This window comes from Mustela nigripes, chromosome 1, assembly GCF_022355385.1.
Source record: "Mustela nigripes isolate SB6536 chromosome 1, MUSNIG.SB6536, whole genome shotgun sequence".
In the NCBI taxonomy this organism is placed as follows: Eukaryota; Metazoa; Chordata; class Mammalia; order Carnivora; family Mustelidae; genus Mustela; species Mustela nigripes.
Genome location: NC_081557.1, coordinates 227,136,321 through 227,208,409, shown reverse-complemented (window position 1 = coordinate 227,208,409; position 72,089 = coordinate 227,136,321).

The following is a 72,089-nucleotide window of genomic DNA, read 5'->3' as shown; positions in this document are numbered from 1 at the left end:
TGGCCTTTTGAAATATCTGTGCTTCTTGTTGAATATTAGCATAGGCCATTATAGAATATATTTAGTTCTTAGATTTTTAAGAACAGAAACAAGAGTTAAATGAGTGATCTGAGTTTGACTGGCTCAAACCTTCCTACACTTGATTTTCAGAGTGTAGTGGAGGCTCTGTTACCAGTGGACAATCTCCAGGTGCCACATCAGAGACTACTTTGCATCCTTATTTATTCTAAAACACTAGCCCAAAGGAGAAGGAAAAATGTCATATTCTGACACTTTTGGTACTGATGATGTTAGTGATATGGCATCACTAACACATAAACCCAAATGAGTTAAAAAGGAAAACAGAATTGGATTTAAAAGAGTGAAGAAAATGGAATTTAGAAATTAGGACAAATAGAAAACATTTTTAGTGAAAAATAGTGATAGATTAAGTTACTTGCTAGGATGAGTCTCTAGTTCTTAAGAAACAAAATCTCCCAACTTAAAAAAAATAAAATAAAAATTAAGGTAGTGAAATAAATACATTATGTTTACTGTTAAGTTAAAAAAAAAAACCTTAATCAAATTTGACAAAAGAACACAACACGGTCCGGCTCATTCCTGTATCTCCCCATTTCCACCCACAAGCTTCACCCATTACACAATAAACATTCTGCACTAAAAAAAAAAAAAAAAAAAAAAAAAAAAAAAAAAGATTTGACAGAAGGAAAAAATATTAATCCAAAATAAAAGACATATTTTAGAATACATAGTAAGATATATATATTAAAAAGGACATCTGCTTTTTGCTGATATTCAATGTTGCTCACACATCTGTCAGTTACCTAAAAGTCACTGCGAATGATGATGTGGGCAGGGTGCATCTGAATTTGGCTCCAAATTACAGATTGGTATAGGTTAGATGTAGAAGTGGGTGTTTTTCCTTTCACCTGTTGCTAACTGGAACATGATCTTCAAATGGTGATTGAAGAAGAACAGAAGTCCAAGTCCCATTGCACAAGCATGCTTCATGTTTTGTTTTAATCATGTATGCATGCCATGGGGCAAAAAAAAAAAAATATTAATAATCATACGGCTGAGCCAAAAGTCAAGAGATGGGGATTTTATACCACCTTGGACAGAGTAACTACAGTCCCATAGAAAAGCTGTAGATACAGGGAGGGGTGAAATTTAGAGAAAACATCTTAATCAACTACACGGGAAAATAAGGGAAAGGCAAGGCTTTTAGAAAACAGTTGGGACTCTAACATGGAAACAGTAGAATTTATATGTAGCATGACAATAATATTATGGAATTGGGCACTTCTAAGCATGAAAGAGGACTGATTTTAATAAATTTGCTGAAACCATAGGTATAAACTAGGGCTGTTCATGGAAAATGAGGATGCATACTTATGTTAGTCATAAAAAGAAAAGAAAAGGAGGGAAAGGAAAACACTTGATAAAAGATCCTAGAAGAAAATTGTCCTGATGTTAAAAAAATAATAAGACTGCAGATTAAATGTTTTACTAAATATCAAGAGTTTTGTTGATAAAAGGAATACAACACACACAATGATGAAATTTTTCTATTTTAAAATTACAGATAATTTTTTCTTGTTTTTGCTTTTTATTTTTTTATTTTTAAAATTTTATTTTACTTTTTCAGTGTTCCAAGATTCATTGTTTATGCATCACACCCAGTGCTCTATGCAATACATGCCGTCCTTAATACCCACCACGAGGCTCCTCCAAACCCCCACCCCATCCTCTCCAAAACCCTCAGCTTGTTTCTCAGAGTTCACAGTCTTCTGTGGTTTGTCTCCCCCTCCAATTTCCCCCACCTCACTTCTCTCCTTCACCCAGTGCCCTCTATGTTATTCCTTATGCTCCACAAGTAAGTGAAACCACATCATAACTGACTCTTCTTGACTTATTTCACTCAGCATAATCTCCTCCAGTCCTGTCAATGTTGATACAAAAGTTGGACATTCATCCTTTCTGATGGAGCATATCTTCTTTACCCATTCATCGGTTGAATGGCATCTTGGCTCTTTCCACAGTTTGGCAACTGTGGCCATTGCTGTTATGAACATTGGGTTACAGATGGCCCTTCCTTTCACTACATTTGTATCTTTGGGGTAAATACCCAGTACTGCAATTGCAGGATCATAGGGAAGCTCTATTTTTAATTTCTTAGGGAATTTCCACACTGTTTTCCGAAGTGGCTGAACCAACTTGCATTCCCACCAAGAGTGTAAGAGGCTTCCCCTTTCTCTCCATCCTCTCCAACACTTGTTGTTTACTGTCTTGTTGATTTTGGCCATACTAACTGGTGTAAGGTGGTGTCTCAATGTAGTTTTGATTTGAATTTCCCTGATAGCTAATGATGATGAACATTTTTTCATGTGTCTGTTAACCATTTGTATGTCTTCTTGAGAGAAGTGTCTGTTCATGTCTTCTGCCCATTTTTTGATGTGATTATCTCTTTTGTGTGTGTTGAGTTTGAGGAGCTGTTTATAGATCTTGGATATCAGCCCTTTGTCTGTAGTGTCATTTGCGAGTATCTTCTCCAATTCTGTGGGTTACCTCTTTGTTTTGTTGACTGTTTCCTTTGCTGTGCAGAAGCTTTTGATCTTGATAAAGTCCCAAGAGTTCATTTTTGCTTTTGTTCCTTTGCCTTTGGAGACATGCCTTGAAAGAAGTTGCTGTGGCCGATGTCAAAGAGATTACTGCCTATGTTCTCTTCTAGGATTTTGATAGATTCCTTCCTCACTTGAAGTCTTTCATCCATTTTGAGTTTATTTTTGTGCATGGTGTAAGAGAATGATAGAGTTTAATTCTTCTAAACATAGCTGTCCAATTTTCCCAACACCATTTATTGAAGAGACTGTCTTTTTTCCACTGTATATTTTTTTCTGCTTTTTCAAAGATTAGATTATCAGAGAATTGTGGGTCTGTATCTGGGCTCTCTACTCTGTTCCACTGGTCAATGTGTCTGTTTTTGTGATAGTACCAGGCTGTCTTGTTGATCAGGCAATGTGATGAAATCAGGCAACTTGATGCCCCCAGTGTTTTTCTTTTTCAACATTTTCCTTAGTAATTCAGAGTCTCTTCTGGTTTCATACAAAGGACTTTGAAAAATGCCAGTGGAATTTTGATCAGGATGGCATTGAAATTATGGATGGCTCTAGGCAGTGTAGACGTTTTAACAACATTTATCCTTCTAATCCATGAGCATGGAATGCTCTTCCATCTTTTTGTGTCTTCTTCAATTTCTTTCATGAGTGTTCTGTAGTTCCTCGAGTACAGATCCTTTACCTCTTTTTTTATGGTTTACTCCCAGATATCTTATAGTTCTTGGAGCTATAGTAAATGGAATCAATTCTCTAATCAATTCTCTATATTTTCACTGTTAGTATATAAGAAAGCAACTGATTTCTGTGCATTAGTTTTGTATCCTGACACATTACTGAATTGCTGTATCAGTTCTAGTAGTTTGTGAGTGGGGTGGTTTGGTTTTCCATATAAAGTAGCATTTCCTCTGTGAAGAGAGAGAGTTTGATTTCTTTGCCAAATTGAATACCTTTTTTTTTTTCTTTTGTGTTGTCTGATTGCTGTTGCTAGGACTTCTAGTACTATGTTGAACAACAGTGGTGAGAATGGGCATCCTTGTCATGTTCCTGATCCCAAAGGGAAGGCTGTCAGCTTTTCCTCTTTGAGAATGATGTTCAATGTAGGTTTTTACAGATAGATTTTATGAAGTTGATGAATGTTCCCTCTATCTTTAACTTTGAAACATTTTAATTGGGATGCTGTATTTTGTCAAATGCGTTTTCTGCATCAATTGAGAGGACCATGTGGTTCATCTCTCTTCTTTTATTGATTTGTTCTGTCACATCGATTGGTTTGTGAATGTTGAACCAGCCTTGCATCCCAGGTATAAATACCACCTGGTCATGGTGGATAATATTTTTAATGTACTGTTGGATCTTATTGGCTAGGATCTTATTGAGAATCTTGACATATATATTCACCAGGGATATTGGTCTGAAATTCTCCCTTTTGATGGGGTCTTCGCCTGGTTTGGAGATCTACAAATAATTTCTTATAAGCCTCTGAGAATAGATGATTTACCTATAAACAGGAAAGAATTATACTAGAACTAGTGAAGTATACAAAACTCCTAACAATTGGATGGATGTCTAGAGATAACTTAGAAAAAACAATTAAAATCCTTTCATGATATCATTCACATGATAGAGCAAGAGTGTTTCAACAATTATAGTTTCATCATGTAAGTGTGAATTGGTGGTGTGAGGAGAGTGACATAATTACCTTGTTATAAAATATTAAAAAGCATATATGAGTAATCATGGAATAAAAGAGATATAGCCATTAAAGGAAAGGTAAAGGAGAACACCAAAATTACTAAGTGGGGTGAGCTTACAGCACAGTATTGTCTTTGTGTTCTCAATCTTGCTATTCCCTGTAATAAGGATTACTGTCTCCTCCTGATACAATTTACCTTACAGAGCTTCCATGGGTGGATTTTTACATCTCCATCACACTAAAGGTTTACTTCATCATTCAACTAGCTTTGGCCAATGGAATTAGAGTAGGTATAAACTAACCTATTTGAACAACCTATTTAAATACCAGAGTATGTTTTTGGCATTCTTTTGCTCTTTTTCATGTGCAACTAGAACAAATATTCCAAACAAAATTTATTTCATTAGCCTGGGTAATAATATAAGCAGACTCAGATAGTAGAGCTGCTGAAGCTGATCTGTAATTACCAACATAGGTTGCAAATGAGAAATAAATAATTGAAGGAGAGTGATATTTGTGTGTTGCTATAAAGCTGAGTAAACCATAGCTATTCTAAAAAAAGAAAAACAAAACTGAAATCAAAGAGACATTGATGGTGGCAACTGATCTAAATATGATATGGACATAAAAATAATCTATGTTGACAAGGTCATCCCCATTCTGATAAACCCTCTAAATGGATTAACATGGCCCCCTATTAAATACTTTTCTTTGGAAAAAAAAAAAAGGTTAAGAATCAGAAACTAAGGGCATAGCATGAAATGAGATTATGAACTTTGTTTTTTTGGGGGGGGAGCTGGTGGTTGTTAGAAGATTGCTGATATTAGGTTGTTTCTTATTGCCCTTCTCTCTTCAAAATACAGTTGACTAAAACACAAGGAAGAAATGTTTTTTAAAAAATGTACCAGGAAAAATATGGGCATATACAGTAAATAACTAACAAATAAAAAAGAAATAAAACAAAAACAGAAGTTAGGTGTAAGAAATAGAACTGTCTACACATCATCACAGTGTCTAAGCATCACATTCTCACATTGATTAGAGTCTCTTATCACTGAATGTGAATACAATTCTTTGATTAAAAAATAGGTTATTGGGATGCCTGGGTGGCTCAGTTGGTTAAGCGGCTGCCTTCGGCTCAGGTAATGATACCAGCGTCCTGGGATAGAGTCCCACATCGGGCTCCCCGCCAGGGAGCCCGCTTTTCCCTCTGCCTCTGCCTGCCACTCTCACTGTGCTCGCTCACTCTCTCTCCCTCTCTCTGACAAATAAATAAATAAATAGAATCTTTAAAAAAAATAGGTCATTACTTCCCTGTGCTCTGGTGGGACTATCCTTCTTGGTCAAGCTTGCCTCAGCCGCAGCATGATGGGCCTAGAAGACCAGCACAGACCCCTACCCTGTCTCTAAAGCCTGGAGTTTTAAGATCAGGCTTAAAACAGGGAAGAGAAGACAGGGAAACAACCCAGGAGAAGAGAACAAGACAACAGAAACCTGAAATACACCTGGGACACACAGAGGAGTGATTATTTGCTATTCTAGGAAGGTTTCCCTGAGAGTCAACATTCAGGAAGATGTCTCTCCTGGGACAAAGGAGCTGGCTAGTGCTATTTCCCTACCTCCATCCTTTAACATATAGATCCACTTGAGGGAAGCAGCCTAACTTGCTTATACCAAGCCTCAACCTCCTGCACTGTAGGACTGTCCTTCTCAGTTACAGTCACCTCGGTTCCAGAGTGGTGAGCCTCTCCTGCAGAAGACCAGCACAAACCTCTGCTCACACAGTAACTCCCAACCAAAGAGTTCTGCAGGGCCTCAGATCTGGTGGATTTGGTGTCAGGTCTCATTTCACAAGCAGAGCAGAGCATTCCTACTTAAAACTTACCACATTCAGTCCAGGGACCAAACACTACCCACAGCAGGAAAAGAGAGCCTCTAAAGATTACTGGTTTAAAGGATAGAGCAACAAAAACACAGCAGCCAAGCAACAAAACACACAACAGAGATATTCCCTGAAGTTCTAGGCCCTAGGCACTACATGACCTTTACTTTATAAACTATTACTTTCAGAAGCAGGAAACATATGGGCTTTTCTAACACAGAGAAGACACAGACTTAGACAAGAATGCCAAGATGGAGGAATATATCCCAAAGGGGGGGGGGGAGATAAGACCATGTCAATAAATCTAAACACAACAGATATAAGTAACATGCATGATAGAGAAATTAAAGGAAAAATCAAAAGGATACTCACTGGGCTTGAGAAAAAAAAAAAATTGGAAGACATTAGTGAGACCTTACAACAGAGATGAAAAAGTTAAAAAAGAATCAATCAGAGATGAAGAATACAATAAATGCGATTGGAAACAGTCTGAATGACAATAGCAGCAGGCTGGAGAAGTAGAAGAATGCATTAGTGACCTATAAGACAAAATGATGGAAAATAAAGAAGTGAATGAAAGAGAATGAAGAATTATGCAATTTGAGGATAGACTTAGGGAAGACAGTGACTCCATCAAACTTAATAACATTCATATTGTAGGAGCTGAAATGAAGAAGAAGAAGAAACAGGAGGAGGAGGAAAAGGAGGAAGGGGTAGGAGGAGGAGGAGGAGGAAGAGGGAGAAAATGGGTCAGAAAATTTACTTTAGGAAATAACAGCAAACAAACAAACAAAGAAACAAACACAAAACCTTAATCTGGGGAAGGAAACAGACATCCAGATCCAGGAAGTACAGAGAACTATCAACAAAAGCAGGCCAATACCAAGACATATTGCAACTAAATTTACAAAATATAGTGAAAATGGGGGAAAAAGAAGCAAAAACTTAAGAGCAGCAAGACAAAAGAAGTACTTAATTTACAAGGGAAATCCATAAGGCTAGCTAGAGATTTCTCATCAGAAACTTGGAAAGACAGAAGGAGGTGCAATGATATATTCAAAGTGCAGAATGGAAAAAAATCTGCAGCCAAGAATACTCTATCTGGCAGGCTTATCATTCAGAATAGAAGGGGCGATGAATTTCCCAGACGAAACAAAAACTAAAAGGATTCATGACTACTAAATCAGCCCTGCAAGAAATATTAGAGGATTCTTAGGTGCAAAGAAGTGACCAAAAGTAACAAAGACAGGAAAGGATCAGAGATTCTCCAGAAAGAATGACAAAAAAAAGTAACAAAATAGTATTACTCAATAATTACTTAGACTCTAAATGGATGAAATGTTCCAATCAAAATACATAGGGTGTTAGAATAGATTAAAACAAAAAACAAAAACAAGACCCATCTATATGGTGCCTATAAGAGACTCCTTTCAGAACAAAAGATACCTGAAGATTGAAAGTGAGGACTTGGAAAAATATTATCACACAAATAGCTGTCAAAAGAAAGAGTAGCAAAAAAAAAAAAAAAAAAAAAATTCGTTTGTGTGCTGTGTATTGATAATAAAGTTTAAAATTATTAAAAAAAAAGAAAGAGTAGCAATACTATATCAAACATTTTTTTGTTGTTGTTCCTGTATTGTTTTTATCCTGCTAGCTATGAGGGTAGTACTGGCCTCATGTAATGAATTTGAATGCGTTCCCTCTTATCTATTTTTAATAAGATTTTTGATAAAGATTTTCTTTTTTTTTTTTTAATGTTTGGTAAAATTTACCAATGAAATCATGTGGTCTTAGCTTTTCTGTACTGGGAGATTTTTGATTCCTAATTCAACTTTCATCCTTGTTATTGTTCTAAGATATCCTGCTTCTTGAATTCAACATTCATTCAACTTTAGTAACTTGTGTGTTTTTAGGAATTATCTTGTTTTTATTTCTAAGTTACCTGATTCATTAGTATACAATTACTTGTAGTAATCTGTTATCACACTATATATTCCTTGGTTATCTGTTATGTTGATTTCCATTTTTCACAGTGTTTTTTTTTTTTTTTTAAGATTTTATTTATTTATTTGAGAGAGAGACAGTGAGAGAGAGCGTGAGCGAGGAGAAGGTCAGAGAGAGAAGCAGACTCCCTGTGGAGCTGGGAGCCTGATGTGGGACTCGATCCCGGGACTCCAGGATCATGACCTGAGCCGAAGGCAGTCGTCCAACCAACTGAGCCACCCAGGCGTCCCATTCACAGTGGTTTTTGAATCTTCTCTCTTCTTTCTTATTTAATGTGACTAGTCATTACTTTCAATGTTATGTTGCTGTTTATTGTGGTCTCTATTTTGTTATTGCTGATTTTTCATTGTTATTTCCTTCCTCTACTAAATTTCAGCTAAGTCCCTTCTTTTTTTATTTCCTTGTGATATAATGTTAGGTTGTTTATTTGAACTTTTTTTTATCTTAATGCAAGCATTTATAGCATAAATTTCATTCTAACATCTGCTTTTTTTTGCACCCCATAGGTTTTGGGATATTTTGTTTTCTTTTGTTTTGAGACATATATTTTGATTTGCCTTTTGATTTCTTATTTGGCTCATTGCTTGTGCAGTAGTGTGTTGTTTAATATTTACATATTAAATATTTAACATTTAAATTGCAGCTGTTTCAGCTTTGTTTTATGGTTGGACTTTAGTTTCTTACCACTGTGTTTGAAAAATATACTTAGGATAATATCAGTTCTTAAATTTGCAATATTTATTAATTATGTCTATTTTTAAGTGATTTAATCCAGGAATTCTGTGTTCTTAAAGGAAATGTATATTCTCTTTTTCTTGGATGGAATGTTTTATATATATCTTTTAGAACCATGTATTCTGAAGTATTTTCCAGTAAAAATTGTTTTTTTGAAAAAATAACTTTAAGTGGAGGTATTCATTTAAAATAAAACATATTTAAAAAGGAGAGGTGGGTAGGGGATGAGTGAAATAGGTGAGGGGATGAAGAGTACCCTTTCATAATGTACGCTGGGTAACATATAGAATTGTTAAATCACTCTATTGTATGCCTGAAACTAATATATCACTATATATTATATCACTATAACAATAGTGAAATTAAAATAAAAAGTAAAAACCTTAATAATAAAAAAAGACAACTATTAAAAAATAAGTGGTTGTTGGAATAATGCAAAGATGGCTGAGAAGTAACAGGCTGAGACTACATCAAGTAATAGGAGATCAGCTAGATAGCTTATCAAACCATTGCAAACATCTACAAATCCAATGGGAGATCAAAGAGAAGAAGAACAGCAATTCTAGAAACAGAAAATTGACCATTTTCTGAAAGGTAGGATCAATGGAGAAGTGAATCCAAAGTGAGGGGAGATAGACCACGGTGGGAGGGGCCAGCTCCCGGCAAATGGTGGAGCAATGGAGCACAAAATCAGGACTTTTAAAAGTCTGCTCCACTGAGGGACATAGCTTCAGAGGCTAAACTGAGGTGAAGCGCATGCGGCGCCAGCATGGCCTTGGTTCCACAGGGTCACAGAAGGATGGGGGGTGTCTGAGTGTCACAGAGCTCACAGGTATTAGACCGGGAAAGCTGGCTACAGAGACAGAGCCAAGGAGTGAGCTCTCAGCTTGAGGTTATCTTGAACCAGTCGCAGGCTCGTTGAGCTTGGATTATGGCCAGAGACCAGGGAGACAGGAATGATTGGGCTCTTTTCTCTGAGGGTGCACTGAGGAGTGGGGCCCCAAGCTCTCTGCTCCTCTGGGCCGGAGACGGGGAGGCTGCCATTTTCATTCAGAAACTCCAGAACTCTACAGAAAGCATTCAGGGGACAAAAGCTCCAGAAAGCAAACCCGAGCAGATTACTTACCCCAGCCCCTGGTAAGGGCAGTGCAATTCTGCCTGGGGCAAAGATACTTGAGAATCACTACAACAGGTCCCTCCCTGAAAAGATCAAAAAGAAATCCAGCAAGACAAAGTCCACCTACCAAGGAGAGCAGCAGAATTCCAGTGGAGGAGAAAGCAAAGCACAGAACTCATGGCTTTCTCCTCATGATTCTTTAGTCTTTGGTTAATTTAATTTTTTGAACCTTTTAAAAACTAGTTTATCTAATATATTATAATATATAGATTTTTTTTTCTTTATTTGTTTTCTTTAAAAAATTTTTTTTTGAACTTTTTTTTATCCCCTTTCTTCATCCCATGATTTGGGGTCTCTTCTGATTTAGTTAAAGCTCATTTTCCTGGGGTCTTTGCGACACTTTTAGTATTTTACTTGCTCCTTCATATACTCTTATCTGGACAAAATGACAAGGTGGAAAAACTCACCACAAAAATAAAGAACAAGAGAGAACAAGAGAACAAATAATTCTAAAATTTATATGGAACCAGAAAAGACCTCAAATAGCCAAAGGAATGTTGAAAAAGAAAGCTAAAGTTGGTGGCATCACAATTCCAGACTTCAAGTTCTATTACAAAGCTGTCATCATCAAGACAGCATGGTACTGGCACAAAAACAGACACATAGATCAATGCAACAGAATAGAGAGCCCAGAAATAGACCCTCAACTCTATGGTCAACTAATCTTTGACAAAGCAGGAAAGAATGACTAATGGAAAACAGACAGCCTCTTCAATAAATGGTTTTGGGAAAATTGGACAGCCACATGCAGAAAAAGGAAATTGGAACATTTCCTTATACCACACACGAAAATAGACTCAAAATGGATGAAGGACCTCAATGTGTGAAAGGAATCCATCAAAATCCTTGAGGAGAACACAGGCAGCAACCTCTTCGACCTCAGTCTTCCTAGGAACATCGCCAAAGGCAAGGGAAGCAAGGGCAAATGAACTATTGGAATTTCATCAAGATCAAAAGCTTTTGCACAGCAAAGGAAACAGTTAACTATACCAAAAGACAACTGACAGAATGGGAGAAGATATTTGCAAACGACATATCAGATAAAGGACTAGTGTCCAGAATCTATAAAGAACTTATCAACTCAACACCCAAAGAACAAATAATCCAATCAAGAAATGGGCAGAAGACATGAACAGACATTTCTGCAAAGAAGACATCCAGATGGCCAACAGACACATGAAAAAGTGTTCCACATCTCTCGGCATCAGGGAAATACAAATCAAAACCACAATGAGATACCACCTCACACCAGTCAGAATGGCTAAAATTTGCAAGTCAGGAAATGACGAGGATGCTGGTGAAGATGCAGATGTTCGTGAGGATGCGGAGAAGGGGGAACCCTCCTACACTGTTGGTGGGAATGCAATCTGGTGCAACAACTCTGGAAAACAGCAGGGAGGTTCCTCAAAATGTTGAAAATAGAACTACCCTATGACACAGCAATTGCACTACTGGGTATTTACCCTAAAGATACAAAAGTAGTGATCCAAAGGGGCACGTGCACCCTAATGTTTATAGCAGCAATGTCTACAATAGCCAAACTATGGAAAGAACTTAGATGTCCGTCAACAGATGAATGGATAAAGAAGAAGTGGTATATATATACAATGGAATACCATGCAGCCATCAAAAGAAATGAAATCTTGCCATTAGCAACGACGTGGATGGAACTAGAGGGTATCATGCTTAGTGAAATAAATCAAACAGAGAAAGACAATTATCATGATCTCCCTGATATGAGGAAGTGGAGATGCAACATTGGGGGTTAGAGGGGTAGGAGAAGAATAAATGAAACAAGATGGGATCAGGAGGGAGACAAACCATAAGTGACTCTTAATCTCACAAAACACACTGAGGGTTGCTGGGGGGAGGGGGGTCGGGAGAGGAGGGTGGGGTTATGGACATTGGGGAGGGTGTGTGCTATGGTGAGTGCTGTGAAGTGTGTAAACCTTGCGATTCACAGACCTGTACCCCTGGGGATATAAATACATTATATGTTTATAAAAAAATTTTAAAAAAGTAAGTGGTTGGAAGGTTAAAATATGCTACTGAATTATATTTTAATTATATTTTAACAATAACAGCACAAAAAGAAAAAAATAATATCAAAAAGTAAAGGGGATTGAAATGAAACAAAATGAACAAAAATATATGGGCTAAAATACACATCATAATAATTAGCTGGAAATATGTTTAAACAGATTAAAATTTAAGCCTGAAGCATTGAAGAGAACAGATAAGTATTTTTTTGATGATTCAAAAATACATAAATGATAAAAGTATTTAAAAATTCTTCTACAGCAAACAACAGAAAAACTTATAAAATAATTATTGGTAAATGCAAGGAAAACTAAAAATTAAAATTAGAATTATAGATTCCAATAATCTTTTGGCTTTGAGATGTAAAAGATGCAGAACAAAAAATGCCATTATGAGAATCAGCTTAATAGGTATACATAGAATTATAGGTATCTCATGTACTTTTGTGGATCAGTAGAAAATGTGTAAAATAGCTCATGTATGGAAACTCATAAATTCATTAAGTAACTATACAAATTCTATAGAGTTCAACATTTTAGGTTCCATTTTTTCATCATCATTCAAAACTGTAGCACTAATAGGTGAGAAAGAGTTCTAACTACTTTTGGATTTAGAAACATAATTCTAGAATACACTTGGAAGTGCAAGAAGATCCAATGGGAAATTTAAAATAACATAGAGAGCAATAAATATGGAAGCACTTTATATCAAGGGGCACCTGATCGACTCAGTTGGTTAAGTGTCTGACTCTTTGTTTCAGCTCAGGTCCTGATCTCAGGGTCATCAGTTCTGCCTAGGGCCTGCCTAGGGCTCTATGTTTAGTGCAGAGTTCACTTGAGATTATCTCCCTTGGCCCCTCCCACCACTCATGCACTTCCTGTCTCTGTCTCTCTCTAAAATAAATGAATCTTTTAGAAAAACACTCTATAGAGCTACACCGGTAGCTTATTCAGTTAAATCTCTGCTTTGGCTGAGGTCAGCCAGATCCTGGACTTGAGCCCTGAGCAGGCATCCTGCTGCAGGAAGTCTGCTTCTCCCTCTCTCCCTCTGCCTTCACTCCTGCTCTGTCTCTCACTTTCTCTTTCTCACAAATAAATAAAATCTAAAATAAACAAAAAACAAACAAACAAAAAAACCCACCTTATATCAAAAGCTATTGGATGGATCTTATGCTCTAAGAAAGATGTAGCCTTAAATATTACCATTATTATTTAAAAAAAAAAATGAAAGCCCAAATTGAAAAGTCATCTTCACTCACTTGGCTTCCAATATGCTCTATTGGTCAGAAGAGGGAGGTATGAATTTTTGAAGAAATGAATGCCTGAATTTAAAAGTTTTAACTTAAAAAAATTAGATAATGAACAACATAATTGAATATAAACCAAAATAAAATAGAATGATTAATTTAATGATGAAATAAAAATTAATAAAAATAATAGTAGTCAATACAGATAAATTCAGAAGTCATATTTTTAAAAGTCTAAAAAGATTTATTAAATTTATTAAAAGGGTAGCAGTATCTGGGTGGCTCAGTTGGTTAAGAGTCTGCCTTAGGGTGCACCTGGGTGGCTCAGTGGGTTAAGGCCTCTGCCTTCAGCTTAGGTCATGATCCCAGGGTCCTGGGATGGAGCCCTGCATTGGGCTCTCTGCTCTGTGGGGAGCCTGCTTCCTACCTTCCCCCTTAGCCTGCCTCTCTCCCTACTTGTGATTTCTCTCTCTCTGTCAAATAAATAAAATCTTAAAAAAAACAAAAAACAAAAAACAGTCTGCTTTAGGTTCAGGTCATGATCCCAGGATTGTGGGACTGAGTCCCATGCCTCATTGGGCTCCTTGCTGAGCTAGGAGCCTGCTTCTCATTCTCCCTTGCTGCTCTCCCTACTTGTGCTCTCTCACTCTCTCTTTCTCTTTCAAATAAATAAATAAAATCATCAAAATCAAAAGCTTCTGCACAGCAAAGGAAACAGTCAAAAAAACAAAGAGGCAACCCACGGAATGGGAGAAAATATTTGCAAATGACAGTACAGACAAAGGTTGATATCCAGGATCTATAATGAACTCCTCAAACTCAACCCACACAAAACAGTCAAACATATAAAAAAATGGGCAGAAGATATGAACAGACACTTCTCCAATCAAGACATACAAATGGCTATCAGACACATGAAAAAATGTTCATCATCATTAGCCCTCAGGGAGATTCAAATTAAAACCACATTGAGATATCACTTTACACCAGTTAGAATGGCCAAAATTAACAAAACAGGAAACAACGTGTGTTGGAAAGGATGTGGAGAAAGGGGAACCCTCTTAAACTGTTGGTGGGAATGCAAGTTGGTGCAGCCTCTTTGGAGAACAGTGTAGAGATTCCTCAAGAAATTAAAAATAGAACTTCCCTATGACCCTGCAATTGCACTACTGGGTATTTACCCCAAGGATACAGATGTCATGAAAAGAAGGGCTACTGTAGCCCAATGTTTATAGCAGCAATGGCCACGGTCGCCAAACTATGGAAAGAACCAAGATGCCCTTCAACGAAGGACGAATGGATAAGGAAGATGTGGTCCATATACACTATGGAGTATTATGCCTCCCTCAGAAAGGATGAATACCCAACTGTTGTAGCAACATGGACGGGACTGGAAGAGATTATGCTGAGTGAAATAAGTCAAGCAGAGAGAGTCAATTATCATATGGTTTCACTTATTTGTGGAGCATAACAAATATCATGGAGGACAAGGGGTGTTAGAAAGGAGAAGGGAGTTGGGGGAAATTGGAAGGAGAGGTGAATCATGAGAGACTAAGGACTCTGAAAAACAATCTGAGGGGTTTGAAGTGGCGGGGGTTGGGAGGTTGGGGTACCAGGTGGTAGGTATTATAGAGGGCACGGATTTCCTGGAGCACTGGGTGTGGTGAAAAATTAATGAATACTGTTTTTCTGAAAATAAATATATTGAAAAAATTTAAAAAAAGGTTCAGATTGGAAAAATAAATAAATAAATAAATAAAATATTTTTTAAAAGATTCAAAGGGTAGAAAAGTTAAGTTTTGTATGAATGGGAATTAAAATGAAAACTGAGAAAATATCAGCAAAACAGATATATTTCAGGGTCAGTTCCAGACCAGAAAAATAAAGTGAATATTAGGAAAGTCAAATTATTTCTTTTTAGTTTCCCAGTGCATATAAAAGTTATGTTTACACTATACTGTAGTCTATTATCTACATAAAAGCATTATGTTTAAAAATGTGTATACCTTAATTCTTAAAACACTTTACTGCAAAAAATTGTAATGATTATCTGAGCTTTTGGGATATCACAATCTTTTTGTTGGTGGAGGGTCTTGCTTCAAACTAAAGGGTTGCCGATTGCTTATGGTGGTGGTTGCTGAGGGCTGGGGTGGCTGTGGCAAATTCTTAAAATAAGACAATGATGAGGTTTTCCACACTGATTGACTCTTCATTTCATGAACACTTTCTCTGTAGCATGTAATTTTATTTGATAATATATAAAAAGTGGAGTGAATCATCTCAAAACCTGTAGGTTTTTTATCAATTAAATTTGTCATATCCTAAATCATTGATTGCCATTTCAACAATCTTCATGGCATCTTTATGAGAAGTAGATTCTTCTCACGAAACCACTTTCTTTACCCATCCATAAGAAACAACTCCTCACGTTTTCAAGTATTATCACAAAATTATAATAAATTAGTCACAGCCTTAGGTTCTCTTTCTAATTTTAACTTCTCCAAAGTCATCTTAAGGTTGATAGTTTGACCTCTTGCCATGGATCACAAATATTAGTGGTGTTTAAAATGGTGAATCTTGTCAACCAGGAATTAAAAAAAAAAAAAATCATGGAAACAAATGAAAATGAAAACATACCTGTTCAAAACCTTTGGGATTCAGCAAAGACAGTCCTAAAAGGGAAGCACATAGCAATACGAACCTTTCTCAAAGAACTAGAAAAGTCTCATGTACACAAGCTAAACTTACACCAAAGTAGCTGGAAAAAGAACAGCAAATAAAGCCCAAACCAAACAGAAGAAGAGGGGGAAAAAAAAAAGAGAGAGAGAGAGAGAGAGAGAGAGAGAGAGATCTATGCAACTAAAAGATGGTTCTATGAAAGAATTAATAAGATAAATAACCCCCTAGCCAGACTTATCAAAAAGAAAAGAGAAAGAGCACAAATTAATTTAATGATAAATGAAAGAGGAGAGATCACAACCAACACCAAGGAAATGCAAACAATTTTAAGAACATGTTATGAGGAGCTATATGCCAACAAATTAGGCAATCTGGAAGAAATGCATGCATTCTTGGAAATTTATAAACTACCAAAACTGAAACAGAAAGAAATAGAAAACCTGGACAGACCCATAATCAGCAAGGAAATTGAATGAGTAATCAAGAATCTCCAAACAAATAAGAGTCCAGGACAAGTTATCTTTTGAGGAGAATTCTACCAAACATTTAAAGAAGAACTAATAACTATTCTGAAGTTGTTTCAAAAAATAGAAATGGAAAGAAAACTTCCAAACTCTATGAGCCCAGCATTACCTTGATCCCCACACCTGACAAAGATTCTATCAAAAAGGAGAATTAAAGATCAATATCTCTGATGAACATGGATGCAAAAATTGTCACCAAAATACTAGCCAATAGGATCCAACAGTACATTAAAAGGATTATTCACCATTACAAAGTGGGAATTATTCCTGGGCTCCAATCGTGTTTCTATATTCACAAAGCAATCAACAGTTTACCTCACATTAATAAAAGAAATGACAAGGACTATATGATCCTCTCAATTGATATAGAAAAAAAAACATTTGACAAAAGCACCATCCTTTCTTGATTAAAACTCTCCACAGTGTAGGGATGGAGGGAACTTACCTCTATATCATGAAAGCCATGTCTAAAAAGCCCACAGTGAATATCATTCTCAATGGGGAAAACCTGAGAACTTTTCTCCTAAGGTCAGGAACATGACAGGGATACCACTCTCACCACTATTGTTCAACGTAGTACTAGAAGTCCTAGATTCAGCAATTAAATGACAAAAAGAAATAAAAGGCATTCAAATTAGCAAGAAGTCAAACTCACTCTTACAGATGACATGAAACTTCATGTGGAAAAGCCAAAATACTCTATGCCTACAGTTGCTAGAACTCATACAGGAATTCAGTATTGTGGAAGGATATAAAATCAATCTACAGAAATTAGATGCATTTTCTACACACTAACAATGAGACAGAAGAGATAAATTAAGGAATCAATTCAATTTACAATTATACCCCAAACCATAAGATACCTAGGGATAAACCTCATCAAAAATGTAAGAGGTCTGTACTCAAAAAACTACAGGACACCTAGAGAAATTGAGGAAGACATACACAAACACAAAAAAATAGAAAAATGTTTCATGATCATGGATTGGATGAATAAATATTGTTAAAATGTCTATGCTACCCAGAACAATCTACACACTCAATGCATTACCTATCAAAACACCATCAACATTTTTCACAGAGCTGATACAAATAATAAGAAATTTTTTATGGAACCAGGAAAGACCCTGAATAGCTAGAGGAATGTTGAAGAGGAAAACTAAAGCTGGTAGCATCACAACACCAGACTTCAAGCTCTATTACCAAGATGTAATATCAAGACGGTATGGTACTGGCACAAAAACAAAAACAAAACAAAACAAAACAAAACATAGATCAATGGAACAGAAATGGATCCTCAACTCTATGGTCAACTAATCTTTGAAAAAGCAGGAAAGAATATCAAATGGATAAAGGACAGTTTCTTCAATAAAATGTGCTGGGATAATTGGACAGCCATATGCAGAAGAATGAAACTGGACCATTTTCTTACACAATACAAAAAGATAAATTCAAAATGGATGAAAGACCTAAATATGAGACAGGAATCCATCAAAATCCTAGAGGAGAATACAGGCACAACTTCTGACCTGGCCGCAGCAACTTCTTGCCAGACACATCTCCAAAGGCGGGAGTGGGGACTATTGGCACTTCATCAAGATTAAAAAAAAAAAAAAAAACAAAAAAAAAACCACAAAAAAAACTTCTGCACAGCAAAGGAAACAGTCAACAAAACTAAAAAGCAACCTATGGAATGGGAGAAGATATTCACAAATGACATATAAGATAAAGGGCCAGTTTCCAAGATACCAACTCACCACCCAAAAACAAGTAACTCAGTCAAGAAATGGGCAGAAGATATGAACAGACATTTCTTCAAAAAAGATCTACAAATGGCCAACAGAAACATGAAAATACACTCTACATCATTTGATATCAAGGCAATACAAATCAAAACTAGAATTAGATACCACCTGACACCAGTCAGAATGACTATAATTAACAGGACAGGAAACAACAGATGTTGGCAAGGATGCTGAAAAAGGGGAACCCTCTTACACTGTTGGGTTACAACTGGTACAGTAACTTTGGAAAACAGTATGGAGGTTCCCCAAGAAATTAAAAATATAGCTACCCTATAACCCAACAATTATGACCCAGTAATTGCATTACCCTAAAGATACAAATGTAGTGATCCAAATGGGTACGCACACCCCAATATTCATTGCAACAATGTCCACAATAACCAACCTGTGGAAAGAGCAGAGATGTCCATCAACAGATGAATGGATAAAGAAGAGTGGTATATACACATGCACACAGTATAATAGTACTCAGCCCTCAGAAAGGGTGAATACTTACCATTACCTCGATGCAGAGAGAACTGGAGGGTATTATACTGAGTGAAATAAATCAATCAGAGAAAGACAATTATCATATGATTTCACTCATAAGCGGATTATAAGAAACAGTGCAGAGGATCATGACGGAAGAAAGGAAAAAATGAATGGGAAGTCATCAGAGAGGGAGAAAAACCATGAGAAACTCTTTTAACTTTAGGAAACAAACAGGGTTGCTAGATGGGAGGTGGGTTGGGGGATGGGGTAAATGGGTGATGGGCATTAAGAAGGGCATATGTTGTGTGGGCACCTGGGTGGCTCAGTGGGTTGAAACCTCTGCCTTCGGCTCAGGTCATGATCCCAGGGTCCTGGGATCGAGTCCCGCATCGGGCTCTCTGCTTAGCGGGAAGCCTGCTTCCTCCTCTTTCTGCTTGCCTCTCTGCCTACTTGTGGTCTCTGTCAAATAAATAAAATCTTAAAATTAAAAAAAAAAAAGAAGGGCATATGATGTGATGAACACTGGGTGTTATATACAACTGATAAGTTTTTGAACACTAAAACTGAAAGTAACGATGTACTATATATTGGCTAATTGAATTTAAATTTTAAAAATAAAATAAATAAATGAAATGGTGAATGCTTTCCAGAATGTTTTGAATGGACTTTGCCAAGACCCATCAGATAAATCATTATCAATGGCATCTATAGCCTCATAAAATATATTTCTTAAATAATTTCACTTGAAATTTGGAATGAACCATGGGTTTCAGAATGCATGTTGTGTTAGGAGCAGGCTTGAAAACAACATTAATCCCATTGTCCATGTCCATCAGATTTCTTGGGTGAGCAGGTGCACAGTGTCAATGAATAGGGATATTTTGAAAGCAATCTTTTTTACCCTGAACAGTAGATCTCAACAATGGGCTTAAAAAATTCAGTAAAGCATGATGTAAACAGATGTACTGTCATCCAGGTTTTATTGTTCCATTTATCGTGTAGTCAGAGTAGATTTAGCATAATTCTTAAGAGCCCTGGGATTTTCTGAATAACAAATGTGCATTGGCTGCAAATTAGTCACTAGGTATGTTTGCTCCTAACAAAAGAGGTGACCTCTCCTTTGAAACTTTGGGGACAAGCATTAACTTCTTTCTAGGTGTGAAAGTCCTAGATGGCATTTTCTTCCAATAAAAGAATGTGTTGTTTACATGTAAAATCTACTGTTTTGTGTAGTCCCCTTCATTGATTATCTTAGCTAGATCTTCTGGATAAGTCCTGCAATTTCTACATCAGCAGTTACTACTTCCTTTTGTACTTATTTGCTATGGAGTTGGGTCTTTCCCCTAAATCTCATGGACCTAGCTCTGCTAGGTCCGAGCTTCTTATCTACAGCTTTCTCACCTCTCTCAGCCTTTTTAGAATTGAATAGAGTTAGGACCTTGCTCTAGTTTAGGATTTGATTTAAGGGAATGCAGTGGCTGGTTTGATCTTCTATCCAGACCAGTGAAACTTCTCCATTTCAGCAAAAAGACTCTTGCTCTCTTATAATTTATGTCGCTGGTAGAATTTTTAATTTCCTTCAAGTATCTTTGCATTTAAAATTTGGTGAACTGTTTGGTACAAGAGGCCTACATTTTAGACAATCTCAATTTTTGACATGCCTTTCTCACTAAATTTAACCTAGCTTTCAATTTAAAATGAGATGTGTAATCTTCCCTTCACTTGAACATGTAGAGATCATTGGAGGGTTATCCGGTGGCCTAATTTCATTATCTTTGTGTGTTAGGAAATAGGCCTGAGGTGAGGGAGAGATGGGGCAATGGGCATCAATGGAGCACTCAGAACTTGCACAACATTTAAGCTATCTTATATGGTCATGATTTCTGGTGCCCCCAAAAAGTTCAGTATTAGTAATGTCAAAGATCAGTAATCACAGATCACCAAAACTGATACAGTTACAATGAAAATTTTGAAATATTCAGAGGATTATCAAAATGTAACACAGAACACAAAGAGAGTATATGCTATTGGAGAAAAATGCTGCTGATTGACTTGTTTAATGCAGGATTGCCTCTACCTTCACTTTGTGGAGGAAAAATGGATTATCTGCAAAGCACAAAAAGGTGATATGCAATTAAATGAAGCATTTGTGTATATAAAAGAAATTGAAGGCATTAAATATGATCTCATATTAAGCTGTATAGGACATATTTGCAAAAACCAAGGAAAAGGATGATTTCTAACAAATACAAATTACTAAAATTAATCCAAGATATAGACAATTTAAAAATGAATTACAATAGAATAGAATATGTACTTAAAAGCTACAGTATTAAAAAAAAGAATTAGACTAAGTTTTATCTAACCATCAGATAACTTGGTTCCAATTTTATTTAAATTATTCCAAGCTGTAAAGAGAGGCAAAGAATCTTCAGTTAATTTTATAAAACAAGCTTGATTTACATTTTGAATCTCAAAAGAGAATGAGAGTGAAAAAAGAGAATTTATTTGTGAATATGTAAACAAATATCCTAAGTAAAAAAGTAACAAATAGAAGCAAGTAATGCATACAAATATAATGTATAGTTACTAAACAGACTTGATTCCATTAATCAAGGTATAGTTCAGCATAAGAAATTTATCACATATTTCTCTTCACATATTCAAAAGTGAATATGTTTATTGGTATATTCCAATAAAGCATTTGATAATATGAAAATTTATTCTCAATGTATGGTATGGACAAAATGGAAACAGAAGAAAAAGAGAAATAAAACTATATGCCAACATCATTGAGCAAATATTATCCTGTAGCAGAAAATTCTAAACTTATTTAAAGTAAGGAAATCAATGGAAGTCCAACTCTCACCATATTGTGCAAAATTTTCTTGAGATTTTAGCAAATATGGGAACATGAAATACTTTAATAATATAAATTTAAGAAAAAAAATCAAGTATGTTTCCTTTTGATCATATAATTTATACACAGAGCCCATCGTTCCTTCCAAACTATTAAAATAAATAACTTGACAAAACAAGTTGATTTTAAAGCAATGATTAAAAATTTAGTTGATTGTCTTTCTTTTTAAATATAACTGACATACAATATCATGTTAGTTTCAGGTGTACAATAATTTGTACAATAATTTGATAGATTTATATAACATGAAATGATATCCACAAAAAGACTAATTATCAATCTGTCATCATACATAGTTATTACAATATTATTGACTATATTCCCTGACTGTATATTGAATCCCATGACTTATTTATTTTATAATGGAAGTATGTACTTCCGCATCCCCTTCACTTTTTTTTTATCTGTCCCTAATCCCTCTCATTCTCCAGTAGCCAGTAGCTTGTTTCCTATATCTATGAATCTATTTCTATTTTATATGTTCATAACACATATAAGCAAAAACATACAGCATTTGTCTTTGTCTGACTTATTTCACTGGGTATAATACACTCTTTGCCCATTTTGTTGATCCAAATGGCAAGATTTAATTCTTTTTATGGCAGAATAATATCTCATATATATATGTATAGATGATAGATAGATAGATATAATCTTCTTTATCCATTTATCTATTGATGGACACTTAGATTATTTCCCTTCTTGGCTTTTGTAAATAAAGCTGTGATGAACATTGGGGTGCATATACCTCTTTGAATTGGTTATTTATTTTCTTTAGATAAATACGCAGAAGTGGAATTGTTAGACTATATAGCTATTTCTTTTTTCACTTTTTTTGAGAAACCTCCACAGTGTTTTCCATAGTGACTTCATCAATTTACATTCCCAAAAGTACACAAGTGTCTCCTTTTCTCCACATCCTTTCCAACACTTATTTTTTAATTAATTTATTTTTTATAATAACCAACTGGGAGGTATGAGGTGGTATTTTACTGTGGCTTTGATTTGCATTTCCCTAATTAGTGATGTTAAGAATCTTTTCATGGTCTTTTTGGAAATCTGTATGCTTTCTTTCAGAAAAATGTCTGTTCTACTTCTCTGTCCATTTTTTTAATTTGGTTATTTGGTTTTTGATATAAAGTTGTATAAGTTCTTTATATATTCTAGATATTAGTATCTGATTGGATATATCACTTGCAAATATATTCTACTCAACAGACTGTCTATCATTCTGTTGATGGTTTCCTTTGCTGTCCAAAATTTTTTGTTTGATATAATCCAATTTGTTTTTCACCTTTTGTTGCGAGTCTCATCCAAAAAAAAAAAATTATTGCCAATGTTAATGTCAAAAAACTTACTATTTGGGGTACCTGGGGGGCTCAGTCACTTGTTTCTGCCTTCATCGCAGGTTGTGATCTCAGGGTCCTGGGATCTAGTCCCACATCGGGCTTCCTGCTAAGCAGAGAGTCTGCTTCTCCCTCTCTCTCTCTCTGACTCTCCTCTCCACTTGTTCATTCTCTATTTCTCTCTCAAAAAATTTTTAAAAAATTGAAAAAAGAAAGCTTACTATTTATGTTTCCTTCTAGGAGTTTTATAGTTTCCAGTCTTATATGCAAATTTCTAATCCATTTTGAATTAATTTTGCATATGATATGAAATAGTGGTTCAATTTCCTTCTTTTACATAGAGTTGTCCAGTTTTTCCAACACAACTTATTTTTTTTAAGATTTATTTATCTGATAAACAAAGAGTGACATCATCAAGAAGCAAGAGAAATCTCAGCCTAGCATTACACCTAAAGGAGCTAGTAAAAGAATAATTAACAAAATCCAAAACCAGCAGAAGGAAGGGAATAAAAAATATTAGAACAGAAGCAAATGAAATATAAACTAAAACAAAACAAAGGAAAACAATAAAACAAAACAAAAACAAAAAAACAAAAAGCAATAAAGCAAATCAATGAAACCAGGAGTTGGTTCTTTGAAAAAAGTCAACAAATTCAACTGACTAAAAAAAAAAAAAAGGAGGGGGAGCTAACTCAAATAAACAAAATCAGAAATGAAAGAGCACAAATAATAACCAACATCACAGAAATGCAAAGAATTTTAAGAGAATATTGTGAAAAATCATAAGCCAACAAATAGGACAACCTAAAAGAAATGGATAAATTCCTAGAAATATATGACCTCCAAAATTTCAATCAGGAAGGAATAAGAAAATTTGAACAGATTAATTATCAACAATGATAATGAGTCAGTAATCAAAACACTCCCAACAAACAGAAGTCATAACCAGACAGCTTTGCAGATTAATTCCATCAAACATTTAAAGAAAAATTAATGCCTATTCTTCTCAAAATATTCCAAAATATAGAAGAAGGGAAACATTGAAATTAATTATATGAGGCCAACATTACCCTATTACCAAAACCAGATAAAAACACCACCAGAGAGACAGCACGCTATAGGTCAATGTCTCTGATGAATATAGATACAAAAATCCTCGACAAAATATTAGCAAACTGAACCCAGCAATACATTTAAAATAAAATTCACAACATTCAAATGCGATTTATTCCTGGGATGCAAGTGTAGTTCAATATTTGCAAATCAATCAATGTATATGTCACAACACAGGATAAAGACCATGTTATTATTTCAATAGATGTAAAAAAAAAATGACATTTGACCAAGTACAATATCCATTCATGATAAAGCCCTCAACAAAATAGGTTTAGGGATGCCTGGGTGGCTCAGTTGGTTAAGCAGCTGCCTTCAGCTCAGGTCATGATCCCCGTGTCCTGGGATCGAGTCCCACATCACACTCCTTGCTCAGCAGGGAGCCTGCTTCTCTCTCTGTCTCTTCCTGCTATCCTGTCTGCATGTGCTTGCTCTCTCTCTGACAAATAAATAAAACAAAAAAAATAGGTTTAGAGGGAGCATAACTTAACAGAATAAAGGCATTATATGAAAAACCCTCACCTAACATCATTCTCAATAAAACTGAGAGCTTTTCTTCTGAAGCCAGGAACAAGACAGGATATCCACTCTCACCAGTTTTACTCAACATAGTACTAGAAGTCCTAGCCACAGTAACCAGACAATGAGAACAAAAGGCATCTAAAGTGGTAAGGAAGAAATAAAACTTAAAAAAAGAAAAGAAAAGAAAAGAAATAAAACTATTACTCTTTGCAAATGACATGATATTTTATATATAGTAACCCTAAAGACTTCACCTAAAAACTAGTAAAAGTGATAAATGAATTCAGTAATGTTGCAAGATACAAAATCAATAGCTAGAAATCTGTTGTGTTTTGTACATGATGTAGCAGATCATGGTGAAATAGCAGAAAGAGAAATTAAGAAAACAATCCCATTTATAGTTGTACCAAAAATAATGACATTCCTACAAATATCTTTAACCAAAGGGGTGAAAGACCTGTACTCTGAAAACTATAAAACACTGATGAAAAAAATTAAAAATGATACAAATGGAAAGATATTTCATACTCATGAATTGAAAAGTACAAATATTGTTAAAACATCCCTACTATCCAAGGCAATCTATACATTTAATTCAATCCTGATCAAATACCAACATCATTTTTCAGAGAACTAGAATAAGCAATCTTAAAATTAGATATTTCATATTTATATAATCTCTACTTCCAAGATTTCTACCTAATCTTTGAGTTCCTACTATCATTTAGATCATATAAAACTATGTTCATTGCAGATATTAATCTTTTTTCTTAGACAATTTCTCTTAGGATGTAGCTTCACATGTTTGCCTTGTGTGCTTCCCCTTTTCCAGTGGAAAGGTCATGTCTTGTGTCTTCTCTGTTTATTACACAGTGCTAATGGAGTAAACGATTTGTTAACAAGAGTATGAAATGAAATGGGCATCTCTCAAATTCTACTGTGATATATCAAACACCCTTTGGAATCATATGTATTTTGTTTAGTGAGAATTATTTCTGTATTTTTCCTGTTTAAAATCTGTGAAGCACAGTGTCTCAGGTTCTATATATTTGATAACTTGTTTTCTCAACCTCTTTTCTTCCCTCTCCTTGCCTTACATTTGATCATCTCCCTTAGTAGTAGAGGCTAGACCATTCAATATGGATTTTCATTTGACTTCATTTTCCAGGCTTTCAAAAGAGCCTAATCAGACCTAATCAGATCATTCTAAGAATGACCAATCTCATCATTTGTCAATGGCATATCCCTTTCAGAAATATGATATTTAGTTTGTGTGGAAAGTTAATTTTTCATCATTATTTGCTACATTCTGAAGATTTTGAACTATTATATTTTCATTTTCATTTGTCTCTATGTATTTTTAATTTCTCCTTTGATTTCTTGTTTGACCCATGTATTGTTTAGTAACATGTTATTTAATCTGTCTGTATTTATGTTCTTTATAAATGTTTTCTTCTGGTTGGCTTCTAGTTTCATAATGCTGTGGTCAAAAAGGATGCATGGGATAACTTTATTCTTTTTTAATTTGTTGTGATTTGTTTATGGCCTATATGTGGTCTATACCTAGAAAATGTTTCATGTGCACTTGAAAGAATGTGTATTCTGCTTTTTTTGTATGGAATATCTGTTAAATCCATCTAGTCCAATGCATCATTCAAAGCCACTATTTCCTTTTCTTTTTGGATGATCTATCCATTGATGTAAATGGGGTGTTAAAGTCCCTTATTATTACTGTATTACTATTGATTACTTCCTTTACTTTTATTATTAACTGCCTTAACTATTTGGTTGGTCCCATGTTGGGTGCAAAAATATTTACAATTATATCTTGTTGTTGGATTGTTCCCTTTATTATTATATAGTGTCCCTTGTCTCTTGTTACTTACAGTCCTTATTTTAAAGTTTATTTTGTCTAATATAAGAATTGTTATTCTGGTTTTCTTTTTAAATCCAGTGGCATGCTAAATGCTTCTTCATCGTTTCACTTTCAATCTGCATATGTCTTTAGGTCTAAAATAAGTCTCTTATAAGCAGCATATAGATGGGCCTTTTAAAATCCATTCTGTCACCCTATTTCTTCTGATTGGAGAAGACTAAATTCAAAGTAATTTCTGATAGGTATGTACTTATTGCCATTTTGTTTCTCGTTTGATGATTGTTTTTATAGTTCTTTTCTTTTCCTTTTTGCCATTTGGTTTCTTGTTTTATGGTTGTTATTGTAGTTCTTTTTAATCCTTCCTTCTCTTGCTCTCTTTTCTCTCACTTTGCTGGCTTTCTTTAGTGATATATGTGGATTATTTTCTTTTTATTTCTTACATATCTATTAATTTTTTTATTTGTGGTTACCATTAGGTTTGTACATAATACCTTACACATACAGTAGTCTATATTAAATTGATATTTAAGTTTGATCCCATTCTCTGCTCCTCTCTCACCCATGTTTTAGGTATATAGAATTATACTTCACATCATTTTTTTGTTGTTAATCCCTTAGCTGATTTTTTGCAGATATGTTTAATAGTGCTTCTTTTGTGCTTTCTATTTTTATTACTCCTACTGATGTTCTTTTCTTTCCACTCAAGGAGTGCCCTTTCACATTTCGTATAGGGCTAGTTTAGTGATCATGCATTCCTTTAATTTGTGTTTGTCTGGGAAAATCTTTATCTCTCCTTCTATTTTGAATAATGGCCTTGCCGGATGAAATATGTTTGGCTGCAGTTTTTTTTTTTCTTTTTTTTCCCCCCAGCACTTTGAATACATTATGCCAATCTCTTCTGACTTGCAAATTTTCTGCTAAAAAATCAGGTGATAGCCTTACGGGGTTTACCTTATATGTAATATTTTCTTTTCTCTTGTTCCTTTTAAAGTTCTCTCTTACACTATTGTTTGCCATTTTAATTACTATGTATATTGATATGGACCTTCTTGATTTGATTTTATTGGGGGTCACTATGCCTCCTGGATCTAGATTTCTATTTCCTCCCCAGATTTTGGAAGCTTTCAGCTATAATTTCTTCAAATAAATTTTCTGCTCCCTTTTTTCTCTACTCTTCTTGTGGGATTCCTATAGTGCAAACTTTACTATGCTTGATAGTGTCACTGAGTTCTCTAAGTCTATTTTCATTTTGGACACACACACACGTATATGTGTGTATTTTTTTCTCTCACCTGCTCAGCTTGATTACTTTCTGTTAACTTTACTGTCCAGGCCACCATTTTGTTCTGCTTCCTCCAGTCTGCTATTTATTCCATCTAGTATATTTTATATTTCAGTTACTGAGTTCTTCATCTCTGATTGGTTCCTTTTTTTCTCTTTTTTAAGGGTTTCACTGATGTCTCCCACCCTTTTTTCAAGTTAAGTGAATATCTTCATAATTATTACTTTAAAATTTCTATCAGGCATATTACTTAACTCCATTCCACTTAGGTCTGTTTTGTGAGTTTGTCCTTTTCTTTCATTTGGGACAAATTTTTCCACTTCCTCATTTTGTCTAACTCTCTGTGTCTGTTTATGTATATTAGAAATGTCAACTATGCCTCCTGCTCTTGAAAGTAGTAGCCTTATAAAGAAGAGGTCCTGTAGTGCCCTGCAATGCCATGTCCCCTATTCACCAGAACTTAGCATTTCAGGGGTGTTTTCTGTGTGTGTTGCATACACCTTGATGTAGCTATTCCACTTCTGCCTTTAGTCATCTCCAGTGGTTCTTTTTGCCTATTGTAGACAGTGTTTGGTCCCTGTATTAATAATGTCACAGTCTGGGGGCCACCTTGGGCTTAAAATGAGTCAGACCAGGTGTTTGTGAGATACAGCACCACCAAACTGCAGGGCACTTTCCCTGAGTGTCCTCTGAGATGCTTTCTTTGGTGTGTGGGGCCTGCAGTCAGACTAGTGGTCTGCCTTCATTTTATAGCTGGGGCCACATTCTTATTGGTGTGTGTGGTTACCTTTCCCTATCTCTTTGGAATGGTGCTGACTCCTTTGGGGGCTACTTGTACACTGTCAGGCTTGTGGTACCGCTCTGCATGTACTCTGGCCAAGAATGTATTGGAGGCAGGGAATCAAAAACATAGGCAGAGGCAGGAAATGCAGTATTTGACAGGAGGTTGTTCTCTGGGACAGGAGATTTGTAGTACCAGGGCAGATACAGGCCTCTGGAGGGGATAGGTGACAAGTTAGGGTGTTGTCAGTGCTATACAGATTCCACAGGCGGCTTTGTTTATGCTAAAGGGCAGGGGAGGGAAATGGTGGATGCCAATTCCTTTGTTTTTGTGGGAGTCCCCCAGTGACTTCTGCCCCTCTAGGGCATGTTCTGAGAAGAGTAAAGAACTCTCCTTCTTATATGCTCCAATCATTTTTCAAACTGGTGTTTATATACTATGTCTCTGCAGGCTGTTTATTGTGTTATCTCTTTAAGATAAGGGAATAAGTTTCCTCTTACCCTCCTAACTTTTCTAGGGCCAAGCCCACTGAGTTCTAAAATTCCAGGTTTTTAACTCCTGCTAATTGTAAGAACTCATTCAATTTGAACTGTCTGGTCCTCAAAACCAAATGTTCTAAGGATTTGTCTTCCTTGTGCAGTCATCCCACTGTGATAGTCTGTTTCTCTCCTTTCTTCCTCCCTCTAGTGGATAGCCCCATTGCATCTCTGCCCCTCCAAACCCTTTTTATGTAGCTTCTTTTTCAACATTTAGTTTTGGAAATCTCTAAATCTCCAATCTTCTGCTGATCTTCAGGTCATTTTGTAGGGTATTGCAATTGTTGTGAGTGTTAGCTTGTATTTTTGGGACAAGGTGAGCTTAAGGTCTTCTTACTTTTCCATCTTCCCAGCAATCCTTCAAGACAGAGTCTTAAGAGTGGGAAAAGGAAAAAAAAAAAAATCACATACAAGGGAACCACCATAGCATTATCAGTTGATTTTCAGCAGAAACATCACAGACCAGAAGACAATAGAATGACATATTAAAAGTCCTGAAGGTAAATAAATAAATATGCAATAAACAAATAATTGCAAGCAAAAATATTTTATCTAGAAATAATATCACTGAGAACTGAAGGACAGGTAAGCAGTTTCCCAAACAAGCAAAAGCTAAAGGAGTTTTGGGACACTTGGGTGTCTCAGTCAGGTAAGTGTCCAACTCTTGGTTTTAGTTCAGGTCATCATCTCAGGGTCATGTGACTGAGCCTTATCTTGAGGAGTCTTCTTGGGATTCTCTGCCTCTCCTTCTGCTCCTCCCTCCACTGGTGCTCAATGTCTTTTCTCTCAAATAAATAAATAAAATACATATATTTTTTAAAGTTAGGATCACTTCGGTGTCTCATTTGGTTAAGAATATGACTCTTGGTTTTGGCTCAGATCATGATTTCACAGTCATAGGATCGAGCCCCACGGGGCTTCATGGTCAACAGGGAGTCTGTTTGAGATTATCTCTCTCTCCCTCTTCCTCCACATCTCCCAACTTGTACTCATATGCTCTCTCAAATAAATGAAATCTTTGAAATTTTTGTTAAAGGATGAAGGAGTTTAACAAAATTAAGTGGCCTTACAAGAAATGTCAAAGGGACTTAAATAGAAAAGGAAATTCCAAACCTAGATATGACAACAGATATAGCAAATCCACAGTTAGTTCATACTCAACAGTGAAAAACTGAAAGCCCTTCTTCTAAGAAAGGAACAAGAAAAAGATGCCCAATTGCCACATTTATTCAATATAGTATTGGAAGTTCTAGTCACAGCAATCGATTTAAAAAAGGAATTAAAAATATCCAGATTTGAAAAGAAGTAGTAAAACTGTCCCTCTGTGCAGTTGAATTGATACTATACAGAGAAAACTCTAAAAACTTCACAGAAAAACTGTTATAACTAAGGAACGAATTTAGTAAAGTTGCAAAATAAAAATACTATACATACTATTTGATGAATTTTTACATATGAATAATGAACTATTGGAATGAAAATGGTCTTATTTATAATTGTACTAAAAAGAATAAAATACCTGGGAATAAATTTAACCAAGGTGGTGAAAGACTGAAAAGTGTAATACACTGATGAAAGACAGTAAAGATATAAATAGAAAGATATACCATCTTAAGAACTGAAAGAATTCATACTGTGAAAATGTCCATACTAATCCCAAAAGTCTACAGATTTAATGCAATCTCTATCAAAACAGCAATGACATTTTTCACAGAACAAGAGCAAAGTATCCTAAAATTTGTATGGCGTCACAAAAACCATGAAAAGCCAAAGCAATCTTAAGAGAGAACAAAGCTGAAGACATCACACTCCCTAACTTCAAAATATACTGCAAAGCTATATAATCAAACAGTACAGTAGTAGCATAAAAACCGACACTTCAATCAATCTAACAAGACAAAGAGTACAGAAATGAACCCATACTCATGCAGTCTAGTAATCTTTGATCACTGAGGCAAGAATGCACAATTGGTAAAAGATATTTTCACCAATAAATGATGCTGGAAAAACTGGAAAATTACATGCAAAAATATGAAATTAGAACATATTCTCACACCATATAGAAGGTAAATACAAAATGGATTAAATACTTAAATATTTAAGACTAGAAACCATACAACTCCTGAAAGAAAAAAATAGCAATATTGTTTACATCTGTCTTTTCAGGAAAGTACAACAATAGCAAACACAAAGAAATGGGGCTATATTGAACTAGAAAGCTTTTGCCCAGTAAAGACAAATTTAAACAAAACAAAAAGGAACCTACTAAGTGGAAGAATATATTCACAAATGATATAAATGATAAGGGTTTAACATCCAAAATATTAAATGAACTCATAAAATACAATATAAAATAAATTCAGTTTTAAAATGGGTAGAGGAGCTGAATAGATATTTCTCCAAAGTAGACATATAGATGGTCAAAAGATGCAGGAAAAGATATGTCACTACTCATGGAAATACAAATTAAAACCACAATAAGATAATCAGTTCATACCTGTCAAAATAGCTGTTATCAAAAGAGAAAAGAAATACATTATGGCAAGGATATGAAGAAAGTTGAATCTTGGTGCACTGTTAGTTGGAATATAAAAAGTTGAGGCCACTAAGCAGAACGGTGGAAGTCCTCAAAATATTAAAAATAGAACTACCGAAAATTCTACTTCTCAGTATTTCTACACAGAAAACAACAACTAATCTGAACAAACATGTGTATCATAAATGCATAAAAAGATAAGGTATACACACACAGACACACACACACACACACAAAATAAAATATCACTCAGCCATAAACAATAATGATATCTTGCCATTTTGGAAAGCATGGATGGACCTTAATCTAAGTGAAATAAATCAGAAAAAGGCAATTACACATTGTTTCACTCATATGTGGACTCTAAAAAAATAATAAATAAATCAGCAAAACAGAAATAGACACATAGATACAGGGAACAATTTGATTGATAGAGGAGAGAAGAGTGAGAGGATAGGTCATCTAGGGGAAGGACATTAAAAGGTACCAACTTCCAGTTATAAAATAAATAGGCCGTGGGGATGCAAAGTATAAGCATAAAGAATACAGTTATTATTATAACACATTTGTATGGTTACAGAATGTAGCCAGACTATAGTTTTCACAGTATAATGTATACAAATGTTGAATAATTATGTACACACCTGAAACTACTAATATCGTATGTCAGCTACATTTCAATAAAAACATGAAACACAAGTAAAAACAGAAATAAACACAGTATTTGAAGTATAAGGTGTAAAAACAAATGCAACTCAAAAATCTCACAAAGCTGTGGTTATTTCATAATAGCTAATAAAAAAAATTGAACTGTAGGGGTGCCTGGGTTGCTCACTAGGTTAAGCGTCTGCCTTCAGGTGAGGTCAAGATCCCAGGAGTCCTGGGATTGAGTCTTTCATCAGGCTCCAGGCTCAGCTGGGATCCTGCTGCTCCCTCTCCCTCTATTGCTCTCCCTGTTTGTGCTCTCTCTCTCTCTTTCTCAAATTAATAAGTAAAATCTTTAAGAATTTGAACTGTAAAAGAGCCTGTATAATTAGGTAATTGTTGAGAAGACAAGAGCTTTGGAATATGGTTGATTATCAAGAGGAGCAACAAAAGCAAACTGTGATTTCTGAAGAAGATAGGAACTAAATGGGACATGATGATTTAGGTATAATCAAATGAAAAAGTGTGCCTGAATTTTTAAATTTTTTAAAATTACAGTTGGGTAATATATACATCATTCTTTTTTTTTTTTTAAGATTTTATTTATTTATTTGACAGAGAGAGACCACAAGTAGGTAGAAAAGCAGGTAGAGAGAAGAAGGGAAGCAGACTCCCTGCTGAGCAGCAGCCCGATGCGGGGCTCAACCTCAGGACCCTGAGATCATGACTTGAGCCAAAGGCAGAGGCTTAACCCACTGAGCCACCCAAGTGCCCCTACCTCATTCTTAAAAGCACTCAGAAATTATATACAAGGTTAAACTTACTTCAGTTATAAGGGCAGCAGACAAAAATTCTTAGTTATGCTAGAACCTCAGGAATAGCACATATTTGAGGTCCTTAGCAAAACACAGCAAATATTCAGTCAAAAATTACAGAAAACGGGGATGGAAAAAGATGATGGGGACATTTGCATCTCTTTTAAAAATAAACAAACCTACTAAACTACTTCAAAATGTTTATAAAATATAAATGTGTATAAGTCTTATCATTGTAAGAATAATTCAATTTAAAAAATGAGAAATAAGGAATAGGTGTTGTTGGGAACTCTCAATACAGTAGCTTCCTCATGGTTCACAAAAGAGTGTCAATAAAGTATTAGGAGTCTCAAATTATTAAAGTAATATCTCTAACATCAAAATTATAACCTATTTGTTAAGTGCAGTATCATTCTCTAAACCTATATAGCTTGTAAAAATATTATCTGAGTTTCAGTAATTTTTCCCTTTCATTTCTATTTTATTTAACACTTTAAATTCTTAACACTAAGGTCAGGAACACGGCAGGGATGTCCATTATCACCACTGCTATTCAACATTGTACTAGAGGTCCTAGCCTCAGCAATCAGACAACAAAAGGAAATTAAAGGCATCCAAATTGGCAAAGAAGAAGTCAAATTATCACTCTTCGCAGATGATATGATACTCTATGTGGAAAACCCAAAAGACTCCACTCCAAAACTGCTAGAACTTATACAGGAATTCAGTAAAGTGTCAGGATATAAAATCAATGCACAGAAATCAGTTGCATTTCTCTACACCAACAGCAAGACAGAAGAAAGAGATATTAAGGAATCAATCCCATTTACAATTGCATCCAAAACCATAAGATACCTAGGAATAAACCTAACCAAAGAGACACAGAATCTATACTCAGAAAACTATAAAGTACTCATGAAAGAAATTGGGGAAGACACAAAGAAATGGAAAAATGTTCCATGCTCCTGGATTGGAAGAATAAATATTGTGAAAATGTCTATGCTACCTAAAGCAATCTACACATTTAATGCAATTCCTATCAAAGTACCATCCATCTTTTTCAAAGAAATGGAACAAATAATGCTAAAATTTATATGGAACCAGAATAGACCTCGAATAGCCAAAGGGATATTGAAAAAGAAGCCAACGTTGGTGGCATCACAATTCTGGATTTCAAGCTCTATTACAAAGCTGTCATCATCAAGACAGCATGGTACTGGCACAAAAACAGACCCATAGATCAATGGAACAGAATAGAGAGCCCAGAAATAGACCCTCAAATCTATGGTCAACTAATCTTCGACAAAGCAGGAAAGAATGTCCAATGGAAAAAGACAGCCTCTTCAATAAATGGTGCTGGGAAAATTGGACAGCCACATGCAGAAAAATGAAATTGGACCATTTCCTTACACCACACACAAAAATAGACTCAAAATGGATGAAGGACCTCAATGTGCGAAAGGAATCCATCAAAATCCTTGAGGAGAACATGGGCAGCAACCTCTTCGACCTCTGCCGCAGCAACACCTTCCTAGGAACAACACAAAAGGCAAGGGAAGCAAAGGAAAAAATGAACTATTGGGATTTCATCAAGATCAAAAGCTTTTGCACAGCAAAGGAAACAGTTAACAAAATCAAAAGACAACTGAAAGAATGGGAGAAGATATTTGCAAACGACATATCAGATAAAGGACTAGTGTCCAGAATCTATAAAGAACTTATCAACTCAACACCCAAAGAACAAATAATCCAATCAAGAAATGGGCAGAAGACATGAACAGACATTTCTGCAAAGAAGACATCCAGATGGCCAACAGACACATGAAAAAGTGCTCCATATCACTCGGCATCAGGGAAATACAAATCAAAACCACAATGAGATATCACCTCACACCAGTCAGAATGGCTAAAATCAACAAGTCAGGAAATGACAGATGCTGGCGAGGATGCGGAGAAAGGGGAACCCTCCTACACTGTTGGTGGGAATGCAAGCTGGTGCAACCACTCTGGAAAACAGCATGGAGGTTCCTCAAAATGTTGAAAATAGAACTGCCCTATGACCCAGCAATTGCACTATTGGGTATTTACCCTAAGGATACAAATGTAGTGATCCAAAGGGACACATGCACCCGAATGTTTATAGCAGCAATGTCCACAATAGCCAAACTATGGAAAGAACCTAGATGTCCATCAACAGATGAATGGATCAAGAAGATGTGGTATATATACACAATGGAATACTATGCAGCCATCAAAAGAAATGAAATCTTGCCATTTGGGACAACATGGATGGAACTAGAGCGTATCATGCTTAGCGAAATAAATCAGGCGGAGAAAGAGAACTATCATATGATCTCCCTGATATGAGGAAGTGGTGATGCAACATGGGGGCTTAAGTGGGTAGGAGAAGAATAAATGAACAAGATGGGATTGGGAGGGAGACAAACCATAAGTGACTCTTAATCTCACAAAACAAACTGAGGGTTGCTGGGGGGAGGGGGTTAGGGAGAAGGGGGTGGTATTATGGACATTGGGGAGGGTATGTGCTTTGGTGAGTGCTGTGAAGTGTGTAAACCTGGTGATTCACAGACCTGTACCCCTGGGGATAAAAATATATGTTTATAAAAAATAAAAAATTAAAAAAATATATTCTTAACACTTTAAATGAAGAAATTACTTAATTTCTTTATTTTTTAAAAGATTTCATTTATTTGTCAGAGAGAGAGAGAGAGAGAGAGCTTGAGCAAGAAGGGGCAGAGGGAGAACCAGGTTCCTGGCTGAGCAAATACTCAGATGAAGGACTCAATCCCAGTAGTCTGGGACCATGACCTGAACTGAATGCAGGCACTTAACCAACTGAGCCACCCAGGCATCATTATTTAATTTCCTGAGAGAAATTACATAATATATGATACTAAAATAACATTGATAGATTTTCAGACAAAATTGGGGTTAAGCTGTGTTTTAAGACAGTTAAATAATGTTTCAGCCAAAAATAGCAGGAAATATGACTTCTAATGTTATAAACACACATTTATTTCTCTTTCATAATAAAAAGTTGGGAGTCAGGAAGCTGTTGTACCAATGGCTTAATTATGTCATTGCCAGAATCTATGCACATATTTTCTCCCTATCCTTGTGATAACAGCATGCTTGTGTATGCCGAGCAAAAAGAGGGAAGATAACAAGGGGTGGTATCATCAGATGTGTAGTTGAATTTCACAGGCCACCCCTGGCTTAAGAGAGATTACAGAAGTAATTAATATAGATTCCCCAGTATAATTTACAGTAGGTAAAACAAAGGATATTGAGTGATTTGAACTATGTGTCTACCATAAGTTTCTTTTTTATTTATTCATAGATGAATTCCAGAAAAAAAGTGCAATAGGTTTTTACTCTGGATAATATACAGGGGATTTTTTAATTTAAAATTAAATTTAAAACTTTATATTTTTAAAACGATAAAAATGCATTACCAAAGGTATATCTCTATCTACCCATAGTTAAAATAGTTAAAATCTACTCATAGTTAATTAATTATGTAACATCATTTTACATAGATTAAAGTCACATAGATTAACCTAAATAATGAGAAAAGACACATAAACTACTCAATGTATAATGGCAAGGACAGATATGCTAAACATATTGTCATAGAATAATTTTTAAAAATATTTATTTAAGAGAAGCATTTTTTTTAGAACTTCAGAATACATGTTCAAAAACATTGCCCCTGAGGATTTATAGAAATTTCAGTAGTAGCATTCTTGATATCAAAGAAGAAATGACACAATATCTCTTTTGAAGTTCCAATAATATCATCTATTACACTTTTGTTTTGTAAACTTTTTTCAGCATGTCCATCTGCAACACCTCTTGCTAGTCATAAATTGTTTTGGTTTGATGACGTTTATAAAATTTTCACAACAAATAATAGTTTTTGGTAGTCAATTTTCAATTATTCTCTTGCAATCACACTATCCATGTAGTGTGTCTCAAACCATCAATGGCCATTTGCAAGCTCTTTAGCTTGCAGGTCAAACACTGTCACATTCCATATAGCAAGTCCTCCTTTAGTTATTATAATGTCATTGTTTTAGAGAGGAAAATATTTTTTCTCTGAAGTATGTCTACTCTTCCTTTCATTTTTGACTTTTGAATAAATGATATCTACTATGATTAAATCTGTAGAGAAAATCAATTGAATTTTGCAGCTATATATTTAAAAATAAGATAAAATGAAATAGGCACATAGTCTTTAAATATTAGATAAATGCATTTGCTTAAATTATAAAAATATAAATTTAATTGTTAGGATGACTGGGAACATAGACACAGCTGGAGATCAATGAGTGAGTAGAAGACTGAGACAAGGAACATAGTAAAAGTGGTCAAAGCAATTGAAAATATGGGTTAAATGGGTGTAGATATTAAAGAGGGCACTTGTGGATGTGCCTGGGAGGCTCAGTCATTAAGCATCTACCTTTGGCTCGGATCATGATCCCAGGTTCCTGGGATCCAGCCCCGCATCTGGCTCCCTGCTCAGCGGGAAGCCTGCTTCTCCCTCTCCCCCTCTCCCTGCTTGTGTTCTCTCTCTCACTGTGTCTCTCTCTGTCAAACAAATAAATGAAAATCTTAAAAAAAAAAAAAAAAGAGGGCACTTGGATGAACTTTGGGTGTTACAAATAAGTTATGAATCACTAAATTCTACTTCCAAAACTAATATTACATTATATGCTAACTAGAATGTAAATTAAAACTTGAAACATAGACCTGTACCCCTGGGGATAAAAATATATGTTTATAAAAAATTAAAAAAAATTAAAAAAAACCCTTGAAACATAAATAAATAAAACATACACAAAAATACACCTGAATACAGAAAACTATACACTGTGAACAGCAGAGCTGAAAGATGAAAAAAAAACCTGAAATCATGCCACGTCATATGATGTCACTGAATCACTGTCCCAGCCTCACAACAGCCTACTTCTGGACTTCGTATTTTCTGAAATCAATAAATATTTGCTCCTTAAACTACAATAGCTAATACAGTTTGGTACAGATGTTTTTTGACTAATTGGAGGGCCACATATTCAGTGCTAAAAGTCTCAAATTATGTTTTATAATAAATAGAAAGATAAGGAAGTATTTTAAACTGAAGATCAATACTATCCATTCCTGTCCTAGGTCACTCCTACTGCACTAAATGCCCATAGTAATGGTTTACACTGTAGAAATCACAGACATAATATTTCATCCTATATTTTAGAAACATATAGTTGTTTTTACAATAAATGCAAGCAAAATTAGAATATTGCTAGATATCCTAGCTATTGACCAATTTCTAAGAACTTCAACAGATTTAGTAAATACACCTTCAGAATATATGCAGTTAAGATTTATGTTAAGTTATGCTTTACTGAAATAATTCTATCTGCCATTCAGTACTGTGCATCACTGTACGGTCAGTAAGATATGGGCTCTGGACTCACAGAGCTGAACATATGACTCCTAGTCTACCATTCACTAGACAAATAACATAGGAAAAGTTTTTTTGATATACCTAAGAATGTATTTCTCTCCTCTTAAATGGAAATTATGATACATATTTATGGGAGCATTATGAGAATTAAATGAGATCGTATTTGTAAAGTGGGTAGCTCAGTATCTCACACATGGTACTCACTCAGTGGCAGTTGTCACTAATAGTATGATTATTACCATTATCATTGCAGTCCTCATCATTATTATTGCTTTCCATTATGAGAGAAAACAACTAATTTAAATGGAAATGGCTTTTCATATAGATTTTCTTTACCATGTACTTTATATCTTGTCCATTCTTAATTATCCAGGGGAGAACTTGGTTGCAATGATCTATTTTAGGTTGGTTTTAATTCTGGGAAAACTTATTCATTAATTTCTGGGCTCACTGCCTCCCTGCACCACTTACTTATATTTAGGAAATGCAAACTAATTTTAATATTAACTTGCATCTAAAGCATGGAGAAACGTATGGGATGTGTTTTAAAGCCATCATCACTTACATTTTGAGCAACTCAAATTTTTTTTTTCTCATATTTATAATAAAGAAAATGCTATATTGAAAGGATATGTATTTTATGGGTTTGTTTTCAACATTAATGTATTATAAGTGCTGAAGTTTTACTAGACAGTCATTTAATTCACTAGAACCACTGCTTCCTAAAATGTGGTTTAGACCTCTACTTTTAGGCAATACCTAAAATTCATGAAAGACAATGTTTTCTCTACTGTGTGTGTGTGTGTGTGTGTGTGTGTGTGTGTATTTTAATAAAGTGTGTGTATTTTAAAGTAGGCTCTACCCTCAGTGTGTAGCCCAATGGGGGTGTTTGAACTAATTACCCTGACAACAAGATGTGAGCTGAAATCAAAAGTCTGATGCTTAACTGACTGAGCCACCTAGGTGCCCCTACAATATAAATTTTTATTTTAACATATGACAAATCAACTTTAAGAAATACAGTTGATCCTGTTTTGCCATGATCTTTAACTGTTCAAGTGCACTGAAATAATTTTTTTTAATGAACATAGGATAGTTCTGTAAATGTATTCGTCATCCTTATGATTTTCCTAATAACATGGTCTTCTCTCTAGCTTACTTTATGGTAAGAATACAGTATATTAAATATATTTACTGTATAGATTGCAAGGTTACATTAAAATTTCATAAGAGCGGGGCACCTGGGTGACTGAGTCAGTCAACCGTTGGCCTTTGTCTCATTATAACAGGGTCCTGGGATCGAACTCCACATTGGGCTCCCTGCTCAGGGGGCAGCCTTCTTATTCTCCCTCTCCACTCCTGCTTGTGCTGTCTCTGTCAAATAAATAAATAACATCTTAAAAAAAAAAAAAAAGGAAAGAAAAAGACTTCATAATAGGGGCATCTGGGTATCTTGGTCACTTAAGCATCCCATTCTTGGTTTTGGCTCAGGTCATCATCTCAGAGTCAGGAGATTGAGCCTTGTTTTGGGCTCCATGCTTAGCCCAGAGTCTGCTTGAGATTCTCTCTCTCCCTCTGCCCCTCGCCTTACTTGTGCTTACATTATATGCATTATATGCATTACATACTCTTGTTCTCAAATAAAAAAATAAAATCTTAAGAAAATAAAGAAGACATCATAAGAAAGTGTACCTGGACCACACAGACATGAGTACAGTGACTTCATATGATTACCAAATTCGCAACCCTGTTTTGAAGCCATCCTCCTGTAGAAGAGTTATGACATTAAATTCAGTGATATAAAGGTGTTACGAAGTTGTAATGGTATTTGTAAAGATGGTTATAATGACCATACACTGATAGTAACCACGAACTATGCTCACCTTCTAAAAGGTAGAGAGTTCTATAAGATGATTATGTATTTATGGCAAATTGGATACTGACATGTTCACCCACAGTAGGAGTATTTTTATGTTTTAAGCAACTACCTTGAAATTAAATGAAAATTATTTCCTTATTTTATTGCAATTTGCAGATATTGTGGGGTTTTTTGGAAATGAAGGTTAGTGGTAACTCTGTGTCAGCAGTCTTTTGGAACCAATTTTACAATGGCATTTGCTTACTTCATGTCTTGACCACATTTTGGTAATTCTTGCAATATGTTAAACTTTTTCATTCTTTTATTTGTCATAGTAATATTTAAATATTAATATTTAAATTTGCTATTATAATTGTTCTGGAGTCCCACAAAGTGTGGCCATATAGGATGACAAACTTAATTGATAAATATTATGTATATTCTGACTGTCCCATTGACCAGCCATTCTTCCATCTCTCTCCCTCTCCTTGGCCTCCCTGTTCCCTGAAACACAATAATATTGAAACCAGTCCAATGAATGACCCTGCAATGCCCTCTAAGTGTTCAAGTGAAAGGAAAAGTCACACATTTCTCACTTTAAATTAAAAGCCAGAAATGATGAAGCTTAGTGAAGAAGGCACATTGAAATCCAAGATAGGCTGAAAGCTAAACACCTTGTGCCAAACAGTTCACTCAGTTGTAAATGCAAAGAAAAAGTTCTTGAAGGAAATTAAAAGTGCTACTCCAGTGAACACACAAATGATAAGAGAGCAAAACAGTCTTATTGCTGATATGAAGAAAGTTTGAGTGGTCTGGATAGAAGATTAAATCAGCCACAACATCCTCTTAAGCCAAAACTCAGTCCAGAGCAGTGACCTAACTCCCTTCAATTCTTTGAGAGCTGACAGGTGGGGATGCTGCGGAAAAGTCTGATGCTAGCAGAGGTTCATGAGGTTTAAGAAAGAAGCCATCTCTACAACAAAAATGGGCCATTTGGGTGCCTGAGTGGCTCAGTGGGTTAAGCCTCTGCCTTCGACTCAGGTAGTGGTCTCAGTGTCCTGGGATCGAGCCCCACATTGGGCTTTCTGCTCACATGGAGCCTGCTTCCCCCTTTCTCTCTGCTTTCCTTGTTGCCTAGTTGTGATCTCTCTCTCCCTATTATATAAATAAAAATAAATTTAAAAAAATGGTCCAGTTGAAGCAGCAAGTGTTGATGTAGAAGCTGCAGCAAGATTTGGCGAAGATAATTCATGGTAATACACTAAACAACAGATGTTCAGTACAGACAAACCAGTCTTATGTGAAGAAAATGACATTTAAGAATTTCATAGCCAGAGATGAAAATCAATGCTTGACTTCAACAAAAGACAGGATGACTCTTTTTAGGAATTAATGCAGCTGGTGATTTGAAGATTAACCAAATGTTCATTTGCCATTTCTAAAATCCAGGGCCCTTAAAAATTATGTTAAGTCTTTGTTGCTTGTGCTCTATAAGTGGAACAATAAAGCCTGTATGACAACACATCTACTTACAACATGGTTTATTGAATGTTTAAGGTCACTGTTGAGACCTACAGCTTGGGGGTAAAAAAAAAGAGATTGCTTTCATAATATGACAGCTTACTGACAATACAACTGGTCACCCAAGAGTTCTGATGGAGATGTACATGGGATTAATGTTTTCATGCCAACTAATACAAAATCCATTTTGCCCATGGATTAAGAAGTTATTTCAACTTTCAAGTCTTATTTAAGAAATACATTTCTTAAAGCTATAGCTGCCATAAATAGTGATTCCTCTGAATAAGCTGGTCAAAGTCAGTTGAAAACCTTCTGAAAAGGATTCACCATTTTAGATGCTATTAAGAACATTCAAGATTTAGGGGCACCTGGGTGGCTCAGTGGGTTAAGCCTCTGTCTTCGGCTCAGGTCATGATCCCAGGGTCCTGGGATCAGGCCCCACATCGGGCTCTCTGCTCAGGGGAGCCTGCTTCTCCTCTCTCTGCCTGCCTCTCTGCCTACTTGTGATCTCTCTCTCTGTCAAATAAATAAAATCTTAAAAAAAAAAAAAAAGAACATTCAAGATTTATAGGAAGAGGTCAAAATACTGAATATTAAAATGAGTTTGGAAAAAGTTAATTCCAAACCTCATGGATGATGCTGAAGGATTCAAGACTTCAGTGAAGGCAATAACTGCAGAGGTGATAGAAACAGCAAGAGAACTAGAATGAGAAGCAGAGTCTGAAGATTGACTTTCAATGCCATGATAAACAGATGAGGAGTTGCTTCTTATGGAGGAGCAAAGAAACTGATTTCTTGAGATGCAGCCTATTTCTAGTGATGTTGCTCTGAAGATTGCTAAAATGACAGCAAAGAACCTAAAATATTACACAAATTTAAGTGATAAAACACTGGCAGAGTTTAAGAGGATTGATTCCAATTTTTAAATAAGTTCTATAGCAGGTAAAATACTATCAAACAGCATCCCATGCTACAGAGATAATAGTCATGAAAGGAAAAGTCAATTGTTGTAAAAACTTCAGGGTTGTCTCATTTTCAGAAATTGCTGCAGGCACCCCACCTTTCAGCAACCATCAGCCTGATCAATCAGCAGCAATCAACACTGAAGGCAAGACCCTCTATCATCAAAAAACTGTTATGTCTTACTGAAAGCCCAGCTGAGGGTTAGCACTTTTTTGAGCAATAAAGCATTTTTACTTATATTATTATTATTATTATTATTATTATTTTAGTATTTTATGCATTTGACAAAGAGGAAGAGAGAGAAAGAGCACACAAGCAGAGGGAGCAGGAGAAGATGGCCCCCCTACTGAGCACGGAGCCTAAGGAGGGGCTTGATCCCAGGACTCTGGGATCATGACCTGATTTGAAGGCAGATGCTTAACTGACTGAGCCACCATGCACCCCCAAAAAAGTATTTTTTAATTAAGGTATGTGCATTTTTAAAAACACATAATGATTAATAGACTATAGTATAATGTACAATATAGTGTAAACATAATTTTATTTGCACTAAAAAAAAAACATTTATTTGATTCATTTTATTTTGATATTTGTTTTATTGTAGTGGTCTAGAACTGAACCCACAATATCTCCAAGGTGTATCTCCAAACAGAGATATTTCATTTTGTTTTAATGCACTTCTTGCCTCACTTCTATTTCTAGAATGTAAGTTCCATGATGGCTGAGATTTTGCTTTCTCTTTACGTTGAGATAAACATGCAGTAGGTCAGTCTTTAACACAGAACAAGTATCTAATAAATATTTATGCACAGCAAACTAAACATGCTAATGTGTAGCTCTATGGTTAGCTAACAGTTCTGCTGACCCAGGAGTTCTGCAAGTATCGTGTTTAAAGGAGCAAACTGGTGGGGAGAGGATATTCCACTCAATGCTAGGAACTGCTGTAAATACAAGGAATATGGAACTCACTCTGTTGCTGTTTCTGACAGTTTCTCAGACACATTCTTCGAATCTGCATCTAGCAACAAGAATTTTCACTTTTTAGAGAAATCACAGCAGCGTATGCCATAGTTCCCAGCCAAGGCATAATGGTGTTCACCAGATCTCTCAACCAATCTAGGATGCCCAAATAGCACTTAAAGTGGTGATACAACCAATTATTAAATTAGCTAAGGTTCTCCAGAAAAATAAGATCTGTGTACTATGTATTTATAAAGAGATTTATGATAAGGAGTTGGATCATATAGTTATAAAGGCAGGTAAGTCACAAATATGCAGTGTGGGTTCAAAGACTGGAGAACCGGGAGAGCTAATCACACAGATGTAGTTTGAAGGCAGTCGGCTGAAATTTCCTTTGCTCTGGAAGGCATATCTTTTAGTTTCACTCAGGTCTTTTCAATTGATTGGATGGAACCTATCCACATGATGGAGGAAAATCTGCTTTACAGAAAATTCACTAATTTAAATCTTAATCTCATCCCAAAACACCCTCCAAGTGGACAGAAAAATTAACCTTCCCAATGCTCAAGAATTATTTCTGTACCGATGCATTTGCAGATATAAAAAGGCTATATATTTGACATTATCCTGCTCTAGTGGATTGAAACACAATGCAAAAGTTCACATTTTTTTTCCCTACTGCTCTTTCAACTACTTCTATTCCTTGCATTAAATTCGCAAATGTGAATTTATGTTTGAGATTTGTAATATTTTAAAATTGAATGGTTTAGGAATACATTTTTGTTATGAAAACCATTTTTTTTTTATTTCATTTAACAGGTAACATCAGTGGCTCAGTATTCAAATAAAACTCAGAAGACTTAAAAATTCTGTTACAGGTAGGAGAATCTGTGTTGTTCAAATGGAGGCCTCAGTCTTTGGACTCCCCAAGAGAAGATTTACATGGGGATCCATGCTTGAATAAAGACAGACAGAAGGAAAGTAGCAAGCAGAAAGCACTTTATTAAAGCGAAAGTATACTTGCAAGATGGAACCTCCCACAGGTTATTTTGGGACTGGTTATTATTGGATCTCTCTGGGTTGAGAAGAGCTGAGCTGTACAGTGTGGGCTGTCTCTAGTGGAGGCTGCTTCCAATCATTTGGGAAACTCATCCCATAGGTTGGGAAAGGAAGCTTCTCACCCAACAAGGTTTGTACTGGAAACAATATGACAGCCTTTCACCATTGAGCAATGCAAATGCACTATAATGAATCTAGAATTACCCTGAAGCTGAGGTGGAGGAGAGCTCTTGCTCTCTCCTGTGGCTCTGGCTCTGTCAGCATCAAGGTCTTAGAAGCCATAAGGTGAGGATGTTGAGCTCCCCTCCCCTCTCTACCCCTGGCTTATAATTGTAGCTTATATATCACCATCTTTGCCTCCTGCTCATGCCCCTATCATACCCACCCAAGGATTTGAGACTCTGTCTAAGGGCATTCCTTCCACTGCTCATATCTAGCTTTTACCTAACAATTATATCAGAAAAATATATAATTAGTCTAACTTAGAATCTCTTTAAATAAACATTAAGAAAAAAACAGTCTTTTCCACTTAAAAATGATTGTTAGCAATGCAGAAGATTAAGAGACATTAAACATCTCTAATAGATTTCACAACAGGATCCTTATAACTTTACATGTGACATATTTCCAAATAAATTTATTGTTTTTTCAAAATTTCACAGACTTCATATCAGATTATATTGAAATTTTAATTAGGAGAAGCTATTCATGGAAACACTGACATTTTTGTAGTATAAAAAAAATGAAGGGCATTTTGAGAAGTTTCCTCTGTTAATATATTCATAGATTTTCTGAAGTAAGGTTTTGATTTCCTCAATAACAGACATAACAATTTGAGCTATAGGAAATAAGTCATGTTTATTCACAAAATACTCTATGTTCTAAAAAATTATGTAATCTTCTTTTTCAAGTATTAATATTGAATTACTACATAAATTACAGGAATTCAAAGGTAATACATTTGATCCCACACACACACACACACACACACACACACACACACGCACACACACACACACAATGTAGAAGTTGAGCTCCGATATCCAATACAGCACAGAAGAGAGAAAATTTAGATTGGAACCCCAAGAAAACTGAATTGGTGGTTTTCATAAAATCTTACAAGAATCTAAGGAAGGTTGTTGTTCATGAAGGAAAAAAAAATCACAGCATGAGCTATAAATTTGGAAAGATAGGTTTCTGAGGAAAGTAACAGATGCTGTTTCTTTCAAATTATTTTAAAATGGGATACACATTTTTTTAAAGTGTTAAAATTGTAGCACTACTAAAACAAAGAATATTATAAACCTCAAAGGTATACCACTGCTGTCAATCTATTTCTCAAAGGCACAAAATAGGTTCTTTTAAGTTTTATGACAACATTTTCTTACGATGTGACCAGTTGAGATGCCCCCAAAATGGATACTTCAATACATAATATGAAAAATGATCGTTCTTGCTGTTATATGTCTACTAGGACCTAGGAAAATAGTGTCTTCTAGACCATCTTTTCTCAGACTAAAGACCTCACAAGGTCTGTTCAGGGTAGAGAAAGTCAAGGGTAGAGTAAGTCAGCAGCAAGAACTGGAAAAAAATGTGTATATTTTTCACAACCAGGACCATATTCTAACCACAAGCATACATAAACATACCTTCGAAATTGAAGGTAGTGCTTCATATTCCCATCGCTTCTTCCCTTCCTTCCTTCTTGTCTTTCATTTTCACTCTCTCTTTCGCATTCCAGTTTTTGTTAAGTTGCATACTCAAAACTTTCTTCAGCTTGCCACCATTATCATGGTAACTTAAAAATGCCTTAGATAACCTCTTTTTAAGCAATATGTTCTTTACAAACTAGTGATAATAAAACCCCTCAATATATAGTTTGTATATACTGATGGACATAGGTTTATTTTCATGTTATAAATACCATAGTATATTCAGAAAATATTATATTGTTTTTGTCATTTAAAATTAGGAATACCTCATGATAGGTAATCTGAACTCTACCTGATTTAATTATAATCATCTAAAATGTAGTATTCTATCAACTTGCCATTTGCCAGATTTTTGAATTCCTTTATAAATTGGAAGTATGTTGAAATGATTTTAATAATAATAACAGTAGTGATACCTGGGTGGCTCAGTTAAGCAGCTGCCTTCAGCTCAGGTCATGATCCCAGCGTCCTGGGATGCAGCCCTGTATTGGATTCCATACTCCACAGAAAGCCTGTTTCACCCTCTCCCTCTGCCTGTCACTCCCCCTGCGTGTGTTTTCTCTCTCTCTGTCAAATAAATAAATAAAATATTTTTAAAAAGCTTAAAAATATTAGCAATAATAATCTGTTTTAACTATATTATTTTGTGCCAATAGTGATATAATATTTTAATATATATATTTTTCATTCCAGCATAGTTATGTACAGTGTTGTATTAGCTTCAGTTGTACAATATAGTGATTCAGTAATTCTGTACATTACTCATTGCTCATCTTGATAAATCTATTATCTTACATTTAACTCTTAAACCAATCTCCCCATCCACCTTCCCTGTTAACCATGTTTTTTTTTCTCTATAGTTAAGAGTCTGCTTTTTGATTTGCTTCCATAATTTGGCTATTGTAAATAATATTGCAATAAATTTAAGGAGATTATATATATATATATATATATATATATATATATATATATATAATTTTTGAACTAGTGCTTTCATATTCTTTGGGTAAATGCCCAGTAGTGGAATTACTGGATCATATGGGAATTATGTTTTAAACTTTTGAAGAACCTCCATAATATTTTTCACAGTGGCTATACCAGTTTGCCTTTGGCCATTCTGATAGGTAAGAGATTATAGCTCATTGTGGTTTTAATTTGCATTTCCCAGATGAGGAGTGAAGTTGAGCATCTTTTCATGTGTATGTTGGCCATCTGTATATCTTTTGTTTGAGAAATGTTTGTTCATGTCTTCTCATTTTTAAATTGTCTTTTTTCTTTTCTTTTTTTTTTTTTTTTGGTGTTGAGTTGTATAAGTTCTTTATGTACTTTAGATACAAACACCTTATCAGAGTTGTCATTTGCAAGTTTCTTCTTACAGTCTATAGATTGTCTTTTAGTTTTGTTGATTGTTTTCTTTGCTGTGCAAAAGCTTTTTATTTTGATGTAGACCCAAAAGTTTATTTTGCATTTGATTCCCTTGCTTCAGGAGACATATCTAGAAAAAATATAATGGCTGATGTCAGAGAAATTACTGTCTGTGCTCTCATTTACGATTTTTATGACTTTATGTCTCACACTGAGATCCTTAATCCATTTTCAGTGTGTTTTTGTGTATTATCTTAGAAAGTAATCCAGTTTCCCCAAGATCATTTGTTGAAGGAACTGTTTGTCCCCCCCCCCATTGAATATTCTTGCCTTTGTGGACAATTAATTGATCATACAATCATGGGTTTATTTCTGGGCTCTCTATTCTATCGATCCATGTATCTATTTCCATGACAGTACCATATTGTACATATTTCTAGAGCTTTGTAATATACCTTGAAATCCAGGAATATGATACCTCAAGTTTTGTTCTTTTTCAAGATTTCTTTGACTTTCCAGAGTTTTTTTTTGTAGTTCCATATAAGCTTTAAGATTACTTGTTCTAGTTCTGTTAAAAATGTTACTGATATTTTGATAGGTATTGCATTTAATATGTAGAATGCTTTGGAAAGTATGGACATTTTAACAATATTTGGTCTTCCAATCCATGAACATGAAATATCTTTCCATTTGTGTGCCACATTCAATTTCTTTAATTAAAGTTTTATAATTTTCAGAGTACAGGTCTTTCACTTCCTTGGTTTATTTCTAGGTACTTTATTATTTTTGGTGCAAATGGAAATGGGATTATTTTCTCAATTTCTCTTTATGCTACTTCATTATTAGTGTATAGAAATGGAATGTATTTGGGTATATATATTGACTTTGTATTCTGTGACTTTACTGAATTCTGAATTTACTGAATTCATTCATCAGTTTCAGTAGTTTTTTTTGTGGGATCTTTAGTTTTCTATATACAGTATGTCATCTACACACAGTGAACGTTTTAATACTTATCAGTTTGGATGCCTTTTATTTTTGTTGTCTCTTTGCTGTGCTTAGGACTTCGAGTATTATGTTAAATAAAAGTGGTAAGAGTGGACATTTTGTCTTGTTCCTGATCTTTTAGGAAAATTTCTGTTTTTGCCAAGTATAATGTTAGCTGTGGGTTTTTCATATTAGGCCTTTATTATGTTGAGGGGGAGATAGTTCCCTCTAAACCTAATTTGTTGAGGGCTTTTAAGATGAATGAATGTTGTACATTGTCAAATGTTTTTTCTGCACCTATTAAAATGATAAGAAGGCTTTCATCCTTTCCCTTGTTGATGGCATATATCATGTTGCTAGGTTTGAGAAAATTGAACCACACTTGAATCCAAGAAATAAATTTCTCTTGATTATGGTGAATGCTTTTCTTTTTAATGTATTTTTAAAATAAGGTTTGCAAATACTTTGTTGAAAATTTTTGTACCTTTGATCAGCACAGATATTGGCTTGTAGTTCTCTTTTTTGTAATGTCTTTATCTAGTTTTTCTATCAAGGTGAGGTTGGCCTTATGGAACAGATTTGGATGCTTTCCTTCTTCTATTCTTTTTGGAATAGTTTGAGTAAAATAAGTATTAATTCCTATTTAATTGCTTGGTGGAATTCACCTGTAAAGCCAACTGGTCCTGGACTTTTGTTTGTTGGGAGGTGTTGTTTTTGTTTTTGTTTTTGTATTGCAGATTTAATCTCTTTGATGGCAACTGATATGTTCAAATTTTCTATTTCTTCCTGCCTCAGTTTTGGGAGGTTATATGTTTCTGTGAATTTACCAATTTATTTTGGGTTGTCCAATTTGTTGGCATACAGTTTTTCATGATATTCTCTAATAATCCTTTGTATTTTTGTGGCATTGTTGGTTATTTCTCTTATTTCATTTCTGAATTTATTTGCACCTTCTCTATCTTTTTTATGAAACTGGATGAAGGTTTATTAATCTTTTTGATCTTTTCAGAGAACAAACTCCTGTTTTTTTTTTTAATCTATTCCGTTGTATTTTTTAGTTTCTATTTCATGTATTTCTGTTCTAATCTTTATTCCTTCTGTTGTTTGTTGTCATTGTTGTTGTTGTTGTTTTCTTCTTTTTCTAGGTCCTTTAAGGTTAGATTGCTTATTTGAGATTTTTCTTGCTTCATAAAATAGTCCTGTATTGCTATAAAATTCCTTCTTAGAAACAGCTTTTGCTGCATCCCAGAGATTTTGGACTGTTATATTTTCTTTTCCATTTGTTTCTGTGTATGTTTTTATTTGCTCTTTATTTTCTTGATTGACCCATTCATTGTTTAGTAGCATGTTATTTAATATCCATGTATTTGTGTTCATTACACATTTTTTCTGGTGGTTGATTTCTAGTTTCATAGTACTGTGGTCAGAGAAGATGCATGCTATGATTTCAATCATTTTGAATTTGTTGAGATTTGTTTGTGGCTTAATAAGTGATAATATTTTATATTTTAATATTTATTTTATATTTTATTTATTTATATAGTTTATATTTAAATATTTTATTTTTATATTTTATTTTTAAATATTTTTATATTTTATATTAATATTGGGTGTTCCCATATTAGGTGCATAAATTGTTATATCTTCTTGTACTGTTTCCTTTATGATTATGCAGTGTCTTTGTTTCTTGTTACAGTCTTTGTTTTAAAGTCTATTCTGTCCAGTATTAGTATCACTACTCTAACTTTCTTTTCACTTCCATTTACATAATAAGTGCTTTTTCATCCTTCATTTCTAATCTGTTTGTCTTTAGGTCTGAAAGGAGTCTCTAATAGACAGCAAGTAGTTGGGCCTTTTCTTTTTTTAAGATTTTATTTATTTGTTTGACAGAGAGAAAGATCACAAGTAGGCAGAGAGGCAGGCAGAGAAAGAGGGGGAAGCAGGCTCCCTGCTGAGCAGAGAGCCCGATGTGAGGCTAGATCCCAGGACCCTGAGATCATGACCTGAGCCGAAGGCAGCGGCTTAACCCACTGAGCCACCCAGGCACCCCAGGCCTTCTTTTTTATTCATTACATCACCCTATGTCTTTTGATTAGAGCATTTTGTACATTTACATTCAAAGTAATTATTGATAAGTATGCATTTATTGCCATTTTGTTACTGGTATTGTGATTGATTTTGTAATTCTCTATTCCTTTCATCTTGTTCCCTTCTATTATGGTTTGCTGTATTTCTTTAGTGATGTATTTGAATTCCTTTCTCTTTAGCTTTTGCATATATATTACTGGTTTTTGACTTGCAGTTTCTATTGTGTTTATGTGTAACATCTTATGTATATAGCAGACTATATCAAGTTGAAGTTCACTTAAGCTTGAACCCATTCTTCTCTCTACCTCCCCCCCATTTAAGTATATGGGGGTCAAACATTATATCCTTTTATTTTGTGATACCCTTATAGATATATTTAGTTTTCCTGATTTTGTGCTCCCTACTTTCATTACTCCTACTTATGATCTTTCCTTTCCACTCAAAGATTCCCCTTTAACATTTCTTATATGGTAGGGGTCATGGATTCCTTTAACTCATGCTTGTCTGGGATATTTCATCTCTCTTTCTATTTTGAATAATAGCTTTGCTGGATAGAGTATTCTTGGCTGCACTCCCCACTCGGCCCACAGTATTTTGGATATATCATGCCACTCCCATCTGGCCTGCAAAGTTTCTCCTGAAAAATCAGCCTTATGGGGGGTTCATTTTTATGTAACAGTTCTCTTTTTGCTTGCTGGTTTTAAAATTCTGTCTTATCACTACTTTTTTGCCATTTTAATTATTATGTTTCTTAATTTGGACCTCCTTGGGTTCAGTTTTTTGGGGGCTCTTTGTACCTCCTAAAGCTGAACTTTTGTTTCTTTCTCCAAATTTCAGAAATTTTCAGCTACTATTTCTTCAAATAAGTTTCCTGTCCCTTTTCTCTTCTCCTGGAATCCCTGTCATGTGAATGTTATTACACTTGATGGCATAGCTGAATAACCTATATCTATTCTCATTTTTTATTTTCTCTTTCCTATTCAGCTTGATTGCTTTTCATTACTCCATTCTCCATGTTACTGATCCATTCTTCCACTTCCTACAGTCCACTATTTATTCTACTTAGTGTGTCTTTATTTTAAGTTACTGCGTTCTTCACCTCTGAAATGTTCTTTTGTTTTCTTTTGTTTTGTTATGGTTATCCCTGAAGTCCTTCATTTTTTTTCTCCAGTCTAGTGAGTCTCTTAATGACCATTACTTTAAATTTTCTATGATGCATATTACTTCATTTTGTTTAGCACTCTTAAGATTTTTGTCCTTTTCTTTCATTTAGGATATATTCATCTGTCTTCTCACTTTCTCTAACTCTCTGTGTCTGTTTCTATGTGTTAGGAAAGTCAGCTATATCTCCTGCTCTTGAGAGTAGCAGCCTTATGAAGAATTGGTCCTATGATGCCCTGCAGTGTAATATTCTCTACTCACCAGAATCTGGTGCTTCATGGGTTATCTCCTATGTGTGTTGCATACATTCTACTATAGTGGCTTCACTGCTTTTGCCTTCAGTTTAGTCTTCTACAATAGTTCTCTTTGCCTGCGGGCAAAGAGACAGACTTTCTTCTTTATGGACAGGGTTTCTTCTTTATGTTAGTGGGCCAGTCTGGAACTGCCTTGGACTTCAGTTGAGTCTGATCAGGAGTTTGCCAGAGATGCAGGAGCACTGGAGATGCAGGGTACTTTCTCTGTGTTGTCTTGTAAGAATCTTCAGTTGGTTGGCTGGGCCTACATGCCAGCCAGTTGCCTGCCTCCTGCCTATGGCTGGGTCTGATGTTGGACAGGTGTGTTTGGATGTTTTATTTTCTCACTTTGGAGTGTTTCTGAACCCTATCAGGGCTCTTTGGTACCATAAGCCTGGAAGTGTCCAAAGAGATACAACCAAAGTCATACTGGAGGAGATGAGATTGCGGAACACTGAAGTGGGGTGAATAGTGTTAAGGCTTGCATAGATCTGCTGTGAGACAGGACGTGGAAGTACTTTAGAAAACTCTTGACACAAGGTTAGAAGGGACAGGTCCTCAGGAGAAAGCTGGGGTGGTGTCCACCATGCCAGCTATGTCCATGCTGGTCTATTGATGAAGGAGATCCAGAGCTGCCCAAAACTCCTGTCAGTCTGGCCAGGTTGAAGGATGAAGATCCACAGAAGTATGCATTGGTGGGACATGCTTTCAGTAAGCTAGATGGAGAGCACTATGCTGTGCTGGTTCCCAGAGGTGTCCCTGAATCTATGTTGGGGGTCAGGGAGGAAATTGCTCCTGCCAGCACTTTTGTTCCTGGAGAAGCATCCCAAGGATCCCTGCACACTCAGAGATTAGTAAACAAATCTCCTTCCCATATATTTCAGGCAGTTTTGAAACTGCTGATTCTATTATATATCTACCTAGGGCTCTTCACTGTGTTGTTTCCTTAAAGGTAGAAAACTGCTTTCTCTGGCCCTCCTGAATTCCCAGAACTGAGCCTGTGGATTTTTAAAGTTCCAGGTGTTAAGCTCCACTAATTGTAAGAACTAAGGAAATTTTGGCTCCTCTGGTTTTCAAAGCCAAATGTCATGGGGATGACACAGGGTTCCCCTGTGCCTAGGATGTCTAGTGTTATTGTCCTGTGTTTTATTTTGCTTTGTTTTTCTGCCCTCTGCACCTGCTGTGCCCCTCTTTCCTGTGAACATTCCCTGGGGTCTGTTTAGCTCCCAACCCTATCTCTATCCTTTCTACCCACTTACATATGGCTTCTTCTCTACCTTTGGCTCTGGAGAGTTTGTTCTGCCAATCTTTGGGTCATTTTTTAAGTAATTTACACTAATATTATAGGTATTATCTCATTGTATCTATGGAATGATGTGTGCTTAGGATCCTCCTACTCCATCTTCTTCCTATTTGAACCACAATATTTTGCCCATTATATCCCTTGTAATTTTTATTATATCTTCACAAAAATTCAGTGTACTTACTTTTACCTGTGACCTATTTTATAGAAGGGAACTATCAAAGTTTCTTATTTCTTTTACATTTTAGTAAAGTTTACTTATTAAATATGTAATTAGATCTTTTATTGATTAAATATATTGTGAGACATTAAGTTCTTAGAAAAACACCTCCAATACAGTAAGCTTTCAATATAAGTTACGTTTAAATTTTTAAGGGAAAGCTTCATATTTAAAGGCCTGAACAGTCATAGAAAGATATATAATAACTGAAATCCAATTTTTAGACTCTTGTCTGTCACCAAAGAACAACTAGTATATAAATAAACTCTAGTAGAAATGTTCCAATGACCAGTGTTGATTTCCATTGCATTTAGTATCTCAGGTATGTAATTACTGCAGTACATAGAATGAATGAATAAAATAGCATTTAGAATTGATATTACTTTTTAAAAATTCTGCTTCCAGGCAAAAATTTACTAGAAGTTTTAGAGATGATTCTGCAGCTCAACTAAACAATTGATATGGAAGAGCAGAGATAATTTGTGAAGGACATTCAATCTATTCTAATTGATCTTGAACTTAGTGGAGAGCATAATGAGTAAATATAATGTATCATGTGATTTAAAAAAAAGTTCAAATTCACATCATAAATAGTAGCTTTTTTAAAGTTATAATTCAGTGATGTTTAATGTATTCACAATGTTGTAGAAACAGATCTCTCTAGTTTCAAAAGTTTTTCATTATCCATAAAAACATCTTACATGATTAATTATACTACCTATAATTATTTGTAATTATTCTCCCCATTCCCCACTTCCTTTACCTCTAGTAACCTATAATCTGCTTTCTGTACAACAGTTAGTCTAGTCTGAATATCATATAAAATGACTTATACATACAAATTGTAGCCTTTTATGTTTGACTTCCTTTCTTAAAATAATGTTTTATTATTATTGTTTTATTATTGGAGAACATTTTAAGGCTCAATCAAATTGTACTATTTCTCAATAATTTGTTCATTTTAATGGATAAATTATATCCTTTTGTATGTGTATACTGTACTTTATCCAATTTCTCATTGATGGATATTCAGCTTATTTCCATTTTTAGCTTGTATGCATAATCCTTCTAGACACATTTGCTTTTTGTTTTTGTTTTGTTTTTGTTTTTACTTTTTAAGGTATACTTAGGAGTATAATTGCTGAATATTCTTTTTTAAAATTTATTTTTAATTTATTTTCAGCATAACAGTATTCATTATTTTTGCATCACACCCTCTCATGGTTCACCTCCCCTACCAATTTCCCCCAACTTCCTTCTCCTTTCTATCTCCCCATGTCCTCCATGCTATTTATTATGCTCCACAAATAAGTGAAGCCATATGATAATTGACTCTCTCTGCTTGACTTATTTCACTCAGCATAATCTCTTCCAGTCCTGTCCATGTTGCTACAAAAGTTGGGTATTCATCTTTCTGATGGAGGCATAATACTCCATAGTGTATATGGACCACATCTTCCTTATCCATTCGTCCGTTGAAGGGCATCTTGGTTTTTTCCACAGTTTGGCGACCGTGGCCATTGCTGCTATAAACATTGGGGTACAGAAAGCCCTTCTTTTCACTACCTCTGTATCTTTGGGGTAAATACCCAGGAGTGCAATGGCAGGGTCATAGGGAAGTTCAGGGTCATAGGGAAGTTATATTTTTAATTTCTTGAGGAATCTCCACACTGTTCTCCAAAGAGGCTGCACCAACTTCCATTCCCACTAACAGTGGAAGAGGGTTCCCCTTTCTCCACATCTCCTCCAACACATGTTGTTTCCTATTTTGCTAATTTTGGCCAGTCTAACTGGTGTAACGTGATATCTTAATGTAGTTTTAATTTGAATCTCCCTGATGGCTAGTGATGATGAACATTCTTTTTAACTTTCTAAGGGATTTTCAAACTGTTTTACACAGTAGCTGCATTATTTTACATCCACAGCATCAATGTATGGGAGTTCCTATTTCTCACACTCACAATAGTTATTAATTTCAACATTTTTTTTTAAGAGGAGAGAACAGAAAAAAACAGAAAAAATAAAAAGAAAAAAAAAAAGAGGAGAGAACAGGGGAGGGGCAGAGGGAGAGAATCTTAAGAAGATTTTATTCCTAGTGCAGAGCTTGATCTCAAAAACGAGCTCATAACCTGAGCTGAAATCAAGAGTTGAATGTTCAACCAACTGAGCTACCCAGGTGCTCTTAATTTCCACTTCCTTAACCAAAGCCATACTAGCTGTGTGCAGTGGTATTTCACTGTGATTTTCATCTGTACTTCCTTAATGACCAAGGATTATGATTGTCCTTTCAATGTGCTTTTGGCCATTTGCATATCAAAATGTTTATTTCATCCCTTTGCTCGTTTTTAAAATTGTTCTTTTTGTTTTGTCAAGAAAAAAATCCTGGGTTTTTCTTTGTTGGGAGGTTTTGATTTCATATCCAATACTTTTATAGATGTGTTAAGTTCTATTTCTTAATGAGTCAGTTTGGTAATTTGTGTGTTTTTAAGAATGTGTTCATTTTATTTCAGTTATTTAAATCTATTGACACACAATTTTTCACAGTAATGTGTTATAATTCTTCCAGTGTAACAGAGTAGCTAAGATGCTGGCATAGTAGGAGGACCCTAGGCTTGTTTCATCCCTTGAACACAATTGGATAAGTATCAAATCATTCTAAATACCCCAGAAATCAACCTGAGGACTGACACTGACAGAACAAAGTTTATAACTAAAGAGAGAAAAGCCACATTGAAGACCGTATGAAGTGCAGTGATACAGTTTGAGAGAGAAATGAACTGCAGATGCTGCAGAGGGGAAGAAAGGGGGGTCCAGAGAAAGGTGTGCATGAGAAGAGCACACAGGGGAGTACACAAGAAAGAACAGTTCCCTAAAGTCATTTGGTTGGAAAACGAGAGGGGCTGATTTTCAAGAATTCTTGCAACCAGTGGGGCTTAAGGCCTAGAGTTTTAGAAGTCTGCAGCTTGGCTGGGATAGAGCTCTGAAGGCACTACCATATTCCTAGAGAGAAGGCAGACAAATAATCCCAGGTGGCAGACTGCCTGGAAATAGCTATCTGAAAAACTCCTGGGACACAGAGCAGGGAAACTATTCATTCTACCTGAAGCACATTCCTGAGAGACAGCATTCACAGAGCCATCTCTAGAGACAAAGGAGCTACCTGGCAACATTTGTCTTCCCTGCTGCTCAGCATAATTGCAGAGCAACCAGCAGAAAGCAGCTCAGCCTCTACACCACCTATCTAACCTGCTTATACCAAGTCCCACACTCCTGCATTTGGCGATACTGCCCTTCTCAGTCAGGTTTGTTTTAGTCCCAGCACTGTGGGCCCTTTCTCCAGAAGACCAGCAGAAACCTCTGCCCAGACATTTCTCCTGACCAGAGAGTCCTGCAGGGCTTCAGTTTTAGTGGAAGTAGCAGTAGTACATCTGTTTAAAACTTGCCACGTTCTGGCCAAGAACCAAATACTACTCACTGCAGGAAAGGAGAACCTCTGCAGACAGCAGCATGAAGGAGAGAGAAGCCAAAACACAATAGGAGAATACATACAGAACACACCAGGGAAACTCCTGGAAGTTCCAGATCCTGGTCATCCTATGACCTCATCTTCAAAAGCCATCACTCTCAAGAGCAGGGAACATAGCAGTCTTTTCTAACACACAGAAAAGAGAGATTTCTCACCATGGCCTTTTTCTTTCATTTGGGATAAATTCCTCTATTTTGGCAGTTTGTCTAAGTGAAACAGATATAATATGCCTGATAGAATATCTAAAAGAACAATTGTAAGTATACTCACTGGGCTTGGATAAATGAAGAAGGAGAAGGAGAAAGAAGGAGAAGAGATCAGTGAGACCCTTACAGCAGAGAGGGAATTAAAAAAAAAAAAAAAATTGGTCAGAAACAAAAATGCAATAATTTAGATTTTAAATAGACTTGATGTAATAAACACAAAATTGACTGAAATAGAGAAGTGAATAAGTGATATAAAAGATAAAATAAAGGAAAATGATGAATCTGAACAAACGAGAGAAAGAATTATGTAACACAAGAATAGACTTAGGGAAATCTGACTTCATCAAACATACTGACATTCATATTATAGGAGTCTCAGGAGTCTCAGAAGAAGAGATTGAGAAAGGGGGGCAGAAATCATATTTAAGGAAATAACAGCAAAAACTTCCCTAATTTGGGAAAAGAAAAAGACACCTAGTTTCAGAAGGCACAGAGAACTCCCATCAAAGTCAACACAAGCAGACCAACACTAAGACATATTGTAATTAAATTTGCAAATTATAATGTTAAAGAAAAAGTCTTAAGAGCAGCAAAACAAAATAAGTCCCTAACATACAAAGAAGACCCATAAGGCTAGCTACAGATCTCTCAACAGAAACTTGGCAAGCCAGAAGGGAGAGGAATGATATATTCAAAGTGCATAATGGGAAAAATCTGCAGCCAAGAATACTTTATCCAGCAAGACTATTATTTAGAATAGAAGGAGAGAGAAAGAGTTTTCCAGACAAACAAAAAGTAGTTCATAACCACTATAAGAAATTAGTAGAAAGACAAAAGTGAAAAAGACAAGAAAGGATAAGAGAAAATCTCCAGAAACAATGACAAAGTAAGTGATAAAATGGTACTAAATACATATCTATCAATAATTACTCTGAATGTAAATGGGCAAAACAACAAAAGACAGATGTCTCCAAAATATTGCCCGAAGTGAAATACAAATTGAGTAAAGTTGCAGGATACAAAATCAATGTACAGAAATTTATTCCATTATTCTATATACAACTAATGAAACAGCAGGAAAAAAAAAAAAGAAGGAATCAATCCCATTTACAATTGCATGAAAAACACACAAGATTCCTAGGAATAAACCTAATCAAAGGGATAAAACTGCTGTACTTTCAGAACTACAGAATACTTATGAAAGAAAATGAGGAAGACACAAGAAACAGAAAAAAAAAATCCCAGTTTCATGAATTGGAAAAGCAAATCTTGTCAAAATTTATAAATTATCCAAAGCAATCTATAGATTCAATGCCATCCCAGCAAAATACCACCAGTATTTTTGACAGAACGAGAACAAGCAATCCTAAAATTTGTATTGAACCACAAAAGACCTCAAATAGCAATCTTAAAAAAGAAAAGCAAAGCTGGAGGCATCACAATTCTGGACTTCAAATTATATTACACAGCTATACTGATCAAGACAGCATTGTACTGGCACAAAAATAGATGCATGGATCAATGAAACAAAATACAAAATTCAGAAATTAACTTACAGCTATATGGTCAATTAAAGTTAGCAAAAAGAATATCCAATAGAAAAAAAGGGTCTCTCCAACAAATGGTCTTGGGAAAACTCAACAGCAACATGCAAAAAAATGACACTGAACCACTTTCTTACAACAGACACAAGAATAAATTCAAAATGGGTAAAGATCTAAATGTTAGCCTGAAACCATCAAAATCCTAGAGAACCAAGGCAGTAACCTCTTTGAGGTCAGCTGTAGCAACTTCTTTCTAGATATGTCTCCTGAGGCAAGGGAAACAAAACCAAAAATAAACTATTGAGACTTCATTAAATTAAAAAGCCTCTGTATAGCCAAAGGAGGGAAAAAAAAAAAAAATAAAGGACAATCTTCAGATATTTGCAAAAAAACAAAAACAAAACAAACAACAACAACAACCACAAAACAGAACTGGTAAAGGGTCAGTACCTGAAATCTATAAAGAAATGATCAAACTCAGCACTCCTAAAAACAAATATCTATTTAAGTAATGGGCAGAAGACTTGGACAGCCATTTTTCCAAAGAAGACACATAAATGGCCAAAAGACACGTAAAAAGATGTTCAACATCACTCATCATCAGGGAAATAAAAATCAAAACCACAATGAGATACTACTTTACACCAGTCAGAATGGTTAAAATTAACAGGACAGGAAACAAAAAAATGTTGGCAAGGATGCAGAGAAAGGGGAACCCTCTTATGCTGTTGGTAGGAATGCAAACAGCCAATCTGGAAACAGTATGAAAGTTCCTCAAAAAAATTAAAAATAGAACTGCCCTATGATCCAGCAACTGCACTAGTAGGTATTTACCCAAAGGATACAAAAATAGTAATTTGAAGGGATACAAGCACCCAAATGTTTGTAGAAGCATTATCAACAATAGCCAAATTATGGAAAGAGCCCATATGTCCATTAACTGATGAATGGATAAAGAAGATGTGGTATATACACACACAAAGGATTATTACTCAGTCATAAAAATAAGAATGAAATCTTGCCATTTGCAACAATGTGGATGGAGCTAGAAATTATTATGCTAAGTAAAATAAGTCAGAGAAAGATAAATACCATATGATTTCACTCACATATGGAATTTAAGGAAAAAAACAAACAGACATGGGCAGAGGAGAGAGGGGAAAACCAATAAAGTGACTCTTATCTATAGAGAACAAACTGATGGTTACCAGAAGGGAGGTCTATGACAGGGTGGGTGAAATAGATTATCTAGTCACAAAGTGATCACTGGTAATAAAGTCTTGTTTTTGCCATTGTGATTTTTTTAATGTTTTTTTGTTGTTGTTGTTCCTCAGTTCCTTTAATAATACCTTACTTTTGCTTTATTTATGTGTTCGAGTGTATCATTTTTTCCCATTTAGTACATTTTTCAGTTATTTTTTTAGTGGTTACTATAAAGATTACAGTTAATATCATAAATTGATAACAATCTAGTTTCAATTATACCAATTTAACTTCATTAGCATGCATTCGTTGGCATACATTAACTCCTTTCCAACTCCATTCTTTCCTTTAATACTGTTATTGTCACAAATTTTATGTTATAGATTGGATACCCATTAACACATATTTGTCATTATCATTTTATGCTTGGGTCTTTTAAATAATATAGAAAACAAAAAGCTTTACATCTCAAAACTACAACATTAGCTATTTTATTTTATATTTACCTATGCAGTTACCACCAGTGATCTTTATTTCTTTACCTAGCTTTGAGTTACAACACTCAAATTTTAGCACTTTATATTACTATACTGTCTTCTGTCCTCCATATTTTCTGATGAGAAAATAGCTACTAATCTAATGGAATATTCTTTATATATTATGAATTGCTTCTTGCTACTTTCAAGATTCTTTCTCTTTGATATTTGATGGTTCAATTACATTGTCTTTGTGTGCTGTCTCTGAGTTATCCTGTTGGGAATTTTTTGAGCCAGTTGGATGTGAAGATTCAAATCTTTCATCATATTTATCGAGTATTCACCCATTATTTCTTCAGATATTCTTTCTGGTCCTTTTCTTTCTTTCCTTTTTGTTTTTTTGTTTTTTTTCTTTTTTTCATTCTTGAGATTCCCATAATGCACAAGGTGATACATTTAATTCCATCCAGTAGGTCCCTTAGGCTTTAAGCATCATTCTTTATTCTTTACTTCTGTATTATTTTCTTCAGATCTTTGAGCACATTTAAACTATTAAAGTTTTGTATCGTAAGCCCAAGGTCTGTCCCATACTTTAATGTGTGTGTGTGTGTGTGTGTGTTTTGATATGTTTTTTTATTTGTTGAAAATTTGATATTTTGCATATTGCATTCATCATTTCATGCCTTTAGACAGGATTGCTGTTATTACCTGGTGAAGACTACAGTCATCCGTTTGTTCAGTGACTTTCCCAAACTATTTTTACAAAGATTATTTTCCCTATTGTGTGTGATCCCTGCCTTTTCTGCTCCATTACCTTCCAGCCTCCATTTTAATTCTCTTAAATACCTAGAGCCAACAAAAAAAACAAAAATGAAAACAAAAACAAACAAACAAACAAAACAGAAAAGCCCTGAAAGTCTATCTCTGTAAGTTCCCTTACATCAGTGGCCTTTTGGTCCTATATGGATTAAACCAATGGCCCGCTTTTTTTGCCAGCTCTTCAGAAATCAAAATATGAAAGCCAAATTTTTTGAGAAGATCCCTATTCTCCAGCCTGGCACCAGCAAGACACACTAGGATTGTGGTCTGTTGTACCTATAAGAATAAGGAATGGAGCTGCAAAAAGAAACTAAAAATTTACTGAACTATGCATCTTTTTTCATCAAGAATTTCCTTGAAAGCTGAGAGTATTCAACTAGATTCTAGAGTTTCAAAACAGTTGCTTCAAACAGTTCTTGCTAGATCAATACTTGTATCAGGGGAAGAACCAAGCCTTAAAACTTCCTAATTTACCATATTCTGTGTCATTTAATGTTAATATTAAGTGACCCTATTTAAAGATAATTTATAAAATATTGTATTTAAGTCATTTTGGTTTTAATTCATTTCTTAATACCAGACATCTTGAAAATTGTAATGGAAACTTCAGGTAAATGCCATCTCAGCTATACGGCATTAAATTAACAACAGGAGCAGAAGAAAATACTTGTTTCCTCTTTAAATATTTTTAGGCAACCAATTTATTGAAGCAAATATGATTTTACTAAAGATAAGATTATTGGACAGTGAAGAGGGAAACTTGGGTGGCATGGAGCAGAATAATTCAGTATCAACTTAGCTTACTGTACCAGATAAGGATATTAATCAAAATACACTTGAGATTTCAAAATATCTGAGTGGTATTTAAAGTAAGATTTAGCAATCTGGGCAGTCATGGATTTGAATTCTTTTTATATTTAATAATGTAAAATTTAATAGAAAATTCTTGCTTGATAGCATAAAAGAATATGGTTAATACAGGACCTTCTTACATCACAGTTAGACATGCATTCATCTCTCCTGACAAGAAATCTATAATTAATGTCTTCACTTCTTTAATAGAATCCTCATATGTTTCTGTCAACTAAGTAATAAAAGGCTCATAAATTTTCTTTTTTAATTCTTGTTTGATTTGAGATACTGCGATTTTATATTTGCTATTATAGAAAGAATTGACCCAAATATTTTGTAAATATTTGATATTCTGACATTCTCTCAGAAGAAGTAGATTATTAGGAGAAAGTCTGTTGTTTTATATTGATATTACTCTTATTTAGCATCACACATGTATGTGTTTACACACACACCAGTATATACACTCTAGATACCATATGACTAATGTCAACACTTACTATTTCACATGCAGAAAAAAAAGGGAGACTGAATGAGGTTGGGTTCAGTGAGATAAATGAAGAACTTACTGCAGGGGAAAAATTTAAGGATATGTTTCTAAAACTCAGAAATCAAGATAAATTTTTAACGTGTATTTTTAAATAAAAATTAATGAAAAATAAATCACAATGGATAAACTACCAAAAATTTAAATTCAGGGAGGATCAGCAGTTCTAACTTGATAAGCTCCATTTGAGCCTGAGGCAAGTGTAATATTCAGTGATAGAAATTGAGGTAAATATTTTTTTTTTTTTTTTTTTTTTTTTTTAAAGATTTTATTTATTTATTTGACACAGAGAGAACACAAGTAGGCAGAGAGGCAGGCAGAGAGAGAGAGGAGGAAGCAGGCTCCCTGCTGAGCAGAGAGCCCGATGCGGGACTCGATCCCAGGACCCTGAGATCATGACCTGAGCCGAAGGCAGCGGCTTAACCACTGAGCCACCCAGGCGCCCTGAGGTAAATATTTTAATGCACTGAATATTTTCCTTTTAAATTTTGTGCCCAGGGCAAGCACCTCCCTCTGCTGTTAGTCTTACTGGATCTCAATTCCTATTCTTATGACAAAATTTGGATGTTTAAACCATTAAGTAGCAAAATTAATCTTTTGTTTACTCAGAATTTTACATTCAAAATGTTTATTTTCTAGCAACTGAAGTTGTGAAATATTCAATTTAGCTTCAAAAGAAGAATACATTACTAATACCAGTAGGAAGTTTAATATAAAAAACTGGACCAGGAACCTTGTAACATTCACATGAGATCATGGCTATACATAAAGAACAAAAAAAGTGATATATACCATGTGACGCAAACTTTTAATGCTATGAAGAAGAAGGCAGTAAAGAGAATCTGGTGGAACTAGGCCAGAGGATATAATAAATGAAGAAGGCACACAAACCTGAAATACTTTTTGTCCCACCTTGTCTTGTTTGCTTAATCTCTGTCTCTATGTCTCTTTCTCACACACAGAGAGAATACCAAGAGTTGACAAGTTCAGTGATGTCAAAAAAAAAAAAAAAAAAGGTAATACACAACACTAATCACCAAGATAGGCATATGATTTGAGAGACAGAACAGGTAAACACTCCTGGAAATTTGTATATCAGCTAATCCATCCATCTATCTAACCATCCATCCATCTATGTCTTCTATAAACATAATTTGAAATTTGCACAAGCCAAACTGTGTAGGTGTGAAAAAAAAATCAAACAGCATGTGAAAAGAAGTTAAAATGTAACCTATATGTCCATTTGGACTACCTATGAGTAATACAAGCATGCTCATTTATTGTCCTTTGTTTCATTATGTTTCACAGATACTTGCTTTTCTCTTCTTTATTTACTTATTTTTACAAATCAAAGGTTAATGGCAACCCTGGATAAAGCAAGCATATTGACACCATTTTTCTAAAAGCATTTGATCACTTTTGTGTATATGTAATGCTTTGGTAATTCTGTCAATATTTTAAACTTTTACTATAATTCTAATTGTTAGGGGTGCCTGGGTAGCTCAGTCAGTTAAGCCTCTACCTTTGGCTCAGGTCATGATCTCAAGGTCCTGGAATCAAGCCCCGTATCGGGTTCTCTTCTCAGCAGAGAGCCTGCTTCCCCTTATCTCTCTGCCTGCCTCTCTGCCTACTTGTGATCTCCTTTCTCTGTCAAATAAATAAAATCTTTTTAAAAATTCCAATTGTTGTAGTAATCTGTGATCAGTGACCTTTGCTTTTAGTATACTAGCTGTTTGGAGGAGCTGTGAATTAAGCCAATACAAGATTTTAATAAATGTATGCATTCTGACTGCCTTAATGATACCTGTACTCCTGTCTCCCTCCCTCTCCTTAAACTGACTTAATTTCAATATTGTTCTGTCTCAGGGAATAGGAGACAGAACAATATTGAGACAGAACAATATTGAAATTAAGTCAGTTAATAACATTGTAATACCCTCTAAATAGGCTCTCACACCTTTCATTTCAAATCAAAAGCTAGAAATGATTAAGCTTAGTGAAGAAGGCATGTTCAAAACTGAGACTGGCACAAGAGGTTTTGGCCTACAGCCAAGTTATGAATACAAAGAAGAAGTTCTTGAAGGAAATTAAAAGTGTTACTCTGTGAACACATGAGTGATAAGAAAGAAAAACAGTATTATTGCTGATACGGAGAAAGTTTGAGTAATCGGGATAGTTGATTAAACCAGCCACAAAAATCGCCTTAAGCTAAAGCCCAATACAGAGCAGGGCCCTAATTCTATGAAAACTGAAAGGTGAGAGTGCTACAAAATAAAAGTCTGAAGGTTGATGAAGTTTATTATGTGGTTTAAGGAAAGAAACCATCTCTTCCAATATAAAAGGTCCAGGAGAAGCAGCAAGTGCTGACATAGAAACTGCAACAAGTTATTCAGAAGATCTAGCTAAGGCAATTCATGAAGGTTGCTACACTAAACAATATATTTTCAATGTAGATTAAACAGCTTCAGTTGGAAGAAGATGCCACTTAGGAGTTTTCTATCTAGAGTTAAGTCATTGCCTGGCTTCAACAAAGGAAAAGATGACTCTATTGTTAGAAGCTAATCCAACTGGTGACTTGAAGTTGAACCCAACTTTCATTTACCATTTGGGAACACACACACACACACACACACACACACACAACAACAACAACAACAACAAAGCTAGGGCACTTAAAAATTATGTTAAATCTGTGTTGTGCTCTATAAATGGAACCACAAAGCCTGTATGACAACACATTATTTATACCGTTATTATACTGAATATATTAAGCCCATTGTTGAGATTTCTAGCACACATAAAAAAAAATTATTTCATAATATGACTGTTCACTGACAATGTACCTGTTCACCCAAGAGCTTTGATAGAAATGTACAATGAGATTAATGTTTTCATGCCTACCAACACAACATACAAAAGGTTAAGAAGTCATTTTGATTTTCAAATCACATTACTTAAAAAATACATTTCTTATAACTATCACTGCCAAAAGTAGTGATTTCTCTGATGGGTCAGGCAGAGTAAATTGATTACCTTTTGGAAAAGATTTACCATTCTCTATGCCATTAAAAATATTTGAGGGACACCTGGGTTATTCCATCAGTTAAGTGTGTGTCCTGACTCTTGGTTTTGGCTCAGGTCATTATCTCAGAGTCCTGTAATTGAGCCCCACATCTATCTCTATGCTCAAGTCTACTTGTCCCTCTCCCTCTGCTCATCCCCCTGAACCTTATTCTTTCTCTGAAATAATAAATAATATCTTAAAATATATATGAAATTTATGGGAAGAGGTCAAAGTATCAACATTAAGAGGAGTTTGGAAAAAGTTGTTTCTAACCTTAGGATGACTTTGTTCAGTTCAAGACTTCAGTGGAGAAAGTAACTGCAAAAGTAGCAGAAATAAGAAGAGAACTAGAGTAGAAGTGGAGGCCAAAGATTTGATTGGATTATTACAATTTCATGGTAAGCTTGAATAAATGGGGAGTTGCTTCTTATGGTTAACCAAAGGGAAAAAAATGAGATGGAATCTATTCCTATTGAATCTGCTGTGAAGATTGTTAAAATGAGAGCAAAGAACATACAATATTTCATAAATTTATTTGACAAAGTAGTGGGAGGGTTTGAGTGAACTGCCTCCAGTTTTGAAATAAATTCTATAGTGGATAAAATGCTCTCAAATAGCACCACAGACTATAGAGAAACCATTCATAAAAGTGAAAATCAATTGATATGGTCAACTTCATTTTCAGAAATTATTTCCAGAACTTTAATTTCAGAAATTACTACAGAGATCCCAACCTTCAGCAACCTGATAAGTCACCAATCATCAACATTGAGGCAAGACCCTTCACCAGCAAAAGTATTATGACTTCTTGAAAGCGCAGATGTTAGATTTTATTTTTTAGAAATTGTACTTTTTATATAAGATATGTACATTATCTTTTTAGACATAATGTTACTGCACATGTAATACATTATAGTACAAACACAACTTTTATATGCAATCCGTAACCAAAATATTCATTTGAATGGCTTTATTACTATATTCCCTTTATTGTGGTGTTCTGGAACCAAATCTACAATAACCAAATTACCCAGTACCATAATGAAGGATGTAGGGACATATAAAACTAACATAATTTAGTATTATGTTACTAAAATAGTAACATAGTATTTTGGTTAGAAAATAGTATTTTGGTTGGAAACCAAAGACTAGGTACAAAAATAACTATACACAAATACTAAATTTGTTACTAAATTTAGTAAAGTTACTAAATTTATTTCTCATAGGGCTTTGTCTTATCAATTCTGAAACTACTTTTAGTATAGATAGCATTTTATAAATAAGTAAATATATTATAGATAATGAGATCCAGGTAATCTACTTTTTTAGAATGTATCCTGTGGTGTTGATTGAAATTCAACATATATGAATTCATGATACATATAAATATTAGATATAAATCTGTCTATCCATCCTACTGACATGTTTGATTCTAGGGCTGCTGCATAGAAAATGTAAGATGAATCTGGAGCATTGTGTGATGCTAGAAAGGAAAGAAATACTCAGGAGATGATGGGCACATGCTAAAAGATTATAGGAACCACACTGTAATAGCTTCTAAAGCATAAAGCTAGGACACTCTGAAGAATAATTATAAATTTAGATAAGAAACTGTAGAAGATAAATAGGATGAATCATTATTAGAACACTACAGAAAAACTGTTGCACACAGGATCCATCAATACATATGGAGAATGGTAGACCAAATTTTGAACAGGAGCATAATATTTGCATAACCTCAATGTGGTTCATCTTATGATATTTCATAATTAAGAGGAATAGGAGGAACTATAATAGAGAAACCCAGCAGACAATACCTTAACCAAGTGATTAAAGTTAATGCCATCAGTAATGACAAATACTGATATCGCATACCCCTTTTATGATATACTGAGGACACTGCATCACTTCTGTGGTATCCTTGCAATAAAATGATTGATTAACTTAATGATTAAATATGTCAGATAATTTAAATTTGAGGGGCACTTTACAAAATAATTGGACAGTACTCTTAAAAACCTGAAGGGCAAGGAAAGACTGTTACATAAGAGGGAGATTAGGAAACATGATAGTTTACATGCAAATGGGGGAAGCCTGGGTGGCTCAGTTGGTTAAGCATCTGCCTTTTGCTCAGGGTCCTAGGACTGAGTCCTGCATCAGATTCCTTACTTAGCAGGGAGCCCGCTTCTCTCTATGCCTGCTACTTTTCCTACTTCTGCTCTCTGTCTTTTTCCCTTGGACAAATAAATAAATAAAATATTTAAAAAATATAAATAAGTATGGGTGCCTGGGTGGCTCAGTGGGTTGAAGCCTCTGCTTCTGCTTGGGTCGTGGTCCCGGAGTCTTGGGATGGAGCCCCATTTGGGGCTCTCTGCTCCGCGGGGAGCCTGCTTCCCACCTTCTGCCCCTGACCCCCACCTGCCTCTCTGCCTACTTGTGGTCTCTGCCTGTCAAATAAATAAATAAAATATTTTTTAAAAATTTTAAAAAATATATAAATAAGCAAACAAATGCAAAGTGGGGCCCTGGATTGGAAACTGGAAGACAAAAAGGCCATTAGTGAAAAATCTCAGGAAATTAAAACAAAAAAAAATTTGTATTTAAGTTAATTTTATTTTGTGGCATTGTTAATTTCTTTGTTTTGACAAATCTTAACATCTTACGTAGCTATATTACATTAGCAGAACCTTGGTGAATGACTCTTGTAACTTCAATTTTAATTTTGGAACTTATTTATATGTTTAAAATTATTTAAAAAATAAAAAGTTAAATGAATTTGGTAGTTAGGCTTCCTCTTTACTGAAATACTTTTGTCTTTTGAGATCTACATGCATACCTTCCTTGCCTCCACACATACACATCTTTAAAATATACACATCTGTAGTCTTCTGGCTCTTCTGGTGGACTGGATAGGTATTGGGGAGGTTTTTTGAACTGCCTTTTTGAACTACCTACAGGTTTCTCAATATTCACATTGGGCTCACTCTTGCTTTGCCTATATTCCACTTTTCCTGAGTAGACACTAAGCCCCTGACTCACTTGAGTCAAGGCTAACTAATACTGTGTTAAGTGTCTCAGTGACAAAATATTTGCTACTATTAATGCTTTTGGCCAGTGTCCCATTTTTTCCTGACCCATTGATGGAGAACACCTGTTGCTCTATTTTTTTTTTAATTTTATTTATTTGACAGAGAGAAAGAGAACACAAACAGGGGGAGTGGGAGAGGAAGAAGCAGCCTTCCTGCAAGGAGCCTGATACAGGGCTTGAGCCCAGGACCCTGAGATCTGACCTGAGCTAAAGACAGACACCTAAGGACTGAGCCTCCCAGGTGCCACTTGTTGCTCTATCTTTGTACTCCAATGTCAATCAATCATTAGTTAATAATTGCAAATCGAGTATTTGCAGTATTACCAGTATTATCAAATATTCCTATTGAATGGTAGATTTATATCTTTGCTGTCCAACTGGGGATTCTTGACTCAAATGCTGTCATTTCCTATGGGTCCCAACATTTCATTTGTGTTTTTAAAAATTATTTATTTGCTAAATATATACCAAGAATATATTAACAGATATAAAATAAGAAATATCAACAAAATAATAGGGAGGAATTTAATACCTCATTTATATCAATGGATGGAACATCCAAACAGAAAATGAGTAAGAAAACATAAGCTTTATGTGACACATTAGATAAGATGAATTTAACTATTACATATAGGACATTTTGTCCATGTACAACAGAGTACATATTCTTCTCAAATGCATATGGGACATTCTCTAGGGTAGATCATATTTAGGCCACAAGACAAATATTAATAAATTTAAAAGGATTGAAATCATATCAAACATCTTTTCAAACCACACTGGTATGAAATTAGAAATCACATGAATAAAACTTGAAAAATAACAAACATGTAGATGTAAAACTACATGCTAGGAATAACCAATGAATCCAAGAAGAAATCAAAAGAAAAATCTAAAACAGTACCTTATATAAATAAAAATGTCAATATAATATAACAAAGTTTATGGGATATGAATTTATAGGAGGAAAGTTCATAGTGATAAGTACCTACCCCAAGACACAAAAAAATTCTTACATATACAACCTTACTTTAAACTTCAAGAATTAGAAAAAGAAGCCCAAAGTTACAAAAGAAAGGAAATAACAAAAAAATAGAAATAAATGAAATAGAGACTAAAAAGACAATAGAAAAGATTAAGGAAATAACTGGTTATTTGAAAAAAAAAATCCCAATCTTTAGGTAGACATTAAAAAAATGAGAGGACCCAAATCAATCATGAAAGAGGAGTTATTAAAACTGGTACCACAGGATATGAAGGGTCATAAGAGAAGACTATGAACAATTATCTTCTCACAAACTAGAAAACCTAGAAGAAATGGATAAATACCTAAAAAGACAATCTACCAACATAAAATAATGAAGAAATAGAAAATCTAAAGATTTGGAAAGATGACAGAGTAGGAGGATTCTGATCTCACCTTGTCCCATAGACACACTGAAATAAAAGGTACATCAATGCAACAAACTCTGAAAACACTCTGAAGACTGTAAGAATAGACCTTCTACAGTTAATTGTAGGGTGCCTGGGTTGCTTAGTGGATAAAAGCCTCTGCCTTTGGCTCAGGTCATGATCTCAGAGTCCTGAGATCAAGCCCTGTATCTGGCTCTCTGCTCATTGGGGAGCCTGCTTCCTCCTCTCTCTCTGCCTGCTTCTCTGCCTACTTGTGATCTCTGTATGTCAAATAAATAAATAACAACTTTAAAAATAAAAATAAAATAAAATAAAAAGTTCCTAGGGTATATATGAAGGAAATTTATTTACTAATCTGAGAACATGTGCTGAAGTGGCAGGGATCTTCAGGAGACTTTTCCAAGAACCAATGAGATGGCAGATAAAATTTCTCTTACATTTCCCAAGCCAAAATAGCCAGAATGGAAACCATTCTGGTTCCCTTTAGATAGCCAGAGTGGGAACCAGCACTGAGAGTCTCCACCTATCTTACTAGTAGTGTGTGTTCGCCTGCAGACCACCCCATCCAACCTGCCCACTTCAGCCAGCATCCCCAAATCAGCTCCTGCCCTGCCATATCCTGAAAGGAGTTCCAGCTGGAACTGACACCACTCCAAACTGCCTCTTGACTTGGGGAGAGTAGAGATAACACTATATACCTGTGCACCTGTAATTCCAGTAGCTGAGATTCTGTTGGCCATACAGAGACCAAAGTCTGCCATTTGGTGTACCCACAACCATATCTGACTACCAATATATCAGACAAAATCAAAACATGCCTGAAGACACATGAAAATTAAAACACTAAAATGTTTGACACTCAGCAAAAGCAATTATAAGTTGGAAGTTTAAAGTGATGCTGGCCTACCTCAAGAAACAAGAAAGATTTCAAATGAATGACCTAACATTGCAGTAAAAAGAGCTAAAAAAGAGAAGAAGCCTACAGCTGGTAGGAGGAAGGGGAAAATAAAAGATTAGAGAAGAAAAAAAAAATGAGACCACTAAAGAAAGAAAGAAAAAGAGAAAGGAGGGAGGGAAAGTAAGGAAGAAAGAAAGAGAAAGAGAGGAGTGATACCAGGAACTGATCCTTT